The 72,089-nt window shown below is 39.3% G+C and overlaps 1 protein-coding gene and 2 long non-coding RNA genes across 6 annotated transcripts; 2 read left to right on the forward strand and 1 right to left on the reverse strand.

The window, feature by feature from the left end:
• Positions 1–32,368: 32,368 nt before the first annotated feature.
• Positions 32,369–60,021, forward strand: spns3 (SPNS lysolipid transporter 3, sphingosine-1-phosphate (putative)). 4 transcript variants are annotated; one of them, XM_061963103.1, is made up of 14 exons: positions 32,369–32,435; positions 33,435–33,515; positions 33,621–33,866; positions 33,950–34,015; positions 45,011–45,147; positions 48,164–48,315; positions 49,369–49,435; positions 49,507–49,649; positions 49,729–49,881; positions 49,966–50,155; positions 54,243–54,308; positions 54,372–54,470; positions 54,543–54,714; positions 59,468–60,021. In XM_061963103.1, exons 3-14 carry the CDS (start codon positions 33,665–33,667, stop codon positions 59,542–59,544), a joined length of 1,524 nt encoding a protein of 507 aa, XP_061819087.1. In that variant the 5' UTR covers positions 32,369–32,435; positions 33,435–33,515; positions 33,621–33,664; the 3' UTR covers positions 59,545–60,021. The 4 variants fall into 4 exon arrangements, with proteins under 4 accessions (XP_061819087.1, XP_061819088.1, XP_061819085.1 ...); XM_061963104.1 differs by lacking the exon at positions 33,435–33,515 and having other exon boundaries at positions 32,387–32,435; XM_061963101.1 differs by lacking the exon at positions 33,435–33,515 and having other exon boundaries at positions 32,389–32,435; positions 33,628–33,866.
• LOC133607997 (uncharacterized) lies at positions 34,886–36,085 on the forward strand. Its single transcript, XR_009815475.1, has 2 exons — positions 34,886–35,549; positions 35,967–36,085. It is a non-coding gene; the product is annotated as an uncharacterized lncRNA (long non-coding RNA).
• On the reverse strand, positions 38,850–40,048 carry LOC133607996 (uncharacterized). The gene is made up of 2 exons (XR_009815474.1): positions 39,386–40,048; positions 38,850–38,968 (listed from the first exon to the last, which is right to left on the reverse strand). It is a non-coding gene; the product is annotated as an uncharacterized lncRNA (long non-coding RNA).
• Positions 60,022–72,089: the final 12,068 nt, after the last annotated feature.

Here is a 72,089-nt window from a genome sequence, read left to right on the forward strand (position 1 = left end):
ACTCACTTGGTCTTTTCCTGGGGTCGTATTTCTAACCTGTTTCAATATTCCAACCATTTCATTTATAAAAAATGTCATATCTAATATGTTTCTGAAGCCATTATTGTTATCATCAGTCATTTCCCCAACATTTCAATTAGATGTTTCAAGTAATAATTAGTCTAGGGACGGCGTGGTGCAGTGAAAGAATGGCCGTGCGCGACCCGAGGGTCCCTGGTTCAATCCCCACCTAGTACCAACCTCGTCATGTACGTTGTGTCCTGAGCAAGACACTTCACCCTTGCTCCTGATGGGTGCTGGTTAGCGCCTTGCATGGCAGCTCCCTCCATCAGTATGTGTGTGTGAATGGGTAAATGTGGAAGTAGTGTCAAAGCGCTATGAGTACTGTCGGAGGCAGATATTTACATATATCCGAATTTAAGTTGTACTTCTTCCATTTCTTTGTCATATTTGAAAACAGCTCGTCTTTTCCATTTATTCTCTTGATGCTCTGTCAGCAAGTATACTATGTGTGATAACCTTGAGTTCTTTGGAATGTGTTTAGACTAGCATTTTGTTTTGGCTACAGAGATGGGACGAGAGAGAGGGTGGTGGGATCGGGAAGACAGACCATTTTGGGAGGCGCGATAGAAGGTTCTAGGATTAGACTGGTCTCAACCAAAATGTATATTGGAAAAGCTTTGAGAATATACAACAAAATACCTATTCTGTCTCTGGTGGTTTTTCAACTCAGCTTTAAGTGTCGGAAAGAACTTGGGAGCGAATTGTGACTTGAATTCCCTGGGATTAACAACTGGTCCAAAACGCAACAAATTTGGGGTCCTCGTCCGGGCGACACCTCTTACACTCTTCTGGACAGACTCACGAGTGGCCAAGCAAAAACAAGGTAAGCAGAGCCATAAGGTTAGTATTTTTCTAGTATTTGTGTATTTAGTTGAGTTTGAGTTATTTCTGATTTCGCTAAGGGGTCCCCTACCCTAATACCACCCTCCAGTGGTCCACAGAGACTGAAATGACTTTCATTGACCTCAAACATGACATGTCCTCCGCCCCTGCTCTTGCTGTACTTGACTATTAGCTGACCTTATTCTTAGATGTTTCTGAAAGTGATAGTATTACTGACACAGTCCCTTTTTCAGAAACAGAAGGGGGAGGAGGTGAGGGTGGATTCAGACTCCGTACAACAAAATAGCTTTAACAATATTCCTGTGGGTAAGAAGTTATAACTAAATTGTTGTAAGTTTGTAAATTTAACTTGAAAATAGCCATTTTGCACATCGATAGTAGTTTAGTAAATCAATTTGGAATATGGAGGAGGTGAGGGTGAACCGTGTAGAGTTTTTGACTTCATTGATATGATCAATCCGGTATAAGGGAAAAGGTACTTGCTGACTTGTGTTGACAATCACAGTGGTTGGCCGGAAGCAACCCCAACCTCAAAAGAGGATGCAAAATCAGTAATTAAATGGCTTGTGAATGACCTAATTCCCCGACATGGTTTCCCCAAAAAGATTAGGTCAGACAAAAGCACCCATTTTGAAATTACTCACTTAGCCTTGGTCGAAAATGCTCTTGGACTAGAACACAGGTTCGGTTTGGGGGTACCATCTTCAGTCCCAAGGTAAGGTTGAAAGGATGAACCAGAATATCAAAAACGAATTGGCTAAAATCTGTGCACAGACCAAATGAATTGGATTGACATGTTGCAATTAGCGTTAATGATCATTCGAATGTCCGTGAATAAAACTGTTTTACCGCCCTTTGAGTTTTTCACCCTATGAACTGCATACAGGTCAGCCCCTTCCCAGGATCAACACCCCCCTGGAAGAAGGAATCAGCGTAAAACCAAAATGGTATTTTACACAAAATGCAGAATTTGTGTGCCAGTTCTTCTGTACAGATTCGAGGATGACAGCCCGCCACTCCAGATTCCCTTCCGTCCACTGAGAGGGTCAAGATCAAGGTCATCAAACGCAAGTGTACGGAGCCCAGGTGGAATGGTCCCTTCAAGGTCGTGGTACGGACGTCCCACGCCCTTCGACTAGCTGGTACAGGGGACACCTGGTACCACCTCTACCTCCGCACTCCCGCGGAGGAGCCTGCCACGGAAGGGGCCCAAAAGACGACGCTGAGAGACACCTCTCTCCGTTGAGCTGCCGTCTACCGTCGTGTAGATCTTCCAGATTTTCTACCTACAATACTCTGATCAACTTCAATATTGTATACCATTGATTGTGAGACCAGTCCATATACTAGATGTTTCTTAGTTTTTCTTGCTTGCTTTCAGCATACTATTTGTGTCGTTACATTAAGTGAAAAGTTTGATGTTTATCCCCGTCTCGTTACCTGAATTACTCTGATTTTGATTTCTGAAAGGCAGGATGTTATACCCAGTAGGATTCCCTGACGGACTGGTGTTTGGGCTTGCTCTACTGACCTTGTGTCTCAATTCTTCCTTCCCGACGACAGTGACTGACAAGTGTCTTAGAACGTACGGCGGACTTGAAATAGACTTGGTCAAGGGGGACAGCAAGACTTACTTTTCTGACCTGTGTAGTGTGATTAAGTGCGAGGGGAAAATTAGTTCTTACCGTGCTAGTAACCTCTATCTTTGTTACGACTCAAACCTGAACTATTGGTGTCGGATGCGGACAACATACTCTGGTAAGTGGTTCCCCTTATGGAAGCAGGTAACCCACTACACAGGGCCCTTAGACTATCATGACCCTTAATATGCCAACATACCTCCACAATTCAAAGTTATTCTGAGAGGGATGACCTTTCAGAGGAACTTTGATCGGTCCCAGAACCCCCTTTCCCCTACAATTGCCAGAACAGGTGTTATACCTAGTCCCTTTTATGTTGTTTTGGGGGTTGACCAGACAGGTACAGACCCTAAAGGAATTATTAAAATTAATGTCCTTGAGAGGGCGTTAACTACCTCTGCCCCCTTGAAGACCTGGTAGCTTTGACCTTAGGAGCAGGTGCAGGCAACCTGTGGCTTAGGTGGACGTCCCTTTCCCCACACTTACCCCGCCCCTTTTAAGTTGACTGACACTAACGTCTCAAACTGTCTTATCTCCTTGTTTTCTGAACCCACACCGCCAGGTTGTGATTTGTTGGTTAGTGTGCACCCTCCTGTTGACAATTTCACCCGACTTCTTCCCTTTGTGGCCTAAAAACTGAAATACACGTGCTTTCAATTTACAGGACCCCCTTCATCCCCCTACAAATTGGGTGACATTACCCCCTCCTGGTGCACCACCCTGATAGATGGCTCAAGGATAGGCCCTTGGGCACGAGCTGACTTATTCTGGTATTGTGGGGAGCACAGATTGTACATTAGAATCCTGACGTCAGCCGTTGGGCTTTGTGCTATGATTAGACTGGTGACCCCAGTCACCCTAGACGGTACCAAATTAACACCCCTTGGAACTCCTGTTTCAGCGGCCTCTAACTTCCCGCAGAGGACGCCATGTTTTATCTCGGAGGAGTGTAACGGGCTCCTTTGATTTGATGAGAAACCCTGAGGGTGTTTACTTTGATGCAATTGGACAACCAAGGAGGGTCCCACCACAACATAAATTGTGGTGTGAATCCTGTGCAGGTTTCGAGAACCTTCCTATAATTGGTGCTATTTTCCCTGTGACTGCTACTAAAAATGTAGAACGCATTAACCATGTTTTTTATAATCTGTTGAGACTGACCAACCTGACTCGTGATGCTGTTGAGGGGCTTGCTGAACAACCTGGGTTTGCTATGTCACTGAAGGGGGTCAGGCAAAGTGGTGACTTTCGAGAAATGCTAGTTTCCTTCCCTGTATGAGTGACGACATTGACATAGATTCCATCCGTTTATCTCCCATGTAACTATGCTTTTAATTTTTACTAGCTTGCTCAAAGAGGGGCGTATTTTAGAAGTGTTGTACTAGTGATAAAGATCTTTTTAGAAGATCTGAAGGGGGAATTGTCGGAGGCAGATATTTACATATATCCGAATTTAAGTTGTACTTCTTCCATTTCTTTGTCATATTTGAAAACAGCTCGTCTTTTCCATTTATTCTCTTGATGCTCTGTCAGCAAGTATACTATGTGTGATAACCTTGAGTTCTTTGGAATGTGTTTAGACTAGCATTTTGTTTTGGCTACAGAGATGGGACGAGAGAGAGGGTGGTGGGATCGGGAAGACAGACCATTTTGGGAGGCGCGATAGAAGGTTCTAGGATTAGACTGGTCTCAACCAAAATGTATATTGGAAAAGCTGTGAGAATATACAACAAAATACCTATTCTGTCTCTGGTGGTTTTTCAACTCAGCTTTAAGTGTCGGAAAGAACTTGGGAGCGAATTGTGACTTGAATTCCCTGGGAGGAACACCTGGTCCAAAACGCAACAGTACCTTGAAGGTAGAAAAGTGCTATACAAGTACAACCATTTATCTAGTTCTTTTTTTTTCTCCATTTCTGAAATTGTCATTACTGTGCCCTTCAACAAATGTTTTTGCTGAAAGTTCAGCTTTTTCTTTATTTCATACCAGACATTGTGTCCCATTTTCATCACGTAATGTTTGTGTTCTCTTCTGAGCCCTGACATATTTTAGCACTGTGTAGAGTGCTATTTAAGTATAATTTATTATACTTAAGATGATGATGTTGACCAGCACACACAAGATGGCATAACCTTATTATCAAATATATAAATATATATATATATATATATATACAGTATATATATGTATATATATATAGTATATATATATTTTAATGCCACTTAAAAAAATGTAATGCCCATGTCTGACCCCATATGGATATTATATATAGTCAAAAGCTTGTGTGTATACACATTATTGTAAGTATTTGACAATAATAATCTTGAATAATTAACAGTTACTATTTAATGAATTAGAATTGGCTTGCAAGACTGTTTCATCTTAGAATTTATATTTATACATTTTCTGTAGTAGCATCCAGTGTTCTGACATCAGGCACGGCCATAGACAATAGCCAATTAAAAGGTTCCGCATGTCAATCATCACACTCTACCTTTAATCAAAATTAGCAAAGGAGACCTGCACTTAAGCCCTTTAAATATTCATCCATCCATTTTTTAAAAATTTGATCTCCTCAAAACATGCTGTAAAAATGTGTATTCTCTGACAGCCTTGTACTGGTCATCCGGTAAACTTTGATTGACTTTGATTAAATTAAATTTGTGATAGCCACAAACTGGAAGATACTTTTTTATTTTATTTTTGCAAGTATATTTTATTGAATTTTACAGTTAAAATCACTTTTGACAGTCATACTTTGCTCACGCAGACCCTTCATACAGGCACAAATCCACTCACACATACTTACATGCACACTTGAGGAAAGAGGTGCACTTGGGCTTTAACAACTCAAGGTTTACAGTATAGACATTATTAGAAAAAATACCCAGATATTGTATATATCCATCCATCCTGCCCTGGCTCAGGATCAGCAGCAGGATCAGCAGGCTACCCAGACCATTGCAAGATCCTCAGGAAGTGATCACTAGACCTCCATCGTTCACACTTAAAAAATAAGAAGAAAGTCACAGGGCTTGATCAGATGCAAAAAAATTAAAAATAAAAAGTCACAAAAAAAACAAGTAAACCGTGACAAAACCATATCAAAAGTGACACAAAAAACAATAGTAGTGTGGGATCAATACCAAAAATAATAACAATAATAGAAAAGGATCGAAACTAACAAAAAGATACAGCAATTTTTTAAAATGTCTATAAGTTATGATTCAATATATGTCAGTAAAGGTTTCCAGGTTAGTTCCCATTTATTCATATTTGTAGAGTTTATAAATCTTATTTTTTCAAGAGTCATTACATTCACAAGTTCATTTAACCAGTTCCTGAAGTTCGGTGCAGATGGGGTTTTCCACTCTTTGAGAATGAGTCTTTTGGCCAAGACCGTCCCGAGAAGCAACACAGCTGTAATATATTTTGGAAGTTTTTGTGTTTCTCAAGACCACCCAAACAAGACTATATCCCTGTCAGGGACAAGTTTTCTCTGATATACCCCCGAGTAAAAGAAGAAGATGCTGGACCAAAATGATTGAATAATTGGACATTCCCAAAACAAATGAGACAGTGATCCTTCAGCTGATTTTCATTTATCACAAAGTGGAGATGTATCAGGATAAAATGTGTGTAATAAGACTTTGGCGTAATAAAAACGATGAATCACTTTAAACTGCATGAGCCTATTAGCTGTTAATTGAGCAATTGTGAATTTGAGAGAGTGTCTGTTCCCATTGCTGTTTGGGTATTGTTGTTTTTAGTTCCTGTTTCCATGCTCTTTTAACACCGTCTGCTGATGTCATGGGCATAATGAAGCAGCTGGAAAATTTGGCGATAAGATTTCTACTTGTAGGTGATAAATTTAATAATTCTAAGAGAGAGTGTTTTTCATTTACCAGCCGAGACTTTGAAATGTTTTCTTTAATAAATTTTCTTACCTGCAAATAGCGAAACCAACTGAATTGGGACGAATTGAATTTGATTCGCAATTGCTCAAATGATGCAAGACTGTCCTCTGTCCTCGAAATAAATGTCTTTAATGCAGGGCCGGCCCGTGGCATAGGCCGTATAGGCAAATGCTAAGGGCGCCGTCCACCAGGGGGCGCCACGCCAGTGCCACAAATGTTGGAGAAAAAATAAATAAAATAAAAGTTGGTACTATTATTTCTAAATACAAAAAATAATCCCACGTTAATTCAAATGCAAAGTAAAGCCTATTTAATAGAAATATTATTTGTTACAACATTACGCCCCCCCCCACCGGGGGGAACCCCCCGCACGGTGCGCCCCTCCCTTCCCGTATCATGACTCTTTTTGGACGTCACCACATCAAAAAATCAACACAAGATGTCAAAACGGCCAAAACTGTCAGGTGCCCAGGGAAGAAAAAAGAGAAAAGAAGAGGAGGAGAAACGAGAAAAGACAGAGGTAGCAGGTAGGTAACGTTAGCCTACATGAAATGATTTGTCTGTTACAGAATGTGATAGTAACCTGGCTTTTTAGCATTAAGCTAATGTTACATGATTTGGCAATTGCTAATCTATAATCTGTTTTAACGTCGGGTTAATATTGTGGAGGGGGCTAAATTGTTATGGAAAATAATAATGTAACGTTAGGTAATTACAGTACTCCCACCTTACATTCCTTAGGGACAATTGTATTAGATCTTTTAAGCAGGTGTTTTTTGTTTACATTGTTATTGCCTTCTGGTTAGCTAATGTTTGCCCTGCAGGTAATAGTCACTTTTCCACCCCTTTATATATTAGATATAGTTGTAAGTAAAAAAAAAAGGTCAAAGACAAAGCTATTCGGTTTCTTGTGAGTATATACACTTCACTGCCGATGTGGGGGGGCGCCACCTAAAATCTTGCCTAGGGCGCCAGATTGGTTAGGGCCGGGCCTGCTTTAATGCATTTATTTCCATTTGAGTACCAGTTAAAACATTTTCTGTCTGTTATCGATGGAATAAATGCATGATTGTGGCACATTGGTGAATACATAGTTACATTGGAGATATTCAATAGTTTTTTTAATATGAGAAATAATTTTGATAGAATTTCTTACTACTACACTATGGCTTGTTGATTTAATAGAAGATACTGGTTTTGTAAAAAGTAGAGATAGCAATGATGTGTAATGTCTAATGACTGCAGTTCTAATTTCAGCCACAAGGAAGCAGAATTGAGTGCTTCATTGTTTGGGAACCCCATCTTCCAATGCGTTCAGATTTGATGCCCCGTAATAATTTTTGAACATTGGAAGACTCAGTCCCCCTTCCTTTGTAGATCTGAATAAGTTCTTTTTGGATATTCTGTGCTTTTTATATCCTCACACACAGGGGCAGATTAAGAAATTTTGGCCCCCTGGGCCTGACATGGTCTTGGCCCCTCAACCCCGCGCGTGCACGCGCACACACACGCACGCACTATGCAAGAAATACTGTATACTGTGAACAGACATGCACACTGTACTGTACAGAAGAGTGCACATACTGCACACACACTATTAGGTATACCACACAGACAAGCACAGGTTTCACACAGACACAGGTAGGGGGAGGGCATAAATGGCCTAAAAATAAAAATTTTCGAAAATGATTAAGCCCACTTCAGTGATGGTGCATTGGGTCATTTGAGAGATATTATGTATTGGAAGTTGGTACCTATCATGAAATAAACCCCCCACCCCACCCAAAAAACTAAATTGGACATGATTTTTGCCCCCTTTTCCTCCCTTCTATCATTAAAAATAAAATAATATCTTAGGAAAACACTTTGGCATAACGGCAGCTGTGCAGCAAATTGAGGCTCAAAGTCTGTATCTATTTTGTGGGAAAGCTTGAGGAGGAGAAGGAGAAAGGTAAAATGATAACACATGCATCGGAGAGCACCACAAAGAAAGGTGTAGGCCAGTTCATGGTACAAGGGCTGCATGCAAGTCAAGATAGCCCATTTCCTCTGCCTGTCTTACCCATTCACCGAGAGACCACTGAGGACATAGAAATGCAAGTGGATATGGGGTTCGAAATACTGGCGTCGGTCAGAGGAGTCAATGTGGAGGATGTTTATAAACTTGTAGATGCACATATGACTGACAGCACAGAGCACAACAAAGGCTTTTCAAAGCTGTTGGCAGAGATGAACAACTTGGAAAAACCAGCAGGGCAGATCTTTTGTGGCACCCACACTACACTGGGCTTCAGCAGTACCATGAATAAAGTGATGCGGTTGGCGGAGGCCGATATGAAGATGGAGCAAGTGCTACAGAGTTTCATGGTGGATCTGGATGTAGACAGCAAGAATGCTATAGTGGCTGGACAGGCACTGGACATGTCCTGAACTCAGTGTCAGACGTGGCTGCCGAATACTTGGATGAAGTGAAGCAGCTGACAAATCTCATGCTGCCCCATCTGAAGACTGTCCTGGCCAGGCAGAGGATGGACTATGGGATGGATGAGGAGACCTTCCCAATGGACCCTGTCAGTGAACAGGCTAGTAACATTGATGGCACCCCTGTGCACAACATTGGGATGGAGAGACAATGTGCCAAGGTGGACTACAGACTGAAGAAGTTGGGCACACTGAACGCAGTCAATAGGTCAATAATTTTACAGAAGAGCCAGGAGCTTCAGAGGTTTCAAGGCAGCAGCACAAGCAAAAAGAGAGGTTGAACTCAACTGGAGTAAACTCATGAAGGCAAAATTCGAGAGTTGGGCTGACGAGAAACAAGAGATGGCTCAAAGACAGGAGAAGAAGAGACTAGACATGCTGGACACACTGAAATCTTTTGGTGGCCCCTTCACGATAGTGGGGAAGTTGAAAAGTTCCTTGTCGATGAAAGTCTGAACAAGAATGCAAAGCTGCAGAGAATGAAGCTTGAGGTTCAGTTTGCCAGAGAAAGCACCAAGCTTCTGCCTAAAGTCAATCCTATCTTCAGAATCCAGGTGACAGACAGTTCCCAGAAATGGCGAAAGTGCAATTCTCCCAGTCATAATGGATACTTAGAATTTTATGGTGGTGGTAAGTATTCATGAAAACAGGTAGCCTAACATTAGTGAATGGGTGAATTCTGGAAATAACAACCTAAAAATCTTACACAGTGCACCTTTAAGCAAGGGGTTTCTTTCGTGCTTTCAATTTCGCAAAATCATCCACCACATCATTGAAGTCCAACTCTCTTGTCAGCTCACACTCAATTGCCATTAGAGATAACGCATTTAATCTTTTCTGAGTCATTCTTGTGCGCAGCTCATTTTTGACTCTTGACAAAAGAGAGAATGAGCGTTCTCCCTCACAGTTACTGACCGGTAGAGTGAGAAAAATCTGTAGCGCAATGTATGTATTAGGAAACGTAGGCTGTAGTCCAAAATGTATTATTGTTTTGAGCAGTCCTGAAGGGGTCATCTCCTCATCAGTGTTGTTGAGCTGTATAAAAGATTTGAACTGTATAAGCTCCTGTCCAAGACTTTCATTGAGGTCAGATGAGTATGATTCAGTGAGAATCTTGGCCTTGTGAAGAACTGAAGCATTGGACTCTGTATCCAAAGAGAAAAGGACACTGAACAAATTGTTCAGATGTTTGTAGGCCTCCAGACGGTGATTAAGGCTTGAACTCAGTTGATCAATAGAGGCAATAAATGTCTCTATTTGAAACAGTTGCCTTCCCTCAAGCACAACATCTGGGGATGCTGATTCATCAGCAAACTTTTTACGTTTCTTCGTCCGTTCAGCCCTGTAAGATGGGGTGCCACCCAACATGTTTAAGGCTTTCTGCTCAAAATGATCAAATAGATCTCTTTGGGAGAGAACAAAGGTGCGCAGAGATTCCAGCAATCTAACTGCTGTACCAAGGTCCATGTCTGCTTTTTGAAGTTGCAGACTTGTGGCCTGAAATCTGGACAGAACAGTGTCCCAAAAGCCTGCCATGAAGGCCATCTCAAGTGAATCCAGCTTCCGCACTAGACTGTCAGCTTCAGTTTGTGTGTCTCGTTTCTCTGTGTCATCAGTGGAAATACCCTGTAGTGCTGCTCTTATTTTACTGTAGTTCTGCCACAGTGCTTTGGTAGATTCTGCACGGCAACTCCAACGCGTGTTGGATAAAGCTTTAAGTGTGAGATCTATGTTGGAATTGCCAAATACCCTGTCCCATCGGTGTGTGGATGCAGTTGTGAAGTTGTAAATAGACTGAATCAAGTCAAAATACTTAGAGACTTCATTTCCACATCTGTCAATGCTGTTGACTCCCACCAAATTCAAAGAGTGAGCTGCACATGGAATATAGTGTATTAATGGGTTGCTTTTCTTTAAGTGAGCCTGCAACCCATTATACCTCCCTGACATGTTGCTGGCATTATCATAAGCCTGCCCCCTGCAATTTGACAGCTCTAACCCTAGATTTTCCAACACAGACATGACACAGTTAGCCAAACTTTCACCTGTATGGCTAGTAATGGGCTCAAAACCCACAAAGCGTTCAACAACACTGCCCTCTTTGCTGAGATAAATCTGGGGTTGAATCCACAATGATAGAGTAGTATTTGCTTGCTTGCAGTTCATCTGCTATAGCCTGTTTGGTTTTTGCACCCATCAATTCAATGAATTCCTCACAAATGGTGGAGGACAGATATGAGGTATTACCTCGACCCATCTGCCCAAACTTTCTGATGTGATCCTTTAGAAAGGGATCAAATTCAGCCAGGACCTCCAGAATACCAAGGTAGTTCCCATTGAGAGGAGACCCTAACGATTCATTTTTACCCCTAAATTTAAGGCCCCTTTCTGCAAGGAATTTAATGACTGCAACAACTCTTTGTAACACCTGCCTCCAATAGCTGCTCTCTGCCTGAAACTGTTTGAACAGGTCTGCATCAACTGTGGCACCTGTGGCGCGGTTCAAGACTGCTTGCATGCAGGTTATGTGCTCAGCACTTCGCTCATGTTCACCAAATCTTTCTGAGTGTTTCCAATCACAATAGCCTGTCACAAAAGAATGCGTTTTTGGGGAAAACAGTTTGCATGCAAAGCAGTAAACATTACCAGTAGAGGGAGAGTACATCATCCACTCTCTTTGTACTCGTTGTCCATTGGGCAGGTGTGAAGTAAAATGTTCATTGTTTAGGCATCGGGTTTTGCCTCCTAGCCCACTGTTCCTCACAGAAGCTGGATAATGGCTGTGACGGTTGTGAAATGATTTTGCACCTCTTTGAATAAGAACTTCCTTCATTGACTCAGTGAGGGTATCAGCCCATTTAGCGGTATCACTAGGTAGAGTTGTCACTGTAGATGGTGTTGAAGAAAGATTCAACTCATTTTCTATGCTGTCCAGAGGTGCAGTGACCTCACATTCATCCGAGCAACTGGCTACTGCTGAGTTGGTTGAATCATTAGCATCCGAAGCATTTGGTTCAGTGCGTACACTTGTAGTGGTCTCAGGATCTTGGGAGCTACATGCTAGCTCAGGTGCATTGCTAACCTTAGCTGAATTTGCAGTCGCATTTATAGAATTGCTTTCAGCAGATGTCTTTGTACTGAAGAAGCTGGAGATATTTGGAACACTCTCAAGTAAAACTGATTCCTTTTTTTTCTTTTCTTGCTGAATTTTTTTTCTAGCTCCTCCACTTAGACGTTTATGATCCATATTTCCCTTCTTTCTGTGCACATTGGCTCTTTGCCTATCACAACAGCTTAACAAACTATGTGTGTGTGTGTGTGTGTGTGTGTGTGTGTGTGTGTGTGTGTGTGTGTGTGTGTGTGTGTGTGTGTGTGTGTGTGTGTGTGAGTGATGCAATTTTCAAAACTAGCAATCTAGCATTAACAGTCAAAAGCAGAAATCAGCTGATTTCTATAAGAACTGATAACAGATTTCCAATCAATGCTAAACTCAGACAGCGAAAGTCACTAGATGATGTTTTGAGTCGCCAGTCATTTATGGCCAAAAGTCTCTAAATCGAATGCCAACGTTGCTTAATCGCCAACACACTGGGACTCACTGAAGGACTGACAGTGAATAAAAAAAGATAATTAAGATAATTGTGTACTTTTCTCTTCTGATATTTTCACTAAGGACCCCAAGCTATCTGCATGCAGCAACAATGTCTGACAGACAGGAGAGCGGAGTGGTCAGTGATGAATGGCAAGGGAACAGACAGATTTGTACTGAGGAGAAAGAGAGAGCCAATTACAGTGAAATAAATTCCAAAAGAGCCAAGTGACTAGCTGAAGGCAGGGACAAATGCCTTGGAGTGACCAACAAGAGTGCAAAGTACCAAATGGCAAAATGTGGGAAGACCAACAGGCAGATCTGCTTTTACCACTTATCTTCACAACCAAAAAGTCGCTAAATGATGTTTTCAGTCGCTAGCCAGGTATGGCCAAAAGACACGAAATCTAGCGGTAAAGTCGCTCAATGACACTGACAGTGAAACAAATAATTTTTAAAAAGATAGTAATCGTACAATGTCTTGTACTTTTGTCTTCTTTCTTAATATTTCTCAAAGGACACCAAAATGTCGCTATCTGCAGGCAGCTTGCTAGCTATGATGGCAGCAACAATGTACCTTAGAGTGACTGACCAACAAGAGCTCAAAGTACCTAATGGCAAAATGTGGAGAGACAGACACAATAAATTGCATTAAGATGAAGAGAACTGTTGCTATTATTAATTTTAACAACAACCAGAAAATCGCTAAATGTCACCAGCCAGGTATGGCCAAAAGTCGCTTAATTGGCCACACACAGTAACAGAGAAACAAACAAACAAAAAAAAAGATCATAAAGATAATAGTTGTACAACTTTGTGTACTTTTGTCTGCTTTCTAAATATTTTCACAAAGGACACCAAAATGTTGCTATCTGCAGGCAGCTTGCTGGCTATGATGGCAGCAACGATGTCTGCCAGACAGGAGAGAGTGGTCAGTGACGATCGAATCGAGAAAATGACAAAATGGGTCAAAGACCAAAAAGTTATTAACTGACAGCAGTGACAAATGTCAGACTGTAAACTTTTTTGAAAGAAAAGGACAAAATGGGAAGATGCTGATAATAACAGCAAAATGGAAAATATAAGAATTTCCAAGTAATGCTCAACTCAAGTGTGTGTGTGTCGTGTGTGTGTGCGCGTTAAACTTCTTGTGGAATGATTTCAAATTATCTCTGAGTCTGAACTGAGGGAAAGGAAACCAAATTTTGAGCAGTCACTCACGAGTTCAAAGTACCAAATGAGGAGATTCTAAAAGAACAGACCGGTTTATGAAAGACTCGATGGGGGAGGGGCACAGCTAAGAATACTTGAGTGAGATTCTGTGATCCAAATTCGAGATAGAGCTTTTTGATAATGATAATTTGTCAGAGTAAGGCTGTGTAATCAAAATTTGAGAATGAGCTTTGCCAATCAATCAAGAATATTTGCATTAAGTTCTGTGATCAAAATTCAGAAACAACCTTTAATAATTGATAAAGAATATGTGAGTGAGGTTGTGTGATCCAATTTGAGAATTAGCTTTGATAATAATGATTGAGAGCCTCTGGCCCTCTGTAGATCGTGGCCGCGGGGCCAAGTTGGCCTGGCCCCTTGGGGCCTCTGACCCTCTATGGATCGGGGCCAAGTTGGCATGACCCCTCGGGGCCTCTGGCCCTCTATGGATCGTGGCCGCGGGGCCAAGTTGGCCTGACCCCTTGGGGCCTCAGGCCCTCTGTGGGTCGCGGCCGCGGGGCCAAGTTGACCTGGCCCGTTGGGGCCTCTTACCCTCTATGGATCGTGGCCGCGGGGCCAAGTTGACCTGGCCCCTTGGGGCCTCTGGCCTTTTGTGGGTCGCAGCTGCGGGGCCAAGTTGGCCTGGCCCTTTGGGGCCTATGACCCTCTGTGGGTCGTGGCCGCGGGGCCAAGTTGACCTGGCCCCTTGGGGCCTCTGACCGTCTATGGATCATGGCCGCGGGGCCATGTTGGCCTGGCCCCTTGGGGCCTCTGGCCCTCTGTGGGTCGCGGCCGCGGGGCCAAGTTGACCTGGCCCCTTGGGGCCTCTGACCCTCTATGGATCATGGCCGCGGGGCCAAGTTGGCCTGGCCCCTTGGGGCCTAAGATTATTATTTTTGCAAAAGTAGTTTTGCATGCGTCGCGGCCGCGGGGCCAAGTTGGCCTGGCCCCTTGGGGCCTCTGGCCCCCTGGGCCTGGGCCCGGTAGGCCCGTTCATTAATCCACCTATGCTCACACAAAATCTAGAACTAAAGATTCAAGTTTTTGGAAAAAATCTGCAGGAATTACAAACCCCGTTACAATATGAGTTGGTAAATTGTGTTAGATGTAAATATAAACGGAATACAATGATTTGCAAATCCTTTTCAACCCATATTCAGTTGAATATGCTACAAAGACAACATATTTGATGTTCAAACTGATAAACTTTTTTTTTTTTTGCAAATAATCATTAACTTTAGAATTTGATGCCAGCAACACGTGACAAAGAAGTTAGGAAAGGTGGCAATAAATACTGATAAAGTTGAGGAATGCTCATCAAACACTTATTTGGAACATCCCACAGGTGAACAGGCAAATTGGGAACAGGTGGGTGCCATGATTGGGTATAAAAGTAGATTCCATGAAATGCTCAGTCATTCACAAACAAGGATGGGGTGAGGGTCACCACTTTGTCAACAAATGCGTGAGCAAATTGTTGAACAGTTTAAGAAAAACCTTTCTCAACTAGCTATTGCAAGGAATTTAGGGATTTCACCATCTACGGTCCTTAATATCATCAAAGGGTTCAGAGAATCTGGAGAAATCACTGCATGTAAGCAACTAAGCCCGTGACCTTTGATCCCTCAGGCTGTACTGCATCAACAAGCGACATCAGTGTGTAAAGGACAATAAAATCAAATTGGATAAAAACAACAACAACAACAAAGATAGAGAAGATAAGATGATTACAATGAATAAGCAGTCAGGAATAGGTGTGTTTTGAGTCTTGATTTGAAGAGGGATATTGAGTCTAAGTTACAAAGGTCTGGTGGTAAAGAGTTCCAAAGATGTGGGGCAGAGTGGCTGAAAGCTCGGGCACCCATGGTGGACAGTTTAAATAAGGGGACAGTGAGATGGATGGATGAAGAAGATCTTAGGGAGCGTGAGGGCGTGGCAACATGGAGCAGATCAGAGAGATATGACGGAGCGAGGTTATGGATGGCTTTGAAAGTGAGGAGAATTATTTTAAAGTGGATACGATGTTTGATGGGTAGCCAGTGGAGTTGCTGCAGAACAGGGGTGATGTGCTGGATTGAAGGGGTTCTGGTGATTATCCGGGCTGCAGAGTTCTGGAGAAGCTGAAGTTTGTGAAGTGACTTGTGAGGGAGACCAAACAGGAGAGAGTTGCAGTCGTCCAGGCGAGAGGTGACCAGGCTATGGACTAGTATGGCAGCAGTATGTGGTGTATAACTCACCCAGAGTGATAGGCATGCATATAGTTGGCAAAGCGTTGTCAGTTTTAATTTAAAACAAAAGCAGAATTTGAATTAAATATTGCAATTTTCACCGGAGTTATTGCAGAGGCAAACTACTGCGTGTGCATCTTAGCCACGCTCCTCTATTGGAGGATGCGTTTTTTTAATCAGGATACACTTGCTAATGTTAGCCAAGTTAGCTCATGCGCGATTGACTGAAATAAAGGAGGCGTGTATGAAATAAGCTCAGCTTCGTCAATAACATGACATGGGGTCACAGTTAAGGACAAGAACCAAAGAATGACAAAGTTTGGGCCCCCACGGCTGTTTGATTTTGCCGTCCAGTGGAGTAGCGCTTTAACCTCTTTCTGACCTTACATGACCTCTTGTATTAAATTTCAAAGCCACATACAGAAAAAAGAAACACACATCTACATATAAATTTATCAATGACTGCAACGTTCTTTAGTTAATTTTCATTCATCGTTTGTCCGATTGACTTATTGACTATCGGCCAAGTTCTACAATTGTATTACATTTTTAATGCCTCTGGACATCGCATTTAATGCTTTTAAACGCCATTTCAGGCCTTAATTTCCCCAAATCTATTTAATGACTTTTAATGCTTTTTAATGCCCTGCTGTCTACGTCTCTATGTTTCGTCCGAATAGTGTATTATTGATAATCCCACTGTGAATATTAATATATGACAATTCATTTGCTCTGTATCATAGCTACATGTATGAAGTTTCCATCAAAGAATGTGTGAACATCAGTTTTCGTATTGAGAAAGTAATGATGGATTAAATGTGCTGGCACTTCATTGACCCTGTCACTAGATGGAGATGTTGACAGGTTTAAGATGCTGCTGTCAGCGCCAATAAGCAGTAGCAGTCTATACAGCGTCTCCATAGAACAGGGGTGTCAAACTCATTTTAGCTCAGGGGCCGCATGGAGGAAAATCTGTGCACACGAGGGCCAGACTATTAAAATCATGGCATTAAAACAAAAAAAAATAAAGACAACTTCAGATTGTTTTCTTTGTCTTACTTTGGCCAAAATAGAACAAACACATTCTGAAAATATTACAATAAAAATATAGAAAAAAATACCGGCAGCGGTAAAGTTTAGATCCATGAAGGAAAAGAGAAAGTGAATGAATGTTTATAACTGAATACATTTACATATGCATAAAAATGTGTTTTCTTTTGTATTATTATTTTTTTAATTAATTAAGTAATGTTTACGACAACCTTTTTCCAAAACACAATATAGAATGTGAGATATAACAGGATAATGCATACATTTATCGTTGGTTTTCAAAACGGTTACAAAAAAGTGGGACCCCAAAAATTGACTGTGGGATCCTATTTTTATGACTTGATGGGGTCCCTGGTATCCCATTTTGAAAATTCCTAGCACCAACACGGATGGAGCATTTGTGCGCACAAAACATCAGCAGGCGGCTGTGGCCTGCGGGCCAGTTCTAATTCTAATCAAATATCCTCCCGCGTCTTGCGGGCCTTGACTTTGACACCTCTGGTCTACATAGAAGATGTCTATGCTGTGGACGACTCTCTTCTATCCTCATTGATTTTCTGGTACTTTCATGGATAGCTACTGTACGCTGCTGCCACGTTCTGATGAAGGCTTCCATTTGAAATAATCACGTCTCATTGCATGGGGTGCCAAATGTAAAAGCTCAGTTAGACTTTTCTAGCAGATATATTTCTCACATTTATCTCACTTTTCTCACATTTAACGCACTTTCCTCATATTTAGCAAATTTGCATCACATTTAAGTTTAAATTAGATGTTGACTCTAAATGTTGTATCTAAATGTTACATTTTAATTGTGTATCTACAGTATATGTAAATGTTAAATGGAGACTTAAATGTTAAAACTAGATGTTAAATCTATATCTTAAATCTAAATGTGAGCGCTAAATGTTAAATCTTAAATCTAAATAAGTCAAGTCTAAACCTATATGTTAAATCTAAATCTAAATCTCAAATGTAAATCTTACAACTAAATGTGAGTGCTAAATGTTAAATCTTATATCTAAATTCTAAAAATAAATGTGAGTGCTAAATCTCTCGCCAAGTGCAAAGATGAATATTTATAGAATGCCAATTTTCCACCAATACGATGCCTCTCAACCACAAAGCCGCGCCCACAGCCCTGCCTCTCAGTGTACAACCTGCCTACATCTTTCTTACTGCAGAAGAAGGAAACCTGACAAATGATTAATGGCAATAAAGTTGCATATTGTTAAAAATGCTAGCTTCAACCGTGAGTGTGCATGGTGTATTGCATAAAGACAAATTTGAAAACAAGATGCTCAAACAGCTGATCGGTTTACTTCCGTGTTTGACAATGAATGGAATTGATTCTTACACCGTCACCAAGGCAGTCTGCATGAATACACCTACAGGTATTTCTCTTTCTATGTGTCTTTCATCATTATAAGCATCTGCTTCATCCAACCCCTTTTCAAGCCTTGCATAAATGTCCCTGCCAAAATGTTTAAAAAAAAAAGTGTGTGTTGTTGTACTGTGCAGGTTTGAAATAAATAATTAAATCAATCAATCATTTTGCTGCACTGTTACTTCATGATTGTGTCACATATGAACATTCCATTGCTGTAAACGTGATCACTGTCATGTAAGTTGCTGCAGCAGCTAGTTCACACGCTCGCTTTAGATCGGTTTTAAAGAAATATGCTGACTGTGAAGTCATCATTTGGTCAGAGGTCCGGATCCGGCGCATGCCGATATGCACCTTTTAGTAGGGGTCACAGATAGACCCCAATCTGTGAGAGTGGGCAACAACACCTCCAGTGCCATCTCCCTGAGCACCGGCTCCCCCCAGGACTGCGTCCTGAGTCCGCTGCTGTTCACGTTGATGACCAATGACTGCTGCGCCAGGTCCACTACTAACCACATTGTGAAGTATGCGGACGACACGACAGTAGTGGGCCTCATCTGTGTCAACAACGCCATGGACTACAGGGAGGAGGTGAAACATCTGGTTGACTGGTGCAGAACCAACAACCTGGTCCTAAATGTCGACAAGACCAAGGAGATCATCGTTGACTTCAGGAAGCACCAGTCCAGCCACGCTCCACTCTTCATCAACGGCACAGTGGTGGAGATGGTAAGCAGCACCAAGTTCCTGGGGGTGCAGATAACTGACAATATAACCTGGTCCCTACACACCGGAGCTCTTGTAAAAAGAGCTCAGCAGTGCATGCACTTTTTGCGTCGGATGAAAGGAGCACAGCTCCCTCCCCCCATTCTCACCATATTCTACAGAGGCACTATAGAGAGCCTGCTGACCAACAGCATTTCTGTCTGGACTGGAGCCTGCAATGCCTCAGACTGGAAGTCTCTCCAGAGAGGGGTGAGGACGGCGGAAAAGATCATCGGGACTCCTCTTCCTCTTAACCAGGAGGTCGCAAAAAGCCGCTGCCTGACCAGGGCTCAGAAAATCTGCAAAAACTCCTCCCACCCCCACAAAGGACTGTTTTCACTGCTGGACTCTAGAAAGAGGTTCCGCAGCCTCCGAAGCAGAACCTCCAGGTTCTGTAACAGCTTCTTCCCTCAGGCCGTAAGACTCTTGAACGCATCATAATTAAATTATCCCCTCAACTCCCCCCAAAATTGATCAACTCGCTGGTATAAAAAAGACAATGTAACATACATCCATAAACGTGAACGCATGTGAAAAAGTGCAATATATTTATCTGTACAGTAATCTATTTATATATATTTATATAAATGTAGGGCAGCACGGTGAAAGAGGGGTTAGTGCATCTGCCTCACAATACGAAGGTCCTGAGTAGTCTTGGGTTCAATCCCGGGCTCGGGATCTTTCTGTGTGGAGTTTGCATGTTCTCCCTGTGACTGCGTGGGTTCCCTCCGGGTACTCCGGCTTCCTCCCACCTCCAAAGACATGCACCTGGGGATAAGTTGATTGGCAACACTAAATTGGCCCTAGTGTGTGGATGTGAGTGTGAATGTTGTCTGTCTATCTGTGTTGGCCCTGCGATGAGGTGGCGACTTGTCCAGGGTGTACCCCGCCTTCCGCCCGATTGTAGCTGAGATAGGCTCCAGTGCCCCCCGCGACCCCAAAAGGGAATAAGCGGTAGAAAATGGATGGATGGATGGATATATAAATGTATTTATTTTATATATATATTTATCTATTATTTATATATATTTATTTATTTATATATGCACCTTATTTCTGTCACATTGTGTTGGTGACAAACCCCAAGATGCAGAGATGACGATAGGCATTGAGCGGGAAAACATTATTTAATGTCCAAAAGTAAAAATAAAGAAAAGACAAACCAGGAACGCCAAACTGGAAAACGGGAAACAGGATCCAGCAAACAGGAACTAGTAACAAAAAGACAGAAAGCAGTCCACGGCATACAGGAACAGAGACAAGTAACAGGTAGGAGCTACAAGTATTACTGACAAGTATTCATGACAATAATCCAGCAGTGACTGGAGGGCAGGGCAGGTATGAATAGCAGCTGGCTGATTGTCACCAGGTGTGGCCAGGTGCCAATCAGCCCCAGCTGAGGGGACAGCACTCAGAGAGACAAAAAGGAAACTGAACCAAAATAAGAGTGCTGACAGGAAATAAAGCAAATACAGAGGAAAAACTAAAACTTAACCAAACTGTCAGGGACAAGCCTGACAATTGCTTTTTTATCCTGCACTACCATGAGCTTATGTAACGAAATGTCGTTCTTATCTGTGCTTTAAAGTTCAAATTTGAATGACAATAAAAAGGAAGTCTAAGTCTAAGTCTGTTCCTTTTCCATCTTGGTCCTGCTCCCCGCAGCACAACAAAGCAGACAGCCCTGCCGTCTGTGTTGTGGCCGTGTCTTGGCTCGCTGACATGAGAAGCCTGATTTAGCTCACAGTTAAGACATATTCTTTAGAACCGATCCAAAAATGAGCGTGTGAACTGGCTGCTGCAGCGACTGAACATGACATTGATCGCGTTGTTTCAGTGGTGTGCCGTCAGGGCCAGCAAGGCCTTCTCTGCTGGCCTAACATAACCAGAAATCATGATCATAATTAAAGATAAAAGTAATTTATTATTTACTTTCCCTAAATATCTAAAATTATTCATATTCTCTTCATGTCATATTATGCTCCTTCCAGTGCTGTTGTTTTTATGGTTAGAGTTTGTATCCAATCAGAATTCAGCTTGCTTATGTTGCCATGCTGTACGAAATCTGCCCGGGGCCTTCACAATCAACAATGCAGGCGTCTGTGCACTGTAAGTGAACGGACACATAGAGTTGATAGACAGTTGCGATAGCCAATCAGATCACGAGTTGTGATCTGAATAGGAATAGGAATAGGATAGAAAGCCACAGAAAATTTGCCGGTACTCACAAAGAAGGAGAGCAACATGTTGATTAGGTGGCATATATATATTTGCAAGGCCATTTTCAAGAAGGATACTAAAGAGAAACTATATCTTGTGAGACGAGGTCGGCGATGAAATGGGGAAAAGACCACCATTTCCACTTGAATCAACCGACTACAAGAGGCAAGACGGGGTCGAATGGGTCCTACAAATTGTGAGTTCAAATTTTGTATTTCTTTATTTTTTCACGTTTAACCTCTTAAGGCCCAAGCTGTTTGTTTACATGCTTTTTTTTTTATTTCTCTTTGCTATTTGGGCTTATTGGAACCTAATACGAATAAAAACTAAGAATCATCTTTTTATATGATGTACTTAGTCCATAAGTAACAAACGTGTGCTTCATGTTTAGTGACATGCTAATTCTTATTTTTACACCTTTTTTTTTTCCAAATTCCATTGTATGTAATACTATTCTTACACCACCAGATAGCAGTATAAGTGTCCACATAAGGGCCATAAGACCCCAATTCAGTAGTGTACACAATTTTGGAAATAAGAGCTAAAAGGTGCTGTCCACGCATGTGGCCAACTAGGCCTTTAGTTAATATGTTTTTTGCAATTTTAATTTTGACAGTACCACATAAGATATGTTGTAATTGCTGAAGCGGGTTTATTTATTTTTAAATGCGCCAGAAAATAACCTGTTTTGTGCACTGTTTTAGTGTGTAAATGTGTTTCTGTATAGTATTTCTCCAGCAATGGTCATGTGGGGACATAAATTATGGTATTTTGAGAGGTAACCATTGAAGTTGGACATCACTGAAGGCCTAGGTGGGAAACGCACGGCCCGCCACTGCGTTGTTTACAGCAATGGAATGTTCATATGTGACACAATCATGACGTAACAGCGCAGTGTAATGATGAACGACACATACAAATAGAAATACTGTCGGTGTATTCATACATACTGTCTCGGTGTAGAAATAAATTCTATTCATTGTCAAATTCGGAAGTGAAACGGTCAGCTGTTTGAGTGTCTTGATTTCAAATATCTCTTTATGCAACACACCATGCATGCACACTCAAACGTTTGGAGCTATCATTTTTAACAATATGGATTTTTATCGGCATTCATTTGTCATTAATTATCTGTAATGTTTCCTTCTTCTGCAGTAAAAAAGATGTTGGCGTGCCGTGCACTGAACTGAGAGGCAGAGATGTGGTAATGGCTTTGTGGATGAGAAAACTTGACATTTCTATAAATATTCATCTTTACACTTGGCGAGAGATTTTGCGCTCAAATTTGTATTTAAGATTGAGATTAAGATTTAACATTTAGTTTAGATTTAACATTTAGATTTACATTTAACATTTAGTGAAGTGAAGTGAAGTGAATTATATTTATATAGCGCTTTTCTCTAGTGACTCAAAGCGCTTTTACATAGTGAAACCCAATATCTAAGTTACATTTAAACCAGTGTGGGTGACACTGGGAGCAGGTGGGTAAAGTGTCTTGCCCAAGGACACAACGGCACTCTCAACCATCACCTGGGGGTCGAACCTGGAACCCTCAAGTTGCTGGCACGACCACTCTACCAACCGAGCTATACCATCCCAATTTAGGTCTAAATGCAACATTTAGCACTAACATTTAGATTTTGATTTAACATGTGGATTTAGATTCAACATTTAGATTTACATTTACATTATTACTGTAATCTAAGTTTAACATTTAAGTTTAGATTAAACGATTTAAATTATATTTGACATTAGGTTTAGATTTAGACTTAGATTTGACATTTTGATTTAGATTGAATATTTAGATTTACATTTACATTTAGATATAACATTTAGATATGAAATTTAGCATGAACATTTAATTTAAACTTAGATGTAATGAAAATGAGTGGGAACATTTTGTCAAATGTGAGAAAAGTGAGCTAAATGTCAGAAAAATTAGTTAAATGTGAGAAAAGTCAGCTGAATGTGAGAAATATATCTCCTAGAAAAGTGTGACTGAACTTTTACATTCGGCTCCTCATATTATTTTGCTCTTGTCAGTATTTTCTTTTGGTGTGAGTCAAACTTTTATCTACTGATAAACGCCATAAACCCAAATTTAGATTAGAGATGAATTTTATTTTTATTATTTATTTTTTATTATTATTATTATTTTTTTTAGATTTATTGGTGCCCGTGGGGATATTAATTTTCACTGACCATACATTTAAACAATAAACATTACACATCACGGACAAAAATAGCAATAAGACATAATACATGACAGTGACAGCACCAACACATTTACAGGCTTGTCAGACAGGTCGGCCGGGCCTGCTGTTTAGGGCGGCTATAGCTGCAGGGATAAGGCTTTTCCAGAGGCGGGCCCTCCGTAATTTGATGGTTCTGTACCTGCGCCCTGATGGATTTGGATACTGATTTGGAATATATCAATGTTGACTTTGGCCAAATGTAAATGTAAAATGTAAATTGAATATGTCATGTATTGGTTTTCATATTAGGTAATAATAATCATTATTCATGAATGATATAATGAAACTACCACATTGTTTTAATAAGATGTTAACAGTGTCGTAGTTCAGAAATTAATAAGTGCGATTCATGTTACATTGAAAGTATTTAGTTTTGATAAGATAATAAATGGTGTCTTAGTTACAGTTTTTTCCAATGGCTTACAAAATTTTCACACAGTTAACAAAGTCAACACACAGTAAGCAAAACCACTGTGCAGATTTGCCTAATATTAGGCATAGACTCTGCTTCACAGTTCTTGCGAAATATTACACACAATACTTTACACACACCTTCCCATCTTGCACATGTGATGTGGATGAGATACTGTGGCCTGATGCAGCCAGACGGGCAGGTGATGATTAGAATCAGTAACTGAGGCTTTTGAATACGTTCTTTCATAGAGTTGTTGTTGCCAAAGTCTGGACATGTAGCCTATACTCTATGCTGTAATTTTTATTTATCTCCAGATTTGTTTTCAAACCTTTTTATTTGTCTCAGATACTGCATGTCATTGTTGACTACTGTGTTATGTTACTTTACCTGACTGTGGAAAAAAATATATATATTTTCAGTTTGCAGCATCATCAATGAGCAGTTCTTGAAAAGATTACAGGATATTTTAACTTTCTCTTTAGGTCCTTACGTATAGGCCCACTTCAAAGTAAACAATGACGATTCCAATGGATTTGCCCATATATTTTGTCAAGTTACAGTAATCATTCATCAAATATGCTAAAAAGGTCAGAAAAAAAGCCCTAAACATGTGATTTCTTATAGTAAAATAGTTTTTTTTTACAAACCCTGTTTCCATTTGAGTTTGGAAATTGTGTTAGATGTAAATATAAACGGAATACAATGATTTGCAAATCCTTTTCAACCCATATTCAATTGAATGCACTACAAACACAACATATTTGATGTTCAAACTCATAAACTTCTATTTTTTTTTGCAAATAATAATTAACTTAGAATTTCATGGCTGCAACTAGTGCCAAAGTAGTTGGGAAAGGGCATGTTCACCACTGTGTTACATGGCCTTTCCTTTTAACAACACTCAGTAAACGTTTGGGAACTGAGGAGACACATTTTTTAAGCTCCTCAGGTGGAATTCTTTCCCATTCTTGCTTGATGTACAGCTTAAGTTGTTCAACAGTACCGGGGTCTCCTTTGTGGTATTTTTGGCTTCATAATGCGCCACACATTTTCAATGGGAGACAGGTCTGGACTACAGGCAGGCCAGTCTAGTACCCGCACTCTTTTACTATGAAGCCACGTTTATGTAACACGTGGCTTGGCATTGTCTTACTGAAATAAGCAGGGGCGTCCATGGTAACGTTGCTTGGATGGCAACATATGTTGCTCCAAAACCTGTATGTACCTTTCAGCATTAATGGCGCCTTCACAGATGTGTAAGTTACCCATGTCTTGGGCACTAATACACCCCCATGCCATCACAGATGCTGGCTTTTCAACTCTGCGCCTATAACAATCCGGATGGTTCTTTTCCTCTTTGGTCCGGAGGACACGACGTCCACAGTTTCCAAAAACAATTTGAAATGTGGACTCGTCAGACCAGAGAACACTTTTCCACTTTGTATCAGTCCATCTTAAATGAGCTCAGGCCCAGCGAAGCCGACGGCGTTTCTGGGTGTTGTTGATAGACGGTTTTTGCCTTGCATAGGAGAGTTTTAACTTGCACTTACAGATGTAGCGACCAACTGTAGTTACTGACAGTGGGTTTCTGAAGTGTTCCTGAGCCCATGTGGTGATATCCTTTACACACTGATGTCGCTTGTTGATGCAGTTCAGCCTGAGGGATCGAAGGTCACAGGCTTAGCTGCTTATGTGCAGTGATTTCTCCAGATTCTCTGAACCCTTTGATGATATTACGGGCCGTACATGGGAAAATCCCTAAATTCCTTGCAATAGCTGGTTGAAAAAGGTTTTTCTTAAACTGTTCAACAATTTGCTCACGCATGTGTTGACAAAGTGGTGACCCTCGCCCCATCCTTGTTTGTGAATGACTGAGCATTTCATGGAATCTATTTTTATACCCAATCATGGCACCCACCTGTTCCCAATTTGCCTGTTCACCTGTAGGATGTTCCAAATAAGTGTTTGATGAGCATTCCTCAACTTTATCAGTATTTATTGCCACCTTTCCTTACTTCTTTGTCACGTGTTGCATCAAATTCTAAAGTCAATGATTATTAAAAATGTTTATCAGTTCCTGTCAATGAGAGAGGACGCAAAAGAAAAACGCTCCGCTTCTGCTACCGGAGTTTTTGTTAAGTCTGAAGATTTTGACCACTGACTTGTGATCGCAGCCACAGGAGAGTCACCTGGCATCTTCGATCTGATATTGGTCAGTTGAGAGGCACAGATACGCTGAAATAAGGCGAGTTGGAAGAGCCGTTAGCCTCAAGCCAACGGCGCCTTGCCGCAGTTCAAAGCGGTTGCCTGGCAACCAAAAGCTACGGCGAGTTTACAGCTGTTTTAAAGTGATTCCGACGTCGCAGAGTGATATAAGTTGACAGGCTGACACCCAAAATTGATCTCTGAACGGCGCAAGGTACAAAAAACAAGTTAAACAGCAAGTGGTCAACTTTCTGCAATCAAAAGAAATTGAAATTGACATTAATACCATCGAAACATGCATCCCACTGAACGGAAGAAACAACAACGCCACTCCAGTCGTGCTCGTGAAACTTGTAAACAGAAAATCTAAAATGGCATTGCTGAGACAGGGAAAGAAGCTGAAGGGAACAAATGTGTACATGAATGAGCATCTCACAAAACGTAATGCTGGAATCGCCAAGAAAGCACGCGACTTGAGAAAGCAGGGAAAAATCCAGGGAACTTGGAGCGCCTACTGTAAAATCTACATCAAGCTGAATGGAGGTCCAGAAGCAAAAGTACTTGCTGTCCATGACATCAAGGACCTGGACAATTTTTAAAGTCTACACAGCTTCCACAACAATGATGATAATGGACTCTGACAGAAAACAAGCACCTAAATTCAGCATCAACACTACTATGTTCCAAGGGACGACTAAACAAGAGGACCTAGATTCAGAATCGCATCCACCTACACTTATAGAGATTATTGAAACAACATCAAAGATTGTTGAACAAGAAAACATGGAACTAAAAAATTTCTGCAACAAAGATCACAAAAACCAGGATTTGGAAAATGATATAGATCCAGATACAAATTTTTTCTCCCACTTCAGTAATAATTGTTTTTATTATACGGATGATCAATATAACAGCAACATTAAATGTGATAACAAATTGTCAATTATTCATTTTAATAGCAGAAGCTTGTATGCAAACTACAACAATATTAAGAACTTTTTGGAACACATCAACGAACCCTTCAAAGTGATTGCTGTCACGGAAACATGGATTGATGATAAAAAAGGAATAGATTTTGATCTGGATGGATATGAACTAAACTACATCAACAGAAACAACAAAAATGGAGGAGGAGTAGCTGTGTACGTGATGAAGAACCTGAACTACAAAGTGGTAAAAAAACATGTCATTTGCTATAGATAATATCTTAGAATGTATAACAATTGAAATATGTCAGGAAAAAAGCAAAAACATATTCATCAGTTGTATATATAGATCACCTAAGTCAAGTATAGAAACATTTGAAGAATGGATCAAGGCTACTTACATGGACAATGGGCAAAGAATAATTTTCTTATGTGGTGACTTTAATATTGACTTATTGAACCCTAACAAGCAAAAGTCTATTGATGACTTCATTGATACAATGTACAGCATCAGTTTATATCCTAAAATCACAAAGCCAAGCAGAATTACAGGACACTGTGCCACGCTTATTGATAATATTTTTACCAATGATTTTGATAATAACACTACAAGTGGTCTACTTATAACCGATGTTAGTGATCATCTGCCAGTTTTTACAATATATGATGGAAACTACAAGAAGAACACGGAAGACAAAAGGACATTTCGAAGACTGTGCACAGAGAAGAGGATGATTGCTTTCAAAATTGAGCTACAAAAGCAAGATTGGGACAATGTGTACAATGAAAATGAGGTTGAAGAAGCATATGAACATTTCTTAAACAAGTTCATAATACTTTATAACAAACATTGTCCATGGATACAACTCAGTAATAAGCAGAGAAAGAATAATCAACCATGGATGACAAAAGGATTAAAAAATGCTTGTAAGAAGAAGAATACACTATATAGGAAATTTATAGCACAAAGAACTACAGAGGCAGAAATTAAGTACAAAAAGTATAAAAACAAGTTAACATACATACTACGATTATGTAGAAAAGAATATTACAGTGAATTATTGGACAAGAACAAAACTAATATGAGAGCAACATGGGGCATCCTCAATAGCATTATTAAAAATTGCACTAAGAGGGACTACCCTCAATACTTCTTAGACGGAAATAAAAAAATGACAACATAAAGGAAGTAGTTGAAAGTTTCAATAATTATTTTGTAAATATTGGACCAAAATTGGAAGAAATGATTCCAGACCCAGTTTCAATTGAGGACTATAATGATACCATAGAGCGAAATTCCAACTCCATGTTCCTCAGTAATGTGACACAGGAGGAAATAGTTACAATCGTGAAAAAATGTAAATCCAAGACTTCAACTGATTGTAATGAAATTGATATGGAAACGATAAAAAAGGTTATTGAAGAGATCTCAGGACCATTAATGTATATTAGTAACCTATCATTTCAAACAGGTATATTTCCAAACAAAATGAAAATAGCTAAAGTTGCACCAATTTACAAGACTGGCGACAAACATCAATTTACAAACTATAGACCTGTTTCCTTACTTCCACAATTTTCTAAAATCATTGAAAAACTGTTCAATAACAGATTAGAGAGTTTCATAAATAAAAATAGAATACTCGAAGAAAATCAATATGGATACAGAGCTAATGTTTCAACTTCGATGGCTTTAATTGAAATTACAGAAGAAATTACTAATGCTATAGATAATAAAAAATGTGCGGCAGCAGTTTTTATGGATCTAACTAAAGCATTTGACAGAATTAATCACAATATTTTAAATCAAAAAACTAGAACGATATGGCATCAGAGGGTTAGTCTTAGGGCTTCACGGTGGAAGAGGGGTTAGTGCATCTGCCTCACAATACGAAGGTCCTGAGTAGTCTTGGGTTCAATCCCGGGCTCGGGATCTTTCTGTGTGGAGTTTGCATGTCCTCCCCGTGACTGCGTGGGTTCCCTCCGGGTACTCCGGCTTCCTCCCACCTCCAAAGACATGCACCTGGGGATAAGTTGATTGGCAACACTAAATTGGCCCTAGTGTGTGGATGTGAGTGTGAATGTTGTCTGTCTATCTGTGTTGGCCCTGCGATGAGGTGGCGACTTGTCCAGGGTGTACCCCGCCTTCCGCCCGATTGTAGCTGAGATAGGCTCCAGCGCCCCCCGCGACCCCAAAGGGAATAAGCGGTAGAAAATGGATGGATGGATGGAGGGTTAGTCTTAAACTGGATAAGAAGTTATCTAATGAACAGGAAACAATACGTGAAGGTAGGCGAACACACCTCTACAACGCTAAATATATCCTGTGGTGTACCTCAGGGATCAATACTAGGACCTAAATTATTCAATCTATATATAAATGACATTTGTAAAGTTACAAAAGATTTAAAGTTAGTATTATTTGCGGATGATGCAACAGCGTTTTGTTCAGGAGAGAACACACAGAAGATACTACAAATAATAACAGAAGAAATTAACAAATTAAAAAGATGGTTTGACAAAAACAGACTATCGTTGAATCTCAGTAAAACTAAAATAATGCTATTTGGTAACAGTAGAAGAGAAAGTCAAACACAAATACAAATAGACGGAATAGAAATTGAAAGAGTAAATGAAACCAAATTTCTAGGTATAATGATTGATGATAAATTGAACTGGAAATCTCACGTAAAAAATATACAACATAAAGTAGCAAGAAACACGTCAATAATGAATAAAGCAAAACATGTTCTAGACAAAAAATCACTTCATATTCTCTACTGCTCACTAGTGTTACCATATCTGAGTTATTGTGCAGAAATATGGGGAAATAATTACAAAAGTACACTTCATTCATTAACGGTGTTACAAAAAAGATCAGTTAGAATAATACATAATGTTGGATATAGAGAACATATAAATCCTTTATTTATTGAATCAAAGATTCTGAAATTCTACGACATAGTGAATTTGCAAACAGCTAAAATTATACACAAAGCAAACTATAACCTGCTACCCAAGAATATACAACAATTCTTCTCAAAAAAAGAGGAGAAATATAATCTTAGGGAGAAATGTAATTTAAAACATTTGTATGCACGTACAACACTTAAGACCTTCAGTATATCAGTATGTGGAATTAAATTATGGAATGGATTAAGCAAAGCAATCAAACAATGTACTAATATGATCCACTTCAAGAAACTCTTCAAACTTAAAGTGTTTACAAAGTACAAAGAAGAAGAACCATGATAAACATTCTGAATTTATTTAACTCATCCATTCTTTCATTCTTTCACTCACAAAATAATCTTACTTATTTCAACATATGAAATGTAACTTACTTCACCAATTATTATTTATTTACTTATTTTATTGTAATTACTTATGGAGTATATTGTGAATAAATTGAGAACAGGAAGTGAACAAAAGTTTTAGCAACTGTTATGTAAAAGAAAAGGGGTAGGATTAAATAAGCTCTGCTTCTTCCTACTCCTTTTCGAACATGTTGAAAAGAGAAACTGGAGATTGTGATGTATCATGTTGTATACTTGCATGTTCGAAATAAACTCAAACTGAACTGAACTGAGTTTGAACATCAAATATGTTGACTTTGTAGAATATTCAACTGAATATGGGTTGAAAAGGATTTGCAAATCATTGTATTCTGTTTATATTTACATCTAAAGCAATTTCCCAACTCATATGGAAACGGGGTTTGTACAAATGTAGTTTGTATTTATCACTGTTCTGGGTAACTCACTCCAATAGTGTCTTATCCATACTTGCCAACCTTGAGACCTCCGATTTCGGGAGGTGGGGGGTGGGGGGGTGGTCGGGGGTGGAGCGGGCCGTGGTTGGGGGCGTGGTTAAGAGGGGAGGAGTATATTGACAGCTAGAATTCACCAAGTCAAGTATTTCATACATATTATATATATATATATATATATATATATATATATATATATATATATATATATATATATATATATATATATATATATACATACACATATACATATATAGATATCTATATATCCATATATATATATATATATATATATATATATATAGATATAGATATCTACATCCTGAAAATATGCAAACAAAACTGTGTTTAGATAATTGATACTTAACTTGCATAAATAAATATTAAGGAATATAACATAACTTGGCTTCTGAGAGTTTCAAAATGTAATTAATAAAATGCTAAAGTTGTTGATAAACAAGCAATTATTTTAATAATTAAATATGGTCATTTTAAATGAATTATTATGATAATTTAAAATCAATTATTTCAAATATGTTTATTTTAATGTATAATTCTATGGCTGGTTGTAATAGAAGGAGTCACGAAAAAATACAAATAAAAATACAATTAATTTTGATGTTTTTAGCAAAATATAGTAAAAATGTATTTAGTTTTTTTTTTTAAATTAAAAAATATATTTATTTGTAGGTAAAATAAACATAATAATACAATTTATCTCTAGTCTGGATGATTTAGTTCTTGTCACCCTGTTGTCCTCCCGTCATGAAAAAAAGCTGTCCTCACTCAGGTCCGCATAGAGCTGGAGGTGGCGTGGCTTCCAGCTCCGGCTCAAAATCGGGAGAATATTTGTCCCGGGAGTTTTTCGGGAGAGGCGCTGAATTTCGGGAGTCTCCCGGAAAATTCGGGAGGGTTGGCAAGTATGGTCTTATCATTTGAAGTCTGTGTGAGTGAGATGAAAATAAAACTGCATTTTTACAAATGCTTGCTTTATTTTGATGAATGGGCAAATGTTTTGACCGAAGTGGGTCATTTTGCAAATAATCTACGAATTAAGAAAATGGAATGTGGTGTTTCGAAACGTGTGTTTACCTTTTGAAAAAAGACACAGTTAGTAAACTTGTGTGTAAACAAATGGAACAAAGACATTAATATTTAATATTCATGTTACAATGAAACTACTGCTTAGTTTTAACACAACAGTGACAGTTTGTGGACAGCAGATTAAAAGAGTTTAGTGTATGGTGATGTCTAGTTTCACTTCCATTGGTAAGTTGTGTACGTATCTCCAGAATCAAAGTGACTTTTTACGGCGTCGCAAGACAGTGAAGAAATGTGTGAAAGTGTTTGAGCCATCATGGGCTGTACTTCCCTCACTAACTCCTTTTTACAGCTCAAGCTTGATTTGCTTCCTCCTGTCACAGAAACTTGACTGTCTGACTAAGAGCAGCATGGAATGAACACCAACAAGTAAGTCATTACTTCCAGTACTTTCTATGTACTGGAACAAAATCATCTGAAATGAAATGAAATAATGTTACATAATGCTAAATACTGGTACATAATGTAAAATGTTGTTACATTTTACATGATGTTAAATAATGTTTCATGATATTAAATAATGTCACATGATGTTAAATGATCTTAAATGATGTTACATGATGCTAAATTATGTTACATTATGTTAAATGGTCTCACATGATATGACATGATGTTACGTGATGTTAAATAATGTCACATGACGTTAAGTAATGTTACATAATGTTAACTTATGTTACATGATGTTTAACAATGTTACATGATGTTAGATAATGTTAAATTGAAAATTGTTTCATGACATCAAATGATGATAAATAAAGTGTTACATGATGTTAAATGACATTATATAATGTTACATGATGTTACATAATGTCACATTATGTTACATGACGTTAAATGATGTTACACAATGTTAAATAATGTTGAATTGCATGTTACATGCTGATGGATAATGTTTTACATTATGTCAAATAATGTTGAATAATCTTACATGATGGTAAATTGTTACATACTGTTACATGATATTACATTATGTTAATTTATGTTACATGATGTCAAATGATGTTAAATTATGATCAACATTGTTACATAATATTTATTTATATTAATAAGATGTTGCATTGTTACATAATGTTTGATTGTAATAATAGGATGTTGCATTGTTACATAATATCTAATTATATTAATAGGATGTTGCATTGTTACATGATGTTAATTAATGCTACATTATGCTACAAGATGATTATTGAGCCACATAAGTGAGCTTAGTGTCATAAGTCATGCTTGTTTGTGTGCTACAGTGCAATAAGCACTAAAATGATTAGAGCGAAGACATGCTTTTACAGCACATTTATCTTATTTTTCAAACATTCTACTTTCTCTTGTGTAATGGTGGTTGGTGTCATGAGGACATCATGTGTTGTGTTGCAGACGTGTCAAAGAGTAGCAGATACAATCATGTTGAATAGATATTGGTGGACGTCCAATTCCCCTCAAGTCAAATCCAAACAAGTACGACCTGAAATGTGCTAACATGTCAATCCTGTCTAGTCATATGTTCTACCGTAATAGGTCCAACATGATTGCTAAGAGATGTGGGGAATTTTTATTTTCAAGTAACTAGGTCACCTCGAGTCCTGGTGAAGAGTGGCCTGCTCGCAATGGAGCTGGATGGAGCGCTCCCTCGACGGAGTCTGGGTTCCAGCTCTGGGCTGCGCTACGGTTCGTTTGTCAACAGTCTTACTTCACTCACTCTCAAACCAGATGAGAAGGCTTCCATATCGCATCGACGAGCCTACGTGGCGGTGGTTGTGCTCTGCTACATCAATTTACTCAACTACATGGAACGATACACAATAGCGGGTTTGTGCACATGACACACAATGCTAGCTTTTTACTTTATCGCATGGTATGTCAAGGCCAGTAAACAACTTCTATGGTCGTAGGTGTCCTGCTAAACATTCAGAGCTTCTTCAACATCAATGACAGTACAGCTGGACTTCTGCAGACAGGTAAGATGATGCATTCTCTCACTTGAGCAGTCTTCTTAGGTTTTCAAGCCCATCCTCATTGCCTCACATGGAATTATGCAACAAGTGCTGCAATTCAGTTGCAGCACAGTTTGCTGTTGCACCAGTTTTTTCTACAGTCACTTCAAAAGCAATCATTGCATCAATTCAGTTGAAATCAGCTTCAAAAAACACACATTAACACCTAAATGGATTCTGTTTTACTTGGATTCACACACATATTGCGATTAGAAACCAGGTTGCAAACTATGAGGGGCCGTTAGGGACATTATTCAGAATTACTTCTTACATACACTACTGAAATGCTCTCACACAAACAACTGAAATCTTTTTCTTTTATACACACTACTGAAACACTCTTATAAACACTACTGAAATGCTCTTACATACACAACTGAAATGCTCTCACATAAACAACTGAAATCTTTTTCTTTTATACACACTACTGAAACCCTCTTATGAACACTACTGAAACACTCTTATAAACACTACTGAAACGCTCTTATAAACACTACTGAAATGCTCTTACATACACTACTGAAATACTCTTACATACACTACTGAAACACTATTATAAACACTACTGAAACACTATTATAAACACTACTGAAACACTCTTATAAACACTACTGAAACGCTCTTATAAACACTATTGAAACACTCTTACATAAACTACTGAAACACTCTTATAAACACTACTGAAACACTCTTACATACACTACTGAAACACTCTTATAAACACTACTGAAACGCTCTTATAAACACTACTGAAACACTCTTACATAAACTACTGAAACACTCTTATAAACACTACTGAAACACTCTTACATACACTACTGAAACACTCTTATAAACACTACTGAAACACTCTTACATACACTACTGAAACACTCTTATAAACACTACTGAAACACTCTTATAAACACTACTGAAACACTCTTATAAACACTACTGAAATGTTTTTGTCTCACGCACACACACGCACACACCTGGAATTATTTTTCACTAGTATGTATAAACGGATTTCACCTGTGTGTGTGTGTGCTTTTTACACGTGCGTGTGAGAGACAACAATTTCAGTAGTATGTGTGCAAAGATTTCAGTTATATGTATGAGCGAATCTTACCAGTGTGTATGCAAGCATCTTACTAGTGTGTGTGAGCGATGTTGCATTCCGGTTCCGGTCACCAATAATCCCCGCCCCTTTTCAGACAAGTTTTTTTTTTTTTTTTTTAAAGCCAAGTTGTGGACAAAATGTCTGCGGACAAGTAGCTTAACCGAGGTGGGAGCTCCACTTCATAATTTGAGGGCTTCAGCTGAGAATATAAGAACACTTTCAATGCAACAAGGGTCGGGCTGCCGCCGTGCAGGACGCGGCACCTGAGCGGCCACACAGGTGCCTTTCTCCTCCCGACAGCCAAGCAGCCTGGAGCAAATCTTACCTTGCGAGTTTACGCTGCAGCATCATCAAGTGCAACGTTTCAGTTCATGGACATCGAAGCAAGAGGAGGAAAAGGTAATTAGACATTATTTATTTCTAAATGATTGTAGAATCACACGAAATGTAAGGCGACATGGCATTGTAGTGAGCTACAATGGTAACATGTCGAAATGTGAGTCACGTCGTGGTACGTCAGTAGCTGATCAAATACTAATGATAATGGATTACATTTATTTAGCGCTTTTCTATCGACTTGATAAGGGGTCCCCAAACTACGGCCCGCGGGCCGGTTACTGCTTGCCAAAGTCCAACATCCGGTTCGCTGGAGAAACAAAATGTTGTATTATTATTTTCAATCTGTCTTTTCTAATCCATATTTTGGTGTCCCCTAGCCGCTCAGGCTAATCATATTGTCTAAAAATGCATTTCCCTGTATGACTTATATCGTCTTAGCTGTTTTCATGTGATCTGATTGTTACATTCTTATTTCAGAGTCACCACGCAGCTGCATGACCATTTCAACAAAGACGGAATAAACAACCTCTGGATTCATGGAACTTCTCTGCACACAAATATATTAATTGGAATATTCAATAAATTTCACATAGAAACATTGTGATTATTATTTTCAACAGTGTGTTGAAAACAACCTTTTTTGGCTCAGAAAGGTTCCTTATGTCTTATTATTCATATGCTTTCAATACTTGTCGGTGTGTAATTCCAGACATAGATGTAAACATTAATGAGACAACAATGAACATTTTTCAACAAGTGAACCCACTTGAAAATGATGGCAACTATGGAATAGACATTTTTACTTCAATTCTGCACTTTATTCAGTGAACATGGGAATTATAAGGTTTGTTAAAATGTTTTCTTCACTTGTGCAGTGTATTCTGCAAATTAACATTTTGTTTAAACATTTTGTAAAAAATTAATAAATAAGGAACCTGTTATACGGACCTGTATGAAGTTGCCCACTTTATTATTGCAAATATCAAAATAACACTTCAGTGCCCCTACCGAAAATCTCCCGGGGCAACCATACTACCGAATTTCTCCCGATTTTCACCCGGACAACAATATTAAGGGCGTGCCGTCATGGCACTGCTTTTAGCGTCCTCTACAACCTGTCGACGCGTCCGCTTTTTCACCATACAAACAGCGTACCGGCCCAGACACATGTTGTACTGTATTTTTCGGATTATAAATCGCAGTTTTTTTCATAGTTTGGCCGGGGGTGCGATTTATACTCAGGAGCGACTTATGTGTGAAATTATTAACACATTAGCATAAAATATCAAATAATATTATTTATCTCATTCACGTAAGAGACTAGACCTCTAAAATTTTATGGGATTTAGCGATTAGGAGTGACAGATTGTTTGGTAAACGTATAGCATGTTCTATATGTTATAGTTATTTGAATGACTCTTACCATAATATGTTACGTTAACATACCAGTTGGTTATTTATGCCTCATATAACGTACACTTATTCAGCCTGTTGTTCACTATTCTTTATTTATTTTAAATTGCCTTTCAAATGTCTATTCTTGCTGTTGGCTTTTATCAAATAAATGTCCCCAAAAAAATGCGACTTATACTCCAGGCGACTTATATATGTTTTTTTCCTTCTTTATTATGCATTTTCGGCCGGTAAATGGTAAATGGGTTATACTTGTATAGCGCTTTTCTACATTCAAGGTACTCAAAGCGCTTTGACACTATTTCCACATTAACCCATTCACACACACATTCACACACTGATATTGGGAGCTGCCATGCAAGGCCCTAACCACGACCCATCAGGAGCAAGTGTGAAGTGTCTTGCTCAAGGACACAACGGACGTGACAAGGTTGGTAGAAGGTGGGGATTGAACCAGGAACCCTCAGGTTGCTGGCACGGCCACTCTCCCAACAGCGCCACGCCAGTGCGACTTATACTCCGAAAAATACGGTAGTCCTGGGTTCAGTCCCGGGCTCGGGATCTTTTCTGTGTGGAGTTTGCATGTTCTCCCCGTGACTGCGTGGGTTCCCTCCGGGTATTCTGGCTTCCTCCCACCTCCAAAGACATGCACCTGGGGATAGGTTGATTGGCAACACTAAATTGGCCCTAGTGTGTGAATGTGAGTGTGAATGTTGTCTGTCTATCTGTTTTGGCCCTGTGATGAGGTGGTGACTTGTCCAGGGTGTAGTTCCTTCCGCCCCAATGCAGCTGAGATACGCTCCAGCACCTCCCGCGACCCCAAAAAAGGGACAAGCGATAGAAAATGGATGGATGCATGGATGTTTACTGCGATGAGGTGGAGACTTGTTCAGGGTGTACCCCGCCTTCCGCCCGATTGTAGCTGAGATAGGTTCCAGCGCCCCCCGCGACCCCGAAGGGAATAAGCGGTAGAAAATGGATGGATGGATGGGCATGGATGTTTACATTTATTTTGACGGCACATTTTATATTCTTGCCAAACTGTCTTTTAACATATACTTGTTTGGACAGCTAAAATGTAAACAAATAAGCTGAACTTATGCCTTGTATGACACTTGGCTTAAGTTTATTGCACAAACCCCTTACCATTGCAAATATTAAAACAACACTGCCATTGGTTTGTGCTGTAAAAAAAAAGTGTTTGTGCTGTTAAGTTTGTTGTTATTCCAAAATAGATTTTCTGACTGGTGATGTCATCCAGCCCCCCCACCTCCTCAAAATCTTCCCACACTTGTCCCAATTGTTTGTGCTGAATATTTTTTGGGTCCAAAATTATAGTTTAAGTTAATGTGTTAATATTTACACCTAGCCCCAAACCTAAATACAATAATCACAAACAAAAACATTGTGTATCCCAAACGTTTGGGGAGATTTTGACAAAGTGTGTGTGATAATGGGGGCTGGATGACATTACTAGTCAGAACATGTATTTTAAAATAACTTAAAAACCTCAACGGTAGAAACATAAATGTTCACAGCACAAACATATTGCAGTGTTATTTTGATATTTGCAATAATAAAGTGGGCAACTTCATACAGGTCTGTATAACAGGTTCCTTATTTATTTTTTACAAAATGTTTAAACAAAATGTTCATTTGCAGAATACACTGCACAAGTGAAGAAAACATTTTAACAAACTTTATAATTCCCATGTTCACTGAATAAAGTGCAGAATTGAAGTGAAAATGTCTATTCCATAGTTGCCATCATTTTCAAGTGGGTTCACTTGTTGAAAAATGTTCATTGTTGTCTCATTAATGTTTACATCTATGTCTGGAATTACACACCGACAAGTATTGAAAGCATATGAATAATAAGACATAAGGAACCTTTCTGAGCCAAAAAAGGTTGTTTTCAACACACTGTTGAAAATAATAATCACAATGTTTCTATGTGAAATTTATTGAATATTCCAATTAATATATTTGTGTGCAGAGAAGTTCCATGAATCCAGAGGTTGTTTATTCCGTCTTTGTTGAAATGGTCATGCAGCTGCGTGGTGACTCTGAAATAAGAATGTAACAATCAGATCACATGAAAACAGCTAAGACGATATAAGTCATACAGGGAAATGCATTTTTAGACAATATGATTAGCCTGAGCGGCTAGGGGACACCAAAATATGGATTAGAAAAGACAGATTGAAAATAATAATACAACATTTTTTTTCTCCAGCGAACCGGATGTTGGACTTTGGCAAGCAGTAACCGGCCCGCGGGCCGTAGTTTGGGGACCCCTTATCAAGTCGATAGAAAAGCGCTAAATAAATGTAATCCATTATCATTAGTATTTGATCAGCTACTGACGTACCACGACGTGACTCACATTTCGACATGTTACCATTGTAGCTCACTACAATGCCATGTCGCCTTACATTTCGTGTGATTCTACAATCATTTAGAAATAAATAATGTCTAATTACCTTTTCCTCCTCTTGCTTCGATGTCCATGAACTGAAACGTTGCACTTGATGATGCTGCAGCGTAAACTCGCAAGGTAAGATTTGCTCCAGGCTGCTTGGCTGTCGGGAGGAGAAAGGCACCTGTGTGGCCGCTCAGGTGCCGCGTCCTGCACGGCGGCAGCCCGACCCTTGTTGCATTGAAAGTGTTCTTATATTCTCAGCTGAAGCCCTCAAATTATGAAGTGGAGCTCCCACCTCGGTTAAGCTACTTGTCCGCAGACATTTTGTCCACAACTTGGCTTTAAAAAAAAAAAAAAAAACTTGTCTGAAAAGGGGCGGGGATTATTGGTGACCGGAACCGGAATGCAACATCGCTCACACACACTAGTAAGATGCTTGCATACACACTGGTAAGATTCGCTCATACATATAACTGAAATCTTTGCACACATACTACTGAAATTGTTGTCTCTCACACGCACGTGTAAAAAGCACACACACACACAGGTGAAATCCGTTTATACATACTAGTGAAAAATAATTCCAGGTGTGTGCGTGTGTGTGCGTGAGACAAAAACATTTCAGTAGTGTTTATAAGAGTGTTTCAGTAGTGTTTATAAGAGTGTTTCAGTAGTGTTTATAAGAGTGTTTCAGTAGTGTATGTAAGAGTGTTTCAGTAGTGTTTATAAGAGTGTTTCAGTAGTGTATGTAAGAGTGTTTCAGTAGTGTTTATAAGAGTGTTTCAGTAGTTTATGTAAGAGTGTTTCAGTAGTGTTTATAAGAGCGTTTCAGTAGTGTTTATAAGAGTGTTTCAGTAGTGTTTATAAGAGTGTTTCAGTAGTGTTTATAAGAGTGTTTCAGTAGTGTATGTAAGAGCATTTCAATAGTGTTTATAAGAGTGTTTCAGTAGTGTATATGTAAGAATGTTTCAGTAGTGTTTATAAGAGTGTTTCAGTAGTGTTTATAAGAGTGTTTCAGTAGTGTATGTAAGAGTGTTTCAGTAGTGTTTATAAGAGTGTTTCAGTAGTGTATGTAAGAGCATTTCAGTAGTGTTTATAAGAGTGTTTCAGTAGTGTTTATAAGAGTGTTTCAGTAGTGTGTATAAAAGAAAAAGATTTCAGTTGTTTATGTGAGAGCATTTCAGTTGTGTATGTAAGAGCATTTCAGTAGTGTTTATAAGAGTGTTTCAGTAGTGTGTATAAAAGAAAAAGATTTCAGTTGTTTGTGTGAGAGCATTTCAGTAGTGTATGTAAGAGGTAATTCTGAATAATGTCCCTAACGGCCCCTCATAGCAAACCCTCATGTGTGCAAACAATATATTTGACTCTTGTACTTTTGAGGTCTGATCTAATAAAGGTTTATGTGTATTAATACATGTGCAAACTTAATAGCACGCAAAGCTGATCTACAGTACTAAGCTAATGCCCAGAGGATTGTGTCTTTTTTAAAGGAGACCTACTATGCCAAACCAACTTTTCTTAACCATTGGTACCTGTTTTTGTGTGTTTGTCCCGCAAATGTGAAGTCAAACCACGGAGGCATGGCGGGGATATTTACAAAAGTATAAAACAATCTTGCTTTTCTTTATACTTCCTCCAAACAAGCCGTTTGGAATTTGCCCAATTTGTGCCGTTTTTCCCAAGTGTGATGTAAGCGGAAATCTCTATTTATGGTAGAGATTTACCCAAAGAGCTTTGCACCAGTCCGCCATTGTAGTTAAATGCTGTAGTCAATAAGCTCCTTCTTTTTCTCTATCCTTTTGTTGAGGGGCAGACTGGTTCGTATATGCACATGCATCGTCCGCTGTTGCCGTTTCTAACACAAAGTTAGTAGTTCAAACTTATATATGTCAGTAGACTCCATATGACATTTGGAGGCACATACATAAGACCGCCCATACAAGGGTGCATCCCGAAGAGGCGGTCAGAAAGCAACTTGAAGACTTTGGAAAAATGTGCCTATCATTCACAATCCCTACGTAAAACAAGAACACATATGCCTTTCTTTATTTTATGTATTCTAATTTATAAAACTGCAAGTATGAGGTGGCTAGCAACAGAGCTGTAGGGAGTAATCTATTGCACAAAGCCCTCTAAAAAAACATCCAAAAACCGCCCAAAATACTCTGTTTACATGTCGTGACCTGAATATTAAACAAGTACTAGCGATATTGTTATTACAAGCGCTAACACAGACACACTATCTTTAGTGGCACCATGATTACAGAGAGATAACTTGCTTATGATGTTATATTGACATACTGAACCGGTGAGCTGCTGCATTACCTCTGATTTGGTAAAAGTTAATGCTACATTATAAATGATGCATCAAACTGGTATCGTAGAAGATTGTGACCACAAACCGACAAATTGGTCAACTTTATTCTTCATCTTAAAGGGAAGATATGAACATCCCAACAGTCGACCTCTGTCTCAAAGGGTTCATTTCATTATTTTTTTCTTCTTTGTTTAAACACTTCCTTGTGGTCTACATAACATGTAATAGTGTTTTTTGGTCAAGATTTTGTATAGATTATGTTGTACAGACCATCTTCAAACCGCTTTCTGACCTTCTCTTCAAGATGTTCCGGTTTGTGGGCGGTTTTATTTACGTGCCGCCACTTCTACTGTGTCTTCTCCCAGTTAGCCATGTTGTAATTTTTTGCGTAGCTGTATAGAGCCTACTGACAGATATAAGGTAGAACTATACGCTACTTTGTATAGGAAATTGCAACAGTGGAGGATGCATGTGCATGTACGAGTCAATCAAAGCTCTTCGGCTAAACCTCTACCATATTTGGGGATATCCGCTGATGTCTAATGTTGGAAAAACGCCTCGTTTGGAGGAAGTATGAAGGAAGGCAAGATTGTTTTAGAAATAGCTCCGCTATTCCGCCATGGTTTGATTTAACATTTTTGGGACTTATGCAGATCCCAAATACACAAAAACAGGTACCAACAGATAAGAAAAGTTGGCTTTGCGTATTAGGTCCTCTTTAAATGATATAAATAAAAGTGCAGTCCTTTTAGTTGGTCTGTTTTCATGAATATGCAGAATATATGCTGATTATCAGAACACACAATACTGATTTATCAATGCTAAACCTATACTGCAGCCGCTGTTTTGCATCCTTATTTAGCACAACTCTATTTACAAGAAGTTGTATTGGATATCTTATTAGAAATATATTCCCTATTTTCTGAGATCTCGTTGAACAATTTCAGGGTAAAACAATGTTTTGGAGCTTTTTAAAAACTTGTGGACATTTAAAGGAGAACATTCGATTAGTCAGCTTTGTAAAATTATACATTTCCTAATGCAACTTTTTATTTCCAGGGTTAGAATGGTCCTTTTGTCTCATAAAGAATGATGATTTTATTCTTGACATACGATTGCTGGGTTGCAATCACGTGACCGAGAGGCACTTCCGAGTTTCAGGTGATAGATAGATGGATAGTACTTTATTGAATCCTTCGGGAGAGTTCCCTCAGGAAAATTAAATGGTCGAGAGTGCCATTAGGCTACTGTTTATTCACCTGCATCAGTGCAGATTTTGGCGTATAAAAATATTTAAAATGGGATGGAGCGGATTTATAAACACTTAGAAATTTTTTTTTGGAAAGATTTAAACCATTTATCATCATCAAAACTTTACTGCTTGCTACAATCTCACTTCATTTGACTTACAAGGATTTAGAGAAGAAAATATTGGAGGCACATCATGTCTTTACATGTAGAGGGGTCCACAAATTGAGCATTAATCAATGAAAGACAAAGTTAGACCTTTTCATGCGACGCTATGTACCGTATTTGATTGACAACAAGTGCCGTGCTGCTGTGATCGTGACGCTATTGAGAAAAAGGATAACTTTGTTTGCAGTTGATTTCCTGCTACAAATATTAGTCTGTCATGAATGTGAGTGTGAATGTTGTCTGTCTATCTGTGTTGGCCTTGCGATGAGGTGGCGACTTGTCCAGGGTGTAGCCCGCCTTCCGCCTGAATGCAGCTGAGATAGGCTCCAGCACCCCCCGCGACCCCAAAAGGGACAAGCGGTAGAAAATGGATGGATGGATCTACAATTCATGTCTGGAGTTTTTTTATGGTGTGAAGTTTATATTTTGTCTAATTATATAGTTTGCTAGTGATATAAAGACACAGTATATGCTGTTGAGTCTACAAGAGATTTATTTATTTAGTTTATTAATATTATAACCACAAAATAACACAAACTAATGCAATATCTTGTCAAACTTTATTCATATAGCACGTTTCATGCACAGGCAAGTGGCAAGCACAAAGTGCTGTACAAAACAAAACAAAACAAAACAAAACAAAATAAAACAATAATAGAAGAAGAGAAGAAACACACACACACACACACACACACACACACACACACACACACACACACACACACACACACACACACACACACACACACACACACACACACACATACACACACACAAAGTACTATAGACAATAACAAGGCAAAAACAAAACATGTCATGGAACTGAGGAGTTGAGGTAAGATGCTACCTTTGAGGCATCCACTGTGGAGAATATCTAAAATTAGTAGCATCCACTGTGGAGAATATCTAAAATTAGTAGCATCCACTGTGGAGAATATCTAAAATTAGTAGCATCCACTGTGGAGAATATCTAAAATTAGTAGCGTTTGACTGGGTAATAATGGTGTGTGGTTGAAGATGCCAGGATAAGCTGCCATGTGGAGTGATCTTAGCTCTTTTTAATGGTCAATTTAATTTTGAACACGATCCAATACAAGTGAATGAAGTTCATACTTAGTGAACAGGCATAAATATCACACTAAGGGTGGCCGTATAAACAACGCCAACACTGTCATAAACATGTGCCATATAGTGAAACCACTCTAAACAGCAATGACAAACACATTTCGGGAGAATATTTGCACCGCAACACAGCAAATAACTTAAAAAAACACGACAGAACAAATTCCCAGAATTCCCTGCAGCACCAACTCTTCAGGGTCGCTATATATATATATATATATATATATATATATATATATATAGTATAAACTAAATAATATAATATAAATGTCACATTAATTAGTTAATAAAAACATAACATTCAGAGAATGATAGTAGAAATATTAATGATAAAAAAAATAAAAAAAATAAAAATATTATTATTATTATTATTAATATTATTATAATATATATAATAATAATAATAAAATATGCTCCCTAACACTACTTACATAGTAGAGAATAAACTTCATTGCATCACAGCAAGTTTTTTCAAACAAATCAAACAAACATTTACAAAGTGATCTCTGCAGACACACGCATGGTCCGATTGTTTTACACAAAATGATGAAAGTTATATTTTTAAGAGCCATTTCCTTCGACACACTTTTGTTTCCCCCCTGACTTTATCACCTTTATGAGCCACTTCTTTCGGAACTCTATGAAAGCTCTTTCGTATCTCTCTATTTTAACGGTTGGAACACTGAAGAACAGAACAGCAATACGGTATTTTCTTCTCAAACTCTACACTCACTCTCACTAACTGCTTGACCATCGTGTCAATTAAGCCGTAAAGAATAAAAAAATGGATGTGACGTCATTTGCAACCCAGCAATACTAAAGTACTCACAGTTTTTATCTGCAGCTTTCTCGTGACGGCTCCACTCTTCGGTTACCTCGGCGACCGCTACAACCGGATATACATCATGGCTGGCGGTTTGAGTGTGTGGATTGTAACTGCAACAGCCAGTTCTTTCGTGACTGAGTCAGTATGTGAAACACTTTCACCAACACTTGCTTCTATCATTTCTTCATGGAAATCATCTATCATACATCTGTCACGTTTATGATGTTTATTCATATATACACAATGTTTATTTATCAGAACCAGAATCAGACTCAGAATCAGCCTAAGTGGCCAAGGATGTTTAACACACAAGGAATCTGACTAGGTAGACTGTGCTCTCTTTGTTCAATGTAAACCATCAAGAAAAATGCAACAGCTGAGAGAGAGCACAGTATCCTACCGTGGTGGCCATCTGCGGCGCCATCTTGGTATGAGAAACAAGAGGGAAACATTAAAGAAAACAAAGGACATAAAAGACATTAAAAGAACACAGAGCTGATGCAACCGGCTGCCATTTCAGTGGCGGCATTTCTAAATACAGCTACAAAGAAAACAACGCAAAAAACAAAACAAATTAGCAGTTATGATACAAATTGCACAAATACTATTTCACCATGTAAAGACAAACAACAGAACAAAACAAACAAAAAGGGGGACCTAATTATCCGACACATGCACATCCAGCCAGAGCCCCGTGAAGCCTGTCCATCCCCACGCTGAACGCTAGCTTCGCAGCCTCATCTCTTCCTCCGCATCTCCTCCAGTCTCTCCATGGGGACTCCGGTATGGCAGAGAGCCAGCAGATGGTCTCAGGTGCATGGCCATGGCTCTCCCTGAGGCAAATTCAAAACTTCACAAAAGACAGCACCAAAAAGCAGCGCAGAAGTGCCCCCTCCCTGTTGCGCAGTCCCAAAGGGGCGTAATCCAAACAGCATAAAACACATGAAAACAAAACGGAAACATCAAGAACACAAAGGAGGAAACACAGGAGCGCAGAGCTCCTGCACTCAGCCACAACCATCTTGGAATGAAAAAAAAAAAAAAATATATATATATATATATGTATATGCCCTGCGATGAGGTAGCAACTTGTCCAGGGTGTACCCCGCCTTCCGCCCGAATGCAGCTGAGATAGGCTCCAGCACCCCCCGTGACCTCAAACGGGACAAGCGATAGAAAATGGATGGATGGATGTATATATATATATATATATATATACAAACCCCGTTTCCATATGAGTTGGGAAATTGTGTTAGATGTAAATATAAACGGAATACATCCATCCATCCATCCATTTTCTACCGCTTATTCCCTTCGGGGTTGCGGGGGGCGCTTGAGCCTATCTCAGCTAAAATCGGGCGGAAGGCGGGGTACACCCTGGACAAGTTGCCACCTCATCACAGATTTGCAAATCCTTTTCAACCCATAGTCAATTGAATGCACTACAAAGACAAGATATTTGATGTTCAAACTCATACAATTTTTTTTTTTTTGCAAATAATAATTAACTTAGAATTTCATGGCTGCAACATGTGCCAAAGTAGTTGGGAAAGGGCATGTTCACCACTGTGTTACATCCCCTTTTCTTTTAACAACACTCAATAAACGATGAGGAAACTAATTGTTGAAGCTTTGAAAGTGGAATTCTTTCCCATTCTTGTTTTATGTAGAGCTTCAGTCGTTCAACAGTCCGGGGTCTACGCTGTCGTATTTTACGCTTCATAATGCGCCACACATTTTCGATGGGAGACAGGTCTGTACTGCAGGCGGGCCAGGAAAGTACCCGCACTCTTTTTCTACGAAGCCACACTGTTGTAACACGTGCAGAATGTGGCTTGGCAGTGTCTTGCTGAAATAAGCAGGGGCGTCCATGAAAAAGACGGCGCTTAGATGGCAGCATATGTTGTTCCAAAACCTGTATGTACCTTTCAGCATTAATGGTGCCTTCACAGATGTGTAAGTTACCCATGCCTTGGGCACTAATGCACCGCCATACCATCACAGATGCTTGCTTTTCAACTTTGCGTCGATAACAGTCTGGATGGTTCGCTTCCCCTTTGGTCCGGATGACACGATGTCGAATATTTCCAAAAACAATTTGAAATGTGGACTCGTCAGACCACAGAACACTTTTCCACTTTGCATGAGATGATGATCTCGGGCCCAGAGAAGCCGGCGGCGTTTCTGGATGTTGTTGATAAATGGCTTTCGCTTTGCATAGTAGAGCTTTAACTTGCACTTACTGATGTAGCGATGAACTGTATTTAGTGACAGTGGTTTTCTGAAGTGTTCCTGAGCCCATGTGGTGATATCCTTTAGAGATTGATGTCGGTTTTTGATACAGTGCCGTCTGAGGGATCGAAGGTCAACGTCATTCAATGTTGGTTTCCGGCCATGCCGCTTACGTGGAGTGATCTCTCCAGATTCTCTGAACCTTTTGATGATATTATGGACCGTAGATGTTGAAATCCCTAAATTTCTTGCAATTGCACTTTGAGAAACGTTGTTCTTAAACTGTTTGACTATTTGCTCACGCAGTTGTGGACAAAGGGGTGTACCTCGCACCATCCTTTCTTGTGAAAGACTGAGCCTTTTTGGGAAGCTGTTTTTATACCCAATCATGGCACCCACCTGTTCCCAATTAGCCTGTACACCTGTGGGATGTTCCAAATAAGTGTTTGATGAGCATTCCTCAACTTGATCAGTATTTATTGCCACCTTTCCCAACTTCTTTGTCACATGTTGCTGGCATCAAATTCTAAAGTTAATGATTATTTGCAAAGAAAAAAATGTTTATCAGTTTGAACATCAAATATGTTGTCTTTGTAGCATATTCAACTGAATATGGGTTGAAAATGATTTGCAAATCATTGTATTCCGTTTATATTTACATCTAACACAATTTCCCAACTCATATGGAAATGGGGTTTGTATATATATATATATATATATATATATATATATATATATATATATATATATATATATATATATTTATTCATGTCATTGTGTGTTGGTGCTGTGAAACAACTTTCTACTACGCTACAAGTTACATGAAAGAACACCACATGATTACATAATTTGATTTTGATGTTAGTTGTCTTTAACATGTTTAACTGTATTTTAGGCATGACGATACAATTTCTGATTTGATCAAGCACTTTTGGCTGCTGGCGCTTTTACGAGGCCTCGTCGGGATCGGTGAGGCGAGCTACTCCACTATTGCTCCCACCATCATCGGGGACCTTTTCACTGGCGTACAACGAACCATCATGATCTCCGCTTTCTACATCTTCATCCCTGTTGGAAGGTTATTTCATGTCTATGTAATATAAAATTGTATCTAAAGACCTGATCTACTAAAGCTTTCCCTGTACTAAAAAGGTGCAAATTTAACAGCACACGAAAAGCTGATATACTTTAGAAGTTGTGCACAGTTGTGCCTCTCTTCAGTGAGCAGAATATGGAGAGCACACCATTAAGCGTGTGTGATTTATCAGGGCTGATCACTGTTCTGCAGGCAGTATTTTGCATCTATTTAGCATGTCTGAAAAGTACGTGCAAACAGTAGTTACACACACAGCTGTAAGAAAAGAGGTGGTTGTGCTGCAAAGACAGATGATGGACAGAGAATCCTCTGTGCTACGTGTGTGTGTCAACATATTTGGACTGTCAGAAATAAAAAAATATTAGACATATCATCAGCAATATCATTTTATAACGTTATGCTACATGCCTTTTTGGTGTCTGCTGGCGTTATTTTTTTAAGTAGCGTTTGTTTTTTCATTCAGGAAATATATAATGATATATCTCCTATATAAAAAATAACTTAAAATATGCATTTTCTTGCCTTCCAGACGGATGAATGAGCAGTTGTGATGGTACACCACCTACCTGTAGCGCGTCAACACTATAAAAACAGTTTTTGTTGTCTATAGACTGCGATTCTTTGCTGCACAAAAGTTAAAGTTAAAGTTAAAGTTAAAGTACCCTTGATCACCCCCTGGGAGGTGAGGGGAGCAGTGAGCAGCAGCGGTGGCCACGCCCGGGAATCATTTTTGTTGAAAAGGTGATACAGATTATAGACGTAGCACACAGGGATGGCCATGGCTCACTTTAATAACAAGAACGTGAAGGGCACATAATGCCAGTAGTACATGTAAACACGTAATTTGAATAAGGTTGTCTACAGCCCTTTTCAATTGTACACCCAGTCTTAGTACATCACACTCATCACGCCCACCAATAGTACACTCAATTTTGTAGTTGGCACACATTGTTTAGCGCTTGGTATCTGGATCTTAGTAGATCAGGTCCATTATGTATCATTAAGACCTACCTAAAGTATTTGTAATGTTTTTAGTGGTCTTGGCTACATATCGGGGTCATCGATAGCCAGCCTCACTGGAGACTGGCACTGGTCTCTCAGGGTGAGAACACTCAAATCATTATTTACAGTTACATCTTCAGTCTTAAACAATGATAGCTTTTTGTTTGACAGATCACTCCCATTTTTGGTCTTGCTGGGCTCATTGCACTGGTGCTCTTGTGCCCAAACCCTTCCAGAGGTGCTGCAGAAAACAACGGTCATGAAGTTCAAGAGCGCAGCTCTTACCTGGAGGACGTCAAGTATCTTCTAAACAAGTAAAGATGGTTTTGAATGAACTGTGACACACGCAGTTACACGTGATGAATTATTGGCTTGTATTTGTTTTAATCCCAGTAAAAGTTACGTGTGGTCCACTCTGGGTGTCACGGCAATGGCTTTCCTAACTGGAGCCCTGGCTTTCTGGATGCCCACCTTTCTGTTCAGAGCTCGGGTGTCTCAGGGACTTAGCCAGCCTTGCTCTAAAGCGCCATGCAACTCCACAGACAGGTGCAGTGTGCTTCACATTCTATCATCTGCTCTCTTGTTCCTACACCTGCAGACTAATGACTCTTTGGCTCCATCCCAGCACAGTTACATCTTCGGCGCCGTCACAGTGGTCTCAGGCATTGTCGGAGTGTGTCTCGGCACGGGTCTGTCCAGGTGCTTGAAGGACAAAGTGCCCAATGCAGATCCACTCATCTGTGCAGGAGGAATGCTAGGCTCTGTCCCCTGCCTCTTTATCAGCATATTTGTCGCTGCGGTAAACATTCCAGTCACTTACGTAAGAACAACCTCTGCTCTCGTACTCTTGTATGCTTTGGATCAATACAATAGATCAATAAATCAATTAGGGTTGCCTGGATAAGCTCATATGGTCATGATAAGTGGATAATAAACATTTTATAGGGAGGACTAGTGAATCAAAAATGGTTAGTCGAGATCCCAGCAGACTCACGCTGGATTTCCACTGGATACAAAACGGCAGCGGAACGGCCCCCGTGGATCCTCTTTCCGTTTTTATTCATGTCGACGTGTCCGTTTACACCGCCTGCAGAACGTCAACGACATGCCGTTAAGGTTCCGCATTCTTAGACTTAGACTTCCTTTGTATTGTCATTCAAATTTGAACTTTACAGCACAAATAAGAACAAAATTGCGTTACATAAGCTCATGGTAGTGCAGGATAAATAAATATATATAAACAATATATATATAAAATAAATAAATATATATAAATATATATAAATAAATAAATAGATTACTGTACAGATAAATATATTGCACTTTTTCACATGCGTCCACGTTTATGGATGTATGTTATATTGTCTTTTTTATTCCAGCGAGTTAATCCATTTTGTGGGGAGTTGAGGGGATAATTCAATTATGATGCGTTCAAGAGTCTTACGGCTTCTAGCGCTAAATATACGCAGAGTTTGTATTTTTGCCAAACGCCACAACAAATCTGTTCACATTAGCTAAAATCTGCTTGTGTTGGACAGAAAGTAATGCACAAACACAAAATAAATGATCCCATGTGCTTTCAAAATAAAATACTCTGTTTTAAAGGTGGATTGCACTTTACAATTTGAATTGTCGTAATGGGTGGCGACGTATATAATGTAAACTTCTCAAAGGTTTTCAGATGTAATTTCAGATCGTTGACACAAATGGATGAGGACATGCTGTTTCCGGAGGTCCAAAATTAAAGAATAATATATAGGTATATGGGGGCCGGTGTCAAATACAAGCTCATATGGGGACAGGAAAGCAGGGAAGTGGTTGTTGGAACTGCTCGACAGGGATGATGTTCCTGTTGTATTGTTGTTTGCTACAAAAAATAAGTTATCGAGGCAAAATTGTTGTCGGTGTTGCCGTTCAGCACCTGTTATTAATGGAAGGACAGAGTGTATTTGCTTCTGCTCCTTTGGAAGGACATAATTACATGTTTGTGGTTCGCTTGTATTATACCATCCCTTATCACGTGATTACACGCGGATTCGTGAGATCTCGTAAAACTATTTTGCTGCAAGACGGAGCCGCGACAGACTGGCTATGGGTATTGCCGGACTGAGGATGGCGGTGCTGTTCCATAGCGTTTTTGTTCAGCAGCATTTCTGCATCCAGTGGAAATCCGGGGTTAGGCACTGGACATTATCGATGGTTGGGGGAAGAAAGACACATGTGACCCCAAGGAATATGCTTTATCAGTATCATGCTTCAAACCCAACTTTGAAAAGCTGTGCACTACAAAAGGTGCTCATTGTAGCCATTGAACTATTTAAGTACTGAGTAACTGGTGAATAACTTTTGATGTATTTAGTACCGGTAGTTATTGTTTAATACTAATTACACTACAACCGTAGTTTGTGAACGTGTGTGAGTGTGTGCGTGTGTGTGTGTTTGTGTGTGAGACGTAGAGAACCTACTACAAGAAACGGGGTGGGAGCACAAGGGGGGGACCAAGCTCTTTTTGTGTCGTTCTCACCAGTTCCAGGTCCTAAATGGCTGTCAAAGTGTCCCAACTTGTCGGATTATATCCTCAGCCATCTACTTTCCAGGTGAAAGGCATGATTTATGACCTACAATAAACTTCTAAGGAGCAGAGAAGCGAGGAAACAGCAGACCACTCAATCATGTAAGCATAGGGACACACAATAATGATCACGTCGTCGCTACAAATAGTTTGTGTGCATTAGCGCTTATAATAACAATACCACTAATACTTGGTCAATATTCAAGTCACAAAATGTAAATGGACTATTGTTGGCGCTTTTTGAATGGTTATTTATCATATTTTATGGGAGGAATATACGTTTAATATTTAGAATGCGTTAAAAAAAAAAACAATCTATCCGTCATCATGTCTTTCATAATGATTGTGAACAATAGGCAAAATCCCCCCCAAAAAGTGCAGTTCCCCTTAACGTTTTAACATGTTTTCTCTCGTTGGAACTGGAATTCCTGTAGGCTGATGTGGAGGGGGGCGTGGCCTGTGGACCTGCAGCGAAGCGGGGTGTGCCAGGACCGGCTTCGAGATCAGGGACAGGTGCGTAGATGGACCACCTGGGCCTGCTTGTCTAATCACCTGTCGCTCTGTTAAAAGGCAGCAGCCGGGGATGAGAGGGGAGTTGGAGGTTGAGCACAAGCGAGAGCGAGAGCGAGACAGACGAACAGGAAAATACTTGCTGAAAAGCACAACAGAGAGACATTATTGTTAAATAAAACAGTGTCTAAAACCCCGAAAAGGAGCTGTGATGTCAGTACTTGGTGGTCCGAAGAACCCGGAGAAGAGATACCTCCACAATTTGGTGCCCAATGTGGGGCCGGACCACCGGAGGCAGAAGAGGCCGACTCCCTGATGGCTCTCGCTCGTGCTCCACCTCCAACTCCCCTCTCCTCCCCGGCTGCTTCCTTTTAACTGAGCGACAGGTGATTAGATAAGCAGGCCCAGGTGGACCATCTACGCACCTGTCGCTGATCTCGAAGCCGGTCCTGGCACACCCCGCTTAGCTGCAGGTCTGCAGGCCACGCCCCCCTCCACATCTGAAACGTAAACATTTGCACTGACACAGATTGTGTTATAAATGTTATTTTTCATAGTTTCTAAGTAAATATTGACGAGTTATGACGTCTTGCCACTTTTTACAGATCTCTCCAATGAGCCAAATTAATACATCTTTACAATCAGTAATCTATAGATTATAAATAAATATAATGATAATATAGACAAATACTGAAAAAAAAGTCAGATTTTACTGTAAAAAACAAAAAACATCTCAGCTGCCAGAATTGTACTGGAAAATTGGTGGTTTTTAATAAGATTTACTGTAAATTGAAAAACAGTACGGTTGTTATTTTTACTGTCAAATATACTGATTTTTTTGTTGTTGATTTTTTTTTAATTTTATTGGTTGGACCAGTACGATTGATCCCAAAAGTTACTTAAGTAAATGTAATGGAGTAAACGCGTTACTACCCTGCTTGTAAACACTCTAACATCTTCACTGTCAGAGTCATACCAAAGACTATAAAAATGGGACCCATTACCTGCCTGCTTGGCACTCAGCATCAAGTGTTGGAATTGGGGGTTAAATCACCAAAATGATTCCCCAGCGCAGCCACTGCTGCTGCTCACTGCTCCCTTCACCTCCCAGGGGCTGGAACAAGGGGATGGGTCAAATGCAGAGGGTCATCGTACCACACCTAGTGTGTGTGTGTGTGACTATCAGTGGTACTTAAACTTTAACTGACACACATTGAAATTTAAAGGCTTTTTGCCGTGAGGCCACCAAATATTTTGCCAATGGATTCTGGTCTAAAGTGCCCCAGATAAAAATGTACATGAAGAATTCTGTACTCTACATGTGCTATAAATACACAGCACAAGGCCCTAAAATGATCAAAGAAGTACTTTAATATGTTGTCAAGTTGTCCCAAAATGTCCGCCAGTCTAAAATAATGAAACCAATTTAGTAATATACAATATTCATAATATTTACAATATAATTTTAGGATTGGCAGCACGGTGAAACAGTGGTTAGAGCTGGTGCCTCAGAGCGAGAAGGTCCTGGGATCGATTCCCCAGCTCCCATGACTGTGTGGGAGGTACATGTCCACCGCCAAAGGACATGCACCTGGGGATAGGTTGATTGGCAACACTAAATAGGCCCTAGTGTGTGAATTTGAGTGTGAATGTTGTCTGTCTATCTGTGTTGGCCCTGTGATGAGATGGCGACTTGTCCAGTGAAGCTGGGATAGGCTCCAATCACCCCGAAGGGGACAAGCAGTACAAAATGGATGGATGGATTTTAGGATTGATTTGATGTTATGTTTCCTTCTATTCCCTCATTTTCATTGACGTCTTTTAGGTCTTCACCTTCACAGCGGAAGTGTTGTTGTCACTCAACTGGTCTCTCCTGGCTGATATACTCCTGGTAAGACTGCCAGTAACAACAACAACAAGTCACATGTTCACCTTGTTTTCTTATTGGCATCAGTATGTTGTTGTGCCGACCAGACGAGCCACAGCGGAGGCTCTCCAGATTACATTCTGCCACCTTCTAGGCGATGCCGGGAGTCCGTACCTCATCGGAACGGTGAGGCTAACATTTCCTTTTCTCTAAATGTGTTTCATGAGAACAAATGGTTATTGACAATTGCACTCTTAGATTTCCGACGCCATTAGCAGATCCAAGCAGTCATCCAGTGACTGGAGCTTCCCCAGTTTGCAGTACAGCTTCCTTCTGTGCCCTTTTGTTGGCATCCTTGGAGGAATGTTCTTCCTGATGACGGCTCTTTACATCAATAATGACAGAAGGGCAGCGCTGCAAATGCCTGAAGGTATTTTTAGTTGGAATGATCTTTGCTCTGTGCCGACTTAGAATATGTCATCAACATGTGATTGCAGTCTTCTGATATTAATCCGATACGATATCAGCAGGAATCATAGAACGTAACTTTATTATTTGTAGTGTGAAATGTTAGAAAAGGTTTGAGCACGTGAAATTAGTCCCAAAACAATGGTAGATATTAAAAACATTAACCTTATGACAGAGTTATGTTGTTGAAGTGGAGTGTTGATTTGTGTTTTGGCGACACCTAGTGGTCACAATAATTCTTAGAGTTTATGCGCAGAAAGATGAAATCATGCGGACACGTTTGTTACTGGATACTTTCAAATACACTTCTGCCTTGGAGTAATATCTCACTATAATTATTTGATACTTGTTAATATTGACAAATTTGCTATTTAGACTGCAATATTGTTCAATGGACAGTTATTACCTATGTCTAGCTTGTGTGCTATTGCGTGCTTAGCTCTTTTTAGCTGCTAGCTCCTAGTAACCTACAGCCCACCATGTTTATCTTTTGTAAATGACTTGACTAAAATACAAGAAACCCAAAAAATTCTGTGTTTATTGGAGGACATTTAGATGTTGATTGGCTATCCAGCTTTGCAAAAGTAAACACACTGCTTGTATCGGACATTATATCACACATTTTACAAGCAAGCACATATCATCACAATCACATACTTATTTTTTTTGATGATATCGGACCGATATAAGATATAAATATCAGACTGGGACACCCCCTAGTATCAGACATATCAGAATTTCAGTAATCGATACCTATGAATTTCTACGATTCACCATACTTATTTGATACCATGATAAAACTTTAGAAAATTTAACACATGTACTTTTAAATTCACAACTTTACAAAAAAGTGTTTCAAAGTGCCAAGTATTTAATATCACTGTGCGATAACATAATTTAAATATCAGTTATCAGCTGCCAAGAGGTAACTATACATTTAAAAAAAGAACAGCTGTGTTCTATAACCTCCCAGTATATCAAAACAATCAATAATGTGCTTAGAAATATGATCATAAATGACAACAATAATCTACTATTTTACGTTCTAAAAAGAACAGCAGTGGTGTTGAGCCTTTAAATATATAAAACAAACAATATTGTTATTAACATTCTTTCAATACAGTGGTAGTGTAATGTCATCATGTCATTTGTAATGAAATAGGCTAATAAATGTGAGGGTTCGTCCAAGTGGGACCCAAGGAGCAGAGAGGAGAAGCAGTTTAGTTTAGTCCAGAACTCTGGGATAATACAAAAAAACAATGGCAAATGAGGTGCTGAGCATATCCTTAAGTACATCATTAATGAGGCCCTGGAAGACGGTAGTAGAAATAGTTAATCCAAAAGACATGACCAAATATTCAAAATGCCTCATGGGAGTGTTAAACGCCATCTTTTATTCACCCCCCTCCCGGATGCGAACAAGATGATAGGTGTTATGAAGGTCTAATTTAGAGAAATACTTTGCTTAATGAAGGTACCTAAAAGCAGAGTCTAGCAAGGGTAGCGGATACTTATTTTGACCGTGATATTGTTACAGTAGGCCGGAGCTGTGCAAAATTCGGCCCGCGGGCCACATGCGGCCCATTAAGATTTTCAATCCGGCCCGACGGATGTTCTACATAATTTTTTTAGACCTTCAACATCAAAACTGTAGCTGCCATTATGATGTACAGTGCGTGCTGTTTTTAAATGACTGTAAGTCTTGAACTAGAGAAAGTATTTCAATTAGAGATGTCCGATAATACCGATATTATCGGCCGATAAATGCGTTAAAATGTAATATTGGAAATTATCGGTATCGTTTTTTTTTTTTATCGGTATCATTTTTTTTATTTTTTTTTATTATTATTTTTTTTTATTAAATCAACATAAAAAACACAAGATACACTTACAATTAGTGCACCAACCCAAAAAACCTCCCTCCCCCATTTATACTCATTCACACTCATTCACACAAAAGGGTTGTTTCTTTCTGTTATTAATATTCTGGTTCCTACATTATATATCAATATATATCAACACAGTCTGCAAGGGATACAGTCCGTAAGCACACATGCTGGTCCACTAATAGTACTAACCTTTAACAGTTAATTTTACTAATTTTCATTAATTACTAGTTTCTATGTAACTGTTTTTATATTGTTTTACTTTCTTTTTTACTCAAGAAAATGTTTTTAATTTATTTATCTTATTTTATTTTATTAATTTTAAAAAAAAGTACCTTATCTTCACCATACCTGGTTGTCCAAATTAGGCATAATAATGTGTTAATTCCACGACTGTATATATTGGTTGATATCGGTATCGGTTTATATCGATATCGGTGATTAAAGAGTTGGACAATATCGGAATATCGGATATCGGCAAAAAGCCATTATCGGACATCCCTAATTTCAATGGTCGAAATCTGCGCTTTTGGGTGTTATAGGAGTTATTACGGTAATCTACGTCACAGCAGCTCAGACGAGGAACAAAGCAGAGTGGGCGGGGTTTTGTTTTCAGAGCAGCCAGCCCCAATTGCATGTGTCAGGAACAGATGTGGAAGCAAATTTTCACAACAAATTTCTGCATAAAAGTGATAATATATCATATTGTAGGTGTTTATTAACCTTTGCATTCATATTTTGCTGTTTGTTACATTTTTGTTGTGTTTTGCTTGATTGTAAAAGATGTCTATGGAGGAGCTGGTCTGAGAAGTAAAACAGGAGTGACGTTCAAATGTTGTTAATATTCAGTGTTTTATTGTTCATATATAATATTGTAAATCCCACTTTTTTTTATTTTAATGTACATTTTAGGTGTCCCATTCAGTAAAAACCCCCCCCGTAAAATTCCATTCCGTTTTTTTGATGTGGTTTTTCATAACTTTTTTAGAATTCTATCGCACATTGTGACTTTTGGTATTAGTGTTGCTGAAACAAAAGGGACACAAACTGCACAGCAGATTTTTACAGCTAAATGTGTATATATCATTTATACTCACATACACATTGGCCCCCCCAGACACATCTTTTCTCTCAATGTGGCCTCCCCAGTCAAAATATTTGCCCAGCTCTGCAGTAGACGGTAGTCGATACAGGGTCAAAGAGAACCGTCTTTCAGTTCTATAAAAAAAATCCTGCATCTCACGGAGAAGAGGAAGGGCGGATTAAGCCTGTCAGGAGGGCTGTGGAAATATTTTGCTTGAGTGCTTCACGCTCAGGGAGGGAGATGTTATAAAGGTGTGGAGCTGGCAATGCAGCACACTGGAGGAGGTCAATACTCATCATATAATCTGTATGGCGGAAGGGATATGCTATGATCCTTGCCAAATACGTTTCAGAGATCATGATAGACAGGGGGAACAATAGAGACGTCTTTATGTTCAACTTCGATATCACAGAGGAGAGTAGCGGCAGTATTTGGTGCTGATTAGAGATGTCCGATAATATCAGCCTGCCGATATTATCGTCCGATAAATGCGTTAAAATGTAATATCGGAAATTATCGGTATCGTTTTTTTTATTATCGATATCGTTTTTTTTTATTTTTTATTTTTATTAAATCAACATAAAAAACACAAGATACACTTACAATTAGTGCACCAACCCAAAAAACCTCCCTCCCCGTTGACACTCATTCACACTCATTCACACAAAAGGGTTGTTTCTTTCTGTTATTAATATTCTGGTTCCTACATTATATATCAATATACAGTATATCAATACAGTCTGCAAGGGATACAGTCCGTAAGCACACATGATTGTGCGTGCTGCTGGTACACTAATAGTACTAACCTTTAACAGTTAATTTTACTCATTTTCATTAATTACTAGTTTCAATGTAACTGTTTTTATATTGTTTTACTTTCTTTTTTATTCAAGAAAATGTTTTTAATTTATTTATCTTATTTTATTGTATTCATTTTTTTTCAAAGTACCTTATCTTCACCATACCTGGTTGTCCAAATTAGGCATAATAATGTGTTAATTCCACGACTGTATATAGCGGTTGATATCGGTATCGGTTGATATCGGTATCGGTGATTAAAGAGTTGGACAATATCGGAATATCGGATATCGGCAAAAAGCCATTATCGGACATCCCTAGTGCTGATGATACTGAAAAAAGCAGGTATCATTATATTTTTGCGTGTTGGTATCGGCATGGTATCAAAGTATCGATACTTCAGACTGTAGCTGCCCCACAGCTCAGTGAGGCGATGCATATGTGTAAAAAGATTCATAAAGATTTTCTAAACAAAACAATGCTTCAGTCTCCAAAATGAGAGAGAAGATCAACCCAATTGAAAGAACAGAACACAAAAGCTTACATTTCGTTCCAAAACGCTATGTTTTATGACTCTGAATCCACCATTTTTTTTTTAGATATGGGGTTTAAAAGATAAACAAATACAAAAAGTTGAAATGCCATATTGTTATAAATACTCTTAAATGAAACTAGACACAAATGCATTGTGATGATGTATAACAATGATAAAAACTCTGAAGACAGTTGTTGCTGAGCACAAACTTTTATTCAACTGACAGCAGAGAACATTTCTTCCTCGTGAACGCAGCAACTGCCAATTAAGTTAATTTACGTTCAATTGAGGATTGTCTAAAGCTGATAAAGTTAACATTGTCATCTTATTAAAGCAACATTGATAACATTCCAATCAATTTGATTGTTTATTGTGTGACACAGATTTAATTCTTTGTATTTCTTGTTACCAGGAGATCCTCCCCAGCAAGGTCCTGCACCGCATTACTCTGTGGAGCTCAACAACGCACAAAATACGCCACATACATAAAATATGTATTAACATAAGGCTTTTATCAAATATGTAACACTGAACCAAAGCCGCTGTGTGTATGAAACATGTGTTCATTTAAAGAACAAAACTATTAGTCTGGTTATGGATTATGGTTGCTGAGAAGAAGAAGTATTTTGCACACACACACACACACACACACACACACACACACACACACACACACACACACACACACACACACACACACACACACACACACACACACACACACACACACACACACACACACACACACACACACAGCTTGTATGAAAGTATAGACGTTGTAAGATCCATTCATGCGTTTTTTGTCTTTACTTTCTTTAATGTGTTTTGCTGCTGTCATTTGATTGTTCGGTAGAATATCTCAGTACCTAAAATTATTTGTATCTCAAATCAATATTCTCCATTGAAATGAATGAACATGTATTTAATTGGTGCTTTGCCCCAAAACAGCACAACTTTAATATGTAACATGCCTTTTAGAAATAAAAACACATTTTTAAAGAATACATCAATCAATCAATCAATCAATCTTTATTTATATAGCCCTAAATCACAAGTGTCTCAAAGGGCTGCACAAGCCACAACGACATCCTCGGTACAAAGCCCACATAAGGGCAAGGAAAAACTCACCCCAGTGGGACGTCGATGTGAATGACTATGAGAAACCTTGGAGAGGACCGCATATGTGGGTAACCCCCCCCCTCTAGGGGAGACCGAAAGCAATGGATGTCGAGTGGGTCTGACATAATATTGTGAGAGTCCAGTCCATAGTGGATCCAACATAATAGTAAGAGTCCAGTCCATAGTGGGGCCAGCAGGACACCATCCCGAGCGGAGACGGGTCAGCAGCGCAGAGATGTTCCCAGCCGATGCACAGGCGAGCGGTCCACCCCGGGTCCCGACTCTGGACAGCCAGCACTTCATCCATGGCCACCGGACCTGTGCCCCCCCCCCCTCAAGGAAAAGGGGAGCAGAGGAGAAAAGAAAAGAAACGGCAGATCAACTGGTCCAACAGGGGGGCTATTTAAAGGCTAGAGTATACAAATGAGTTTTAAGATGGGACTTAAATGCTTCTACTGAGGTAGCATCTCTAATTGTTACCGGGAGGGCATTCCATAGTACTGGAGCCCGAATAGAAAACGCTCTATAGCCCGCAGACTTTTTTTGGGCTCTGGGAATCACTAATAAGCCGGAGTTCTTTGAACGCAGATTTCTTGCTGGGACATATGGTACAATGCAATCGACAAGATAGGACGGAGCTAGACCGTGTAGTATTTTATACGTAAGTAGTAAAACCTTAAAGTCACATCTTAAGTGCACAGAAAGCCAGTGCAGGTGAGCCAGTATAGGCGTAATATGATCAAACTTTCTTGTTCTTGTCAAAAGTCTAGCAGCCGCATTTTGTACCAACTGTAATTTTTTAATGCTAGACATAGGGAGCCCCGAAAATAATACGTTACAATAGTCGAGACGAGACGTAACGAACGCATGAATAATGATCTCAGCGTCGCTAGTGGATAAAATAGAACGAATTTTAGCGATATTACGGAGATGAAAGAAGGCCGTTTTAGTAACACTCTTAATGTGTGACTCAAAGGAGAGAGTTGGGTCGAAGATAATACCCAGATTCTTTACTGATTCGCCTTGTGTAATTGTTTGGTTGTCAAATGTTAAGGTGGTATTATTAAATAAATGTCGGTGTTTAGCAGGACCGATAATCAGCATTTCCGTTTTCTTGGCGTTGAGTTGCAAGAAGTTAGCGGACATCCATTGTTTAATTTCATTAAGACACGCCTCCAGCTGACTACAATCCGGCGTGTTGGTCAGCTTTAGGGGCATGTAGAGTTGGGTGTCATCAGCATAGCAATGAAAGCTAACACCGTATTTGCGTATGATGTCGCCTAGCGGCAGCATGTAAATACTAAAGAGTGCAGGGCCAAGAACCGAACCCTGAGGAACTCCGCACGTTACCTTAACATAGTCCGAGGTCACATTATTATGGGAGACACATTGCATCCTGTCAGTAAGATAAGAGTTAAACCACGACAAAGCTAAGTCTGACATACCAATACGTGTTTTGATACGCTCTAATAAAATATTATGATCGACGGTATCGAAAGCAGCGCTAAGATCAAGAAGCAGCAACATAGATGACGCATCAGAATCCATCGTTAGCAGTAGATCATTAGTCATTTTTGCGAGGGCTGTCTCCGTAGAGTGATTTGCCCTGAAACCGGATTGAAAAGGTTCACAGAGATTGTTAGACACTAAGTGTTCATTTAGCTGCTGTGCGACAATTTATTTGAGGATTTTCGAAATAAAGGGAAGGTGGGACACCGGTCGGTAGTTTACCATGAGGTCAGGATCAAGGTTAGGTCTTTTGAGCAGAGGATGAATAACCGCTTTCTTGAATGCTAGGGGAACAGTGCCAGAGGAAAGTGATAAGTTTATAATATTTAGCACTGATGGACCTAATAATACAAAAAGCTCCTTGATAAGTTTCCCAGGAAGTGGGTCGAGTAAACATGTTGTTTGTTTTATCCCACTTACACGCTGTAATAGTTCCTCTAATGTTATTTCATCAAAAAGAGAGAGACTATTTTGTATTGCAGTATCCGTCGTAGATACAGTTGTATCTGTGTTCATAGAACCCAGTTGTAGCTGGGATGCGTTGTCTTTAATCTCCTTTCTAATGAGTTCAATTTTCTTATTAAAGAAATTCATAAAGTCATCTGCCGAGTGGGTGGAGCTATTGAAGTAGCATCCATTTTTTGTACATATTGTACAAAAAACCCCAAAATGAATTAGCTCAGTGGTTCTCGAACTTTTTTCACCAAGTGCCACCACAGAAAACACTTGGCTCTCTAAGTACCACCAAATCAGTGGATCTTAACCTTGTTGGAGGTACCGAACCCCACCGGTTTCATATGCGCAATCACCAAACCCTTCTTTAGTGAATTTTTTATTTTTTTTTTTCAAATTCAAGACAAAGTTATATGTTTTTGGCAGTGACGTGCAGTCACTAGAGGCAGGTGAGGCGAAAAGAAAAAAAAATAATTAAATTGTTATATGTATCCAGTGATTATACTATAAAGTTATTTTCCATTTAACTTCACCAGTTTTAGATTATTTTTATTCAAAATCGCTGAATTTTCACATTTGCCGTTCAAATACTGAGAAGAGACAGTGCGGTGATCAGCAGCCAGTTGAGGCACGTCACTCAGTGCCTCAACATGGATTCCGGACTCGGCTATTTGCTGGCCTGCTGTGCAGTGAGACTGTATTGCTATATGAATTATATTATACATTTCCATAGTTTAGTTAGCTGAGGTATATAATGTACAGTGTATTTTGTCAACAACTGTATGTGTGTAACGTATTTCTTGTGCTGAGCGATCATAAAACGGCTGCAAAAGACGCACTGGCTGAGGCTCCAGTAATCCCGCCTCCTGCACCCCCGCCGTAGAATTGTTATATCAACTAAAGCCCACACTTAAACTTTCCACGTGCAAGATTGAATCTATTTAAAAAAGTTATTTCATAAGAAGCCAAAAAGTGCAAAAACAATCATGTTTGTGTTGGAGGAGTTGTGAATGACTGCAGGGCCACAACATTAGGTACACCTGCAGACTGCAGGTGTATCTAATTCACAACTCCTCCAACACGAACATTACTGTTTTTGCACTTTTTGGCTTCTTATTAAATAACTTTTGTAACCTATATTTATGGGCTTTCCTCTTTGTGATGTTAAGTTCCTGTTATGCGCTGTTATACAGTATATGCCTTGAGCTCTTATTTTGAAGGCGCCAAGAGCGGAAGTGATGACATGTTGTAGTGGAGCGGAGGTTTTTGAAAGAAGGTAAATAAAGTGGTCCTCGTCAGGCACGTGCACACATAGGGCCCTATGGGTGCTTGAGCCCCTGCCCTTTTTTGCCTCGTCTTAAAAAGTGCCCTCTGCCTGTGTGTGTGTGTGTTTTTTTTTGTTTGTTTTTTCTGTAAATAACATTAATAAATTCCTGTCAGGGATGAAAAAAAAAACAGCGGTACAAAAACTCCACGTTTTCTTGTAATACCGGGTTGTTTGAGCCTGCCGCTTCCGCCAGAGAGAAAGAGAGAGAGGGTGAGTGAGTGAGTAAGTGAGAGGAGAGAGAGCCAACTGCGCCCCTGAGGAGACGTGACAGTGGAGCAACTTGAACCTGTGAGTTATGGTCTAGTCGCCGTCCACTTATTCAGCATCTAATATGGGTAATATTTCAGAAAAACGCTGTATTATTCTATTATTCAATATGTCAGCTTCTGTTTTTGCCGGACGTTAGAGCACGGCGCATCAATTGAGCACGGCACATCAATTCCGCACAGAGCAGAGCGGATCGTGCGGGACAGGAAGTAGTGTACAAAATACAAAATAAAACACCGGGTTAATTTTCAAAATAAAATGCACTGTGTTTATGGCGGATCACATTTCTCTCACAGTAGAGGTTTAGATATAAAGTTTATTGTGACTTTGCTATTACTGTGTGGGTTAACAAAATAATGATAATAATAATGATAATAATAACAATAATAATAATAAGAATAATGATAATGATAATGATAATGATAATGATAATGATAATGATAATAATAATAATAATAATAATAATAATTATTATTATTATTAATAATAATAATAATTTCAGAATTCTGGGGATATAAGATGTAGGTTATCTGTTAGGAATATTACCATCTGTATTTAAACTTGATTCATGTTGATTATGCCTGCAGCACAATGCCAAAAAAAAGAAAGGATACAGCAAAGGAAGGAGAAGGAGCGCCAGGAAGCAGCTAAGGGTAGCAGACCTCTTAATGCATGGCTAAAACCAAGTACTAGCACCATGGAAGTCCTGAATTTACATTGAGGAGCATATTTGGGTATGGGTGGCCTCCATTCTACAGCCCTCTACTGGCCCCTGGTCCATATTTTTGTGCCTGTATTGCGTTTCAGTTGTTTAGTCTGAGTATTAAGTGAGAAAGACCATAAGTTGCAACTTGATGGTGTTTTCATCAAGTTAAGGGAAGAAGGACAGATTTTCACATTGAAGTTTTTTCCATTTGGGTATTTATTTTTGTATTTTTTTTCAAAGTTCATGTTGCACTGTTCAATGTTCAATATCAAAGTGCTTATCTTTAACAATAAACAGTGTTGGGTTAGTTACTGAAAACCAGTAACTAGTTACAGTTACTAGTTACTTTATTTCAAAAGTAACTCAGTTACTAACTCAGTTACTTACACCAAAAAGTAATGCGTTACTGTGAAAAGTAACTATTTAGTTACTTCTTTTTTTCTTCTTTTTTTTTTAAAGCTCCCATTAATGCCCTTTTAGCCTTCATTTCAGTACTGTTATTGCACTGGAGAATAATACAATCTGTTGATCAACTTGACATGCATTTTTATTTTCCTTTTAACATAATTAATGAAAATCAGTGCAACATAAAAAGGCATACCTCCTTTCTTTAAACTTGGACCAATGACCATTAATAAAAAACAAGTTTAAGTGCAACATAAGAAGGCACATCATCTTCCTTGAAACATAGGTAGTGAAATAAAGCCTGACATCTGGAGTGATGCTGCTGTCTTCCACACTTGGAGCCATGGATTGTAGAATCCTTGTTTTCAGTGGCAGGATCATTGACACAGATGGTGAAGTTTCAGTGCTCAGTAGAGATGTAACACTTTTGAGGGGTTTAAGCACCTGGAGGACCTCATCTGCCACTCTCACATCATCATCAGACAGGGTGACATTTGTCTTCAGGGTGTTGTGGGTCAATGCAGAGTATATAGCTGCCTACTGCTCCAACATATCATAAGTGGAGTTCCACCTCGTTGGGACATCATGTATGAGCAGGCAGCTTTAGCACTTCTTGCTTTGTCTTAAGCACATGAGCAGCTGTTGTGCTTGGGTAGGAAACCTCCTTCCTGATCCTCCCAAGGAGGCGCTCCATCCTATTGACTGAGATTCCCTTCTGTGATGCCAAATTCACTACATGTGCAAAGCACCTATCTGTGGTCCCAGTCCTGCCTCATTCTCTGTAATTATTTGATTTTTGGCATTATCACGTGTGACTGGGATATCTTTATCTTCCATTCCTCCACTGCTTGTGTCAGCACCTGCGCAAGGTGACTCTCGTAGAGGGGGCGTGTCTTCTCATCTCCCAGTCTGCTGTGATGAAGTGAGCGCTTATAGTTCCGCTGGACGTCCACCCGTCTGTCATGAGCGCAACAGATGATGCTCGGGATAGTTCATCCGCAACTTTTTTCTTCTCCTGCTCATAAAGATCTGGCACAATCTTATTGCTGAAGTGGGTGCGCGACGGGATGTCGTAACGTGGTTCAAGCACGTTCAGCATGTGTTTAAAACCCTCGTTTTGCACAACCGAGTCTGCACCTATAAACACACCGATTCAATGGCGCGGGGCGTTCAAGCTCCTCCGTTACTCCGCTTGCCATGACCACGCTGTGTGTGGACAGAACGTGCCAACAACTTTTTTTGTTTCATATATCAAACCGCGGATCACTTGTGTGCCTCCCCTCCCCACACCCACACCCACACACACATAGACCGCGCCTCTTTTCTTCTCCGGATTGTGACAGAGGAAGATTCAGAAGAACGACACCGCAGCGTTTCTGTTTCTAGCCGATACTACATCAAAAGTAACGTAAAATAACGCAGTAACGCATCATGTAGTAACGGTAACTAAATTACTGAATATAAAAAATAACGCGTTAGATTACTAGTTACCGCCGAAACTAACGGCGTTACAGTAACGCGTTACTTTGTAACGCGTTAGTCCCAACACTGACAATAAATAGCCTAATAATAAACCAGTTTTTTGTTGCTTTTCATGTCTTCCAAGCCTATGATAATGTGAATTAACTCATTATGACGATAATTTGTTGACACAAAAGAAATGGCAATCACTTTTACCTACAAAGGACACACAGCTAAGTAGTTAGCTTCCTATTAGCAAATTTAATTTTACATTAATTTCCATATTGTGTAAAGGACCAAAAAAAAAAGTCCTGCCCTTTTCAGACTTTGAGCCCCTGCCCCTCTATAATCATGTGCACGTCCCTGGTCCTCGTGTAACTGGAGCCTCCGTGTTTGTTATTTTGTAGTTTCATACAGTATAGGCGACATTTATAAACCCTCGGTTACACTTTTTTAAATAGATTCAATCTTGCACGTGGAAAGTTTAAGTGAGGGCTTTAGTTGATATAACACTCCCGTCAGGGGGTTCATTAATCCAGCACAACAGCGGCGAATGGACTTCATTTATAAGTAAAGGTAAGACCATAATAACATTTTTTTAATTAAATGTGCTTTTTTGTGTGCTCCAGTTTGCATGTGTAAAGTTAAAGTTAAGTTAAAGTACCAATGATTGTCACACACACACTAGGTGTAATGAAATTTGTCCTCTGCATTTGACCCATCCCTTGATCACCCCCTGGGAGGTGAGGGGAGCCGTGGGCAGCAGCGGCGCCGCGCCCGGGAATCATTTTTGGTGATTTAACCCCCAATTCCAACCCTTGATGCTGAGTGCCAAGCAGGGAAAAATTCTGGTATGAGCTTTTAAACATAACCAACACAACCACCTGCTGCCAATCAAAGGGTGAATAAGATACTCTTTAGGGTTCATATGTTTGTAAATCTGACTGTGATGAAGTCAGTGCCTCACCAGCCATCAACCTCACCGCACGTCACTGGTTTTTGGTAACACTTTAGTATGGGAACATATTCTAAGTAACAAAGACTTAATTTAGAGTTATTTGGTTAGGGTTAGGGTTAGGGCCAGGGTTAGAGGGTTAGGGTTATAATAAGGCCATGCCGAATAAGGCAGTAATAAGTACTTAATAATGACTAGTTAAGAGCCAATATGTTACTAATTTGCATGTAATAAGCAACTAATTAATGGTGAATATGTTCCCCATACTAATGTGTTACCATGTTTTTTTTACTGGTGCACAAAATGAACCGTGCATGAACATCACCTCGTTCAAAGAACAAAACCAACACAGTGCATAAACTCATAACAAATTACACACCTGCAAATCAGTCTGACTTCTGCTGTTGCCATATCCGTAATACGCCGATAGGGAGAAGTTTTTATTTACACGATGTGTCGGCTGTGTTTTGACCTCCACCGAACCCCTGAGCCCGACTCACTGAACCCCTAGGGTTCGATCGAACCCAGGTTAAGAACCACTGCACCAAATAGACCACAATTAGCACAGTCCCAAAGTAGGCCTAAGTAGTCAATAACAACAAGGCAGAGGTTTTATTTAACAAGAATATTTAATATTTTTGGTCACTAACATTATACAGAGTTTGAATAGTAACACTGTGTTTGAATATTTAATTAAGTGATTTGTTGGTGTACCACTAGTGGTACACATAACACAGTTTGAGAACCAATGCAATAGATGAAATGGATGCTACTTCAACAGAGCAACAAGTGGTCAACTTTAATCAATCAAAGGATGTTGATATTGATATCAACACCATCGATGCGTGCATCCTACTGAAGGGAAGAAACATCACCCTTACGCCAGTCATTTTAGGAAGTTCGCCAACAGGAAATCCAAAAAGGTACTGCTGAAACAGGGAAAGAAGCTGAAGGGTACAAATGTGTACATGAATGATGACACCTCACTAAACGCAATGCTGGCATTGCCAAGAAAGCATGCAACTTAAGCATGGGAAAAAATTCAGGGAACTTGCAGCGCCAACTGTAAAATGTAAATCAAGCTGAATGGTGGTCCAAAGGCAAGAGTACTTTTGTCAAAAACATTAATGATCTGGACAAATATTAAAGCTCACATACTTCGACAACAACAACAACAATATTGGAGTCTGACGGAAAACAAACGTCTACATTTAATGACAACCAGAGGTGTGGACCCGAGTCACATGACTTGGACTCGAGTCAGACTCGAGTCATGAATTTGATGACTTTAGACCCGACTTGACAAAATGTAAAGAGACTTGCAACTCGACTTAGACTTTAACATCAATGACTTGTGACTTCACTTGGACTTGAGCCTTTTGACTTGACAAGACTTGCTACTTTCCCCAAAACCCAAAGATTAAAAAGTTATTCAGGAGCGCTCCGTATCTTTCATTGTGTACGTGCGTGTCTGTCAGCGTGTGTGCTGCCTGTCAGTACAACATCCAATCAAATTAGATCCACGTTGTTTTAATCCCACAGCATTCATCTAATCAAATTGCAGTACAACCAACGAAGAAGAGCTGTCAAACAACGCGCCGGTGAGCAAAATAGATGCCAAAGATAGTTTCGTTTGGGGATTAAAACTACGAGTTGGTCAACAAAAAGCGAATTGCAGTATGCAAAACATGCGGTTCGAAGATTACAGACGTGTAGCTATGATAAAGGACACATGTTTTGGCGTGTTTTATTATTCATAGTTTGCTTAACAGTAATAGAATATTCTTATATGCTATAAGTGACCAGACGTCCGAGATCAAAACTGGGAATAAAATCCCAGAGAAGGGGGAAAAAACGGTCAGTTATTTTTAAATTCAAGAAACAATATGATTAAGTTATATAAACATGCGTATATTCTACATAAACAATGTATGAGTACATTAGATATCTACAGTATATATCTCAGGGACCTATAGACTGTATCTCTGTTGCTGTAGCAGCAGAGAGTTTATTCTGTCTTGACATTTGGTATTAATATTTTGTATTACATTCTTCCCTTAAATGATAATGTTTACAGTGATTGTTTTATATGTATTTTTTATGTATGTCGCTTTGGATAAAAGCGTCTGCCAAATACTTAAACATAAACATATATTAACACCTGAAAGTCTTTATATCAGCTAACACCACCGATCTGTTTCACTGGATTCAGAATAAAACCTAATTCTGTTTTACCCAACAATGTTAGTATTTGAATATTGTTACTTAAAGACTTATACCTGGTTACAATTATACTGTTAAGAAAGTATTGTCTTATACTTTGCCTAAAATGAGAATGCATCATAATCAGTGGTGGCTGGTGAATTTTGTTTTAGGTGGGGCTGAAAGTTTGTTAACCAAACCCCTGTAGGAGGGTCATCCTCCCCCAGATGATTTATTTGTGATTTTCACATACAAATGAAGCATTCTGGTGCATTCTGACAAAATATTGAATTAATGAATTAAATTTAATTAATTTCATTGACAAGCAATTCTATTATGGTCATACTTTTGTTTGCCAGCGGCTACGATTTCAGTACTATTGAAGATCTTTGCTCCTTCTCAACTCCGTGGTAATATTCTTTTCACAAAATACAACCAATAGTACGTTAATGTTAAATCTTACTTGTGAAAAGTAATCCACCGATTCCTATTTTCAACAGTCCACTCATTTGAGCAGGAAAACGCTGAACACCAGCCCGGCATCTTTGTTTTCTACCTGTCAACTGTCAGTTTAGGCTGCTCTCCGGCTCCTCATCACCACTTCAAGATGGCGGCCGAATTTCTCACGTCAGAGCAGCCAATGCTGCGTTTACTTATAGGATGTCTATGGGCATGAAGCTGTTCCAGGAAAATAGAAATAGCCACCATAATAAAAGCACAGGACAGGAAGTGAACCACAAACTGAAAAACACCCACAAAACAAAACAATGAATGATCTGGCGTAACAGGTCACAACAACTAAGTACAAGAGCCGTATCTAGTCGATACTACAATGATTACATTGAGATTTTTTTATCATCTCAAAATCTTTGTTTCCTGTTTTGAAATGTTTACTATGTTTAGCCATCCATCCATTTTCTACCGCTTGTCCCTCTCGGGGTCGTGGTGGGTGCTGGAGCCTATCTATAAACCAGGAAATGTGTCCCTGGACACATGAGGACTTTAAATACGACCAATAGATGACCATGTAACGACTTGGTATCAGATTAATACCCACTTTTTTGGTATCATCCAAAACTGATGTGAAGCATCCAAACAACAACATTTTAACAGAAGTGTGGATGGAACATATTAAAACAAATAACCAGATATTAACAGTAAATGAACAAGTAAATTGATAATCAATTTTCTACCGCTCGTTCCTCATAATGTTGACAAAATAATGGAATGAGAAATGACAAAATATGTTACTGCATACGCCAGCAGCTAAATTAGGAGCCTATGTTTGCTTACTTAAAGAATCCTAATCTACGACTGATTCAGTGCAAAACTCTTTATAGAATACATTACATAGGCCAAAGGCTGTTTAAAATGGGTTTAACTGACTAATGTTTGTGTATACTGCTCAGAAAATAAGATTGATAACTACTTACACTCAATGTGGTCCTGTGTGATTATATGTGATATATGTACATTACATATATACAGCGTTGGGTTAGTTACTGAAAACCAGTAACTAGTTACAGTTGCTAGTTACTTTATTTCAAAAGTAACTCAGTTACTAACTCAGTTACTTACACCAAAAAGTAATGTGTTACTGTGAAAAGTAACTATTTAGTTACTTTATTTTATTTTATTTTTTATTTTTTTAAGGTTCCCATTAATGCCCTTTTAGCTTTCATTTCAGTACTGTTATTGCACCGGAGAATAATACAATCTGTTGATCAACTTGACATGCATTTGCATCACTGAACTCTGCTAAGCAATGTGGTCTACATACAACACACAAAGACAAAGAGATGTTCCAAAGGGCCAATTTATTTTGGGCCAGAACAAATTGACAAAACTATTTTAAATAGCTGCAACATAATATACATAAGTAACAAACAGCATAATAACAACATAGCTGTAAACCTGGCTTAACCCAAGGAAGGCACACATGACATGATTATATGTCATGTCACTATATACAGCACACATACTGCTATACACAAGCCTAACCTGGCCCTTTTCTCTCTCAAGGAATTGTGAAATAAAATAATGTCTTCAGTGAAGCCCAGAACAGTACGCATTTCCCCAGTTTTAGTTTAGAGAAAAGGAAAGATTGGCCTGACCCACTAGGATCCCTCTTTATATTTGTGAACTTTATAGTCTATACATTTAGAGTGATGTGATAATCAAACACTCTAGAAGTCTAGAATGAAAGAGTATATGCTGTAAGAGAATTGACAGAGTGTGTTTACCTTCAGTGCTGAATGATGAGCAGAGGCAGAGTTTGGAGTGTTTTCTTTAGCTTGCTTTCCATGTTTATGTGCTCACTGTCTACTGTGTCCAGGTACTTGGAACATGTTTTCTGTGCCACTTGCTGTTTGATGCCCGTTATCATGCTAATTAGCTGCCTGAAAGCGGGTGACTCCACTGTAGAAATAGCCTGCATGTCTTCTAGCACATCAATGTTGTCCTGGCTAGCAGTCCCTCCGTTAAAATCAAGCTGGTGAAGTGGCATCGGAGTGTCTCTCTTTACTCGCTTTGTCGAAGCATGTTGCTTTTGTAGCTGTTTCAGCCGATTTGAATTGCTGTTTTGGCCAGTAGATAGGATCTTTGATCCAAGACACAACTTACATTTAACT

The sequence above is a fragment of the Nerophis lumbriciformis genome, linkage group LG09 (assembly GCF_033978685.3).
Source record: "Nerophis lumbriciformis linkage group LG09, RoL_Nlum_v2.1, whole genome shotgun sequence".
NCBI classification, from domain to species: Eukaryota; Metazoa; Chordata; class Actinopteri; order Syngnathiformes; family Syngnathidae; genus Nerophis; species Nerophis lumbriciformis.

Coding starts and splice junctions, on each gene's coding strand:
- spns3 (XM_061963101.1), top strand. Junction 48,316..49,368: donor ATCTTCATCCCTGTTGGAAG/GTTATTTCATGT, acceptor TAATGTTTTTAG/TGGTCTTGGCTACATATCGG. Junction 54,715..59,467: donor AGCGCTGCAAATGCCTGAAG/GTATTTTTAGTT, acceptor TCTTGTTACCAG/GAGATCCTCCCCAGCAAGGT.